Source organism: Anoplopoma fimbria, chromosome 10 (assembly GCF_027596085.1).
Source record: "Anoplopoma fimbria isolate UVic2021 breed Golden Eagle Sablefish chromosome 10, Afim_UVic_2022, whole genome shotgun sequence".
In the NCBI taxonomy this organism is placed as follows: Eukaryota; Metazoa; Chordata; class Actinopteri; order Perciformes; family Anoplopomatidae; genus Anoplopoma; species Anoplopoma fimbria.
The window spans coordinates 8,631,604-8,701,606 of record NC_072458.1 but is presented as its reverse complement, the minus strand read 5'-3'; the positions used below and the strand labels follow the sequence as shown (position 1 = coordinate 8,701,606).

General features: G+C 40.7%; 5 protein-coding genes across 10 annotated transcripts; 4 read left to right on the top strand and 1 right to left on the bottom strand.

Annotated features, from left to right (window-relative positions):
* Positions 1-22,430: 22,430 nt before the first annotated feature.
* On the top strand, positions 22,431-41,795 carry LOC129097114 (adhesion G protein-coupled receptor B1-like). The gene is made up of 31 exons (XM_054605848.1): positions 22,431-23,133; positions 24,031-24,180; positions 24,277-24,375; positions 24,483-24,647; positions 25,062-25,226; positions 26,214-26,378; positions 26,488-26,652; positions 26,754-26,855; positions 26,969-27,075; positions 27,216-27,410; positions 27,549-27,617; positions 28,762-28,870; positions 29,336-29,479; positions 29,571-29,640; positions 29,869-29,971; positions 30,388-30,431; positions 32,705-32,831; positions 36,088-36,191; positions 36,321-36,423; positions 36,569-36,719; positions 36,849-36,918; positions 37,033-37,099; positions 37,211-37,296; positions 37,495-37,666; positions 37,804-37,899; positions 38,017-38,056; positions 38,251-38,873; positions 38,995-39,030; positions 39,154-39,258; positions 39,487-39,537; positions 39,768-41,795. Exons 1-31 carry the CDS (start codon positions 22,431-22,433, stop codon positions 39,963-39,965), a joined length of 4,584 nt encoding a protein of 1,527 aa, XP_054461823.1. The 3' UTR covers positions 39,966-41,795.
* Positions 41,796-49,220: 7,425 nt separating this feature from the next.
* atp5if1a (ATP synthase inhibitory factor subunit 1a) lies at positions 49,221-51,376 on the top strand. Of its 2 annotated transcripts, none has more exons than XM_054606313.1 (3): positions 49,221-49,383; positions 50,330-50,442; positions 51,098-51,376. In XM_054606313.1, the coding sequence occupies exons 1-3, from the start codon at positions 49,312-49,314 to the stop codon at positions 51,237-51,239; spliced, it is 327 nt and encodes a 108-aa protein (XP_054462288.1). In that variant the 5' UTR covers positions 49,221-49,311; the 3' UTR covers positions 51,240-51,376. The 2 variants fall into 2 exon arrangements, with proteins under 2 accessions (XP_054462288.1, XP_054462289.1); XM_054606314.1 differs by having other exon boundaries at positions 49,294-49,383; positions 50,269-50,442.
* A 130-nt stretch (positions 51,377-51,506) lies between these two features.
* On the top strand, positions 51,507-59,853 carry LOC129097249 (heterogeneous nuclear ribonucleoprotein R). 3 transcript variants are annotated; one of them, XM_054606044.1, is made up of 15 exons: positions 51,507-52,015; positions 52,713-52,873; positions 52,961-53,079; positions 53,174-53,281; positions 53,397-53,510; positions 53,637-53,813; positions 54,032-54,167; positions 54,285-54,490; positions 54,941-55,090; positions 55,179-55,300; positions 55,391-55,929; positions 57,923-57,973; positions 58,953-59,014; positions 59,352-59,509; positions 59,716-59,853. In XM_054606044.1, the coding sequence occupies exons 2-12, from the start codon at positions 52,717-52,719 to the stop codon at positions 57,955-57,957; spliced, it is 1,863 nt and encodes a 620-aa protein (XP_054462019.1). In that variant the 5' UTR covers positions 51,507-52,015; positions 52,713-52,716; the 3' UTR covers positions 57,958-57,973; positions 58,953-59,014; positions 59,352-59,509; positions 59,716-59,853. The 3 variants fall into 3 exon arrangements, with proteins under 3 accessions (XP_054462019.1, XP_054462018.1, XP_054462017.1); XM_054606043.1 differs by having other exon boundaries at positions 57,923-57,983; XM_054606042.1 differs by lacking the exons at positions 57,923-57,973; positions 58,953-59,014; positions 59,352-59,509; positions 59,716-59,853 and having other exon boundaries at positions 51,719-52,015; positions 55,391-56,072.
* Positions 59,854-60,640: 787 nt separating this feature from the next.
* Positions 60,641-64,667, top strand: dnajc8 (DnaJ (Hsp40) homolog, subfamily C, member 8). Of its 2 annotated transcripts, none has more exons than XM_054606088.1 (9): positions 60,641-60,760; positions 61,352-61,453; positions 62,031-62,087; positions 62,222-62,288; positions 62,503-62,597; positions 62,720-62,791; positions 63,083-63,174; positions 63,690-63,765; positions 63,859-64,665. In XM_054606088.1, exons 1-9 carry the CDS (start codon positions 60,689-60,691, stop codon positions 63,979-63,981), a joined length of 756 nt encoding a protein of 251 aa, XP_054462063.1. In that variant the 5' UTR covers positions 60,641-60,688; the 3' UTR covers positions 63,982-64,665. The 2 variants fall into 2 exon arrangements, with proteins under 2 accessions (XP_054462063.1, XP_054462064.1); XM_054606089.1 differs by having other exon boundaries at positions 60,650-60,776; positions 63,859-64,667.
* Positions 64,668-64,831: 164 nt separating this feature from the next.
* Positions 64,832-65,938, bottom strand: si:ch211-81a5.8 (uncharacterized protein LOC560648 homolog). Of its 2 annotated transcripts, none has more exons than XM_054606678.1 (3): positions 65,603-65,938; positions 65,199-65,283; positions 64,832-65,106 (listed from the first exon to the last, which is right to left on the bottom strand). In XM_054606678.1, the coding sequence occupies exons 1-3, from the start codon at positions 65,824-65,826 to the stop codon at positions 64,996-64,998; spliced, it is 420 nt and encodes a 139-aa protein (XP_054462653.1). In that variant the 5' UTR covers positions 65,827-65,938; the 3' UTR covers positions 64,832-64,995. The 2 variants fall into 2 exon arrangements, with proteins under 2 accessions (XP_054462653.1, XP_054462654.1); XM_054606679.1 differs by having other exon boundaries at positions 64,832-65,103.
* Positions 65,939-70,003: the final 4,065 nt, after the last annotated feature.

Here is a 70,003-nt window from a genome sequence, read left to right as displayed (position 1 = left end):
GTTGTTTTTTCTTTTTCATCAGTCACTTGCAGAACAATTACATCTATTACAACAAATCAAAGTTAGATAGAAAACAGCACTCATTTTGTTTGCACATTACATAAATAAAAATAGGTTGAGAACAACTTCTGAAGGGTGCCTTGGACCACAAACATGTCTAAAAATACTCGGTCCCCGGCTGAGCTTTGAGTAATTTGCCCTTGACTCTCCAGGGAGCATAAGGCAGCGTCCACTGATTGGATACACTAGACCGATTGCGCCAAACAGAGACAAACAAAGGATTCTTTTTTTTTTTTTTTTTTTTTTTCTTGACGAGGGGTTGTGGGGGGAAAAATGTCCTGTGAGGAAATGTTGGTCTGGCCACATAACCCTTACATTTAAAATACTTTCAAGTTTACATAGATAAAGGAGTAGTTCAAGTAGTTGGATTTGATTTCCTTGACATTACAAGCAAACATACTCAAATCTAAATATTGTGACCAAGTAAATAAATTCATTGAAAATAACGGCTTCCCACTGTGCTCATCTTTGTAGTTGTATAAGCCTGTGCTTGTCGATCGATTTCTTTTTTTATATTTTTCTCAACAGCTCCTTTAACACAAAGGTTTTTTTGGCCTCTTTATCTTTCTTCAGACCAAGTTCATTTCTTAAAGGACACAGTATTTTTTATTTCTGTTCCTCATAAGCATGTTAAAGGACCTCCATCTATATAGCACATTTGATACACATAATAAATACATATACAGTAACCTTAGAGTGTCCTTGCACAGTTGCATTTAGTCTAGGAATACGGCTTGATACTCTAAACTGTTCAGAGCACAGTCTCTCCCTCTGAGAAACTGTCTGAATGATATTTAAGCAGTATATGGGTTTTATATTGACCCGCACTTAGCGATAAAAGAGACCAATCCTGTGGCCTTTTATGTTCGAGAGAATAAAAGTATTTTGTATAACCATGATGGTCAGGCTTTCATAATCTTTGAAGTGTGTGTGTGTGTGTGTATATATATATATATATATATATATATATATATATAAAGCAAAGCTGTTGCAATATTTAAGATGATTCTTTGTTATGAACATTTGTCAGGGTGCTTTTTACACCTCTAGTGCAGTTCTTTTGGTCAGGACAACAGGGGAAAAAATTATACATGGTTGCATTTTAATTCTGGTCTGGTTCCTGTTCACGTTGACTTTTTACAAACCGACCAAGAGGAGTAAACATGAAGTTATACAGACTGAAAGGTTAGTTTCGGCAACTGTAATCTTGCATTATCGGGCATGTGGGGAAATCAAGTTCTACTCAAATAAGTGTTGCAAAGTTCATGAAGAAATAGATGATTATAAGCATTAGAAGTGTATCAGACTATTAATTGGCTGCATGTTATGATCTATATTGACTTAAAGGTAGAGACAGGTCTGTATAAGCTCTTGAACATCAGACATGCGCATGAGGTCGCTGTCACAAACTTTTTAATGGACTGACAGTACATCATTCCACAGTCTAAAAGTCCCTTAATAACTGTCATTATTTCCTTCTATTAAAGGGTGCTTTAATAGAAGGCAATAATGACAGTTATTTAAGGGACTTTTAGACTTTTTGGGATAAACATTTATTCACTTTTTGCTGAGAGTTTTATGTCATGTAATGTTGGTATGTTGAATATGGAGCCACAGGACCAGAAGTCAATGAGCTTAGCTTAGCATAAAGACTAGTATAATTGGGAAACAGCCAGCCTGAAGTTTAAAGAAATGCCTACCAAAACCTCTGAAGCTCACTAATCATCAAATGATATCAATTGTTTATAATCTGTACACCTAAAGAAATGTGTGGTTTTACAGGAAGTCAAGAGCTGTACCTATTCCTTGATGACCAACAGCTGGGCGCAGTGATGGCCCAGCAGATGGCTTAACTGCTGTTGCTGTTAAAACACTATACAACGTACTCTAAAACCCACAAATTGTCAATTGCAAATTTCTCTTCGTATGTAGCCTGTTTTGAGGTGGTCTGGCATCACGTCACACAAGCTACTTCTGTTTCAGCCTAAGCCGAACCTTAACACGCAATGTGAGATTGATGTTTTGCCCTGACAGTCAAGACAGTCAATATGCATTCTTAACAAAATGTCAGACTGTTCTTTGAGATCATCTCTTAACTCTGTATTCCTCAGTAAGACATAATAAAATAAATGAAATTAAATTTGTGTAAAAAAAAAAGTGTATTTTAATGGCCCATACACTTCAGATTAACAATAAACCTTCCTCACATCAGTAAAGGGACAACAGGTGCTGCTCCCTCAAGGCCCTTTGGACTCTTATATATGCATCTTAATCTCTTTTACGTGACTTGACATGTGATTGCACTAAACACGACATCAGTTCCACAGAAAGCACTCTTTCCACGCTGTCAATTACAGGCAAAGAAATATGCCTTCGATGGAAAGTCATGACGCACATTTCCAAGACCCAACGGTACCTTTAAACAGTCATGGACAGTCATGGTGAGCTACATCTGGCTGCTGGCTCATTTAAAGATGCTGTCATATTACTTATTGCTTCTGCTTCAATCAGGGGGTTTAATGGTCGTAGCAACTACCATTATCTGCAAGAGTAGGTGCTCATAGGAGCAATTAGATGAATCAGTGAGGGAGTGAGAAAGCCTCTTAGTGAGGAAGTACCTTCACTGACATTAGAGTATATTAAAGGGATTTTTGAAAAAAAAATTCTTCTGCGTATGTAAGTGTGAGTGGACATATTGGAAGTGTGAGTGGACATTTTAGAAAAACATTTCAATTTAATGGCTTTCAGAACACCACCAACTACAGTGCAGCTATAACTAAATTAACTCCTTTGGGATCCTGTCGATTTACACTGTGCAGGAATCACCATTTTTACCACACAGTGATAAATCATATTTGCAATTTCATTAATACTTAAAAAGAGAGGCTTCGCTTCAACCGCTCTGGTTGCACTATAATCCCTTCCCTTATTAATAGTAATTATTACCAACAGTGCAAAGTTCTTCAAGCAAAAATATTATAGTAAACAAGAAACCCTATGCCTAGTTAATACTTCTGTGGAAAAGCTTGCCGGAACAGCAGAGATGGTTTGCGGTGCACGCAGAGAGCTGCAGGGACGTGCTGTGTAACTCCTGAAAAATGTGATTATGCGCCAGGTACTGCGGATGTCGCAGAATTTGATTGGACATCAGTCTGGAGCTGGGACAAGTTCATCACAGTCCTATTAATTCTAAGCACAGGATTTCACCCTCATCACCCAACTCTTCCATAGTTGGAAAAACGTAAATTTAACTATTGAATCACGCCTATAAAATTAATCAAGAGGCCGCGGTCCAAATCAGAAAGAAATTACAGGCTATGTTCAATCTGCCGCAGAACTATGTATACCTGGCGTTCGTGACAGTGGCCCGCATCAGCCCAGACAAAACGCATAGGATCACAGCTGTATAAATCGTGCGTTACTGAAATAAATGTAAATATAAGAAATCAAAGACAAAATCTGCCAGCCCTCTGAGGTGTGTCCGTTCGCCTTGACTTGTTGTCACTTTGATTTAATTGTGTTTTAATAATAATTTAAGTTTAATACAGGTGATTATGCCGGTTTGAAACAACATTATGTTGAAGAGAAAAATGGGCCTACCTTGTTTTTTATCCAATTTAACTTTCTTGTAGCAATGTTGCCTTGCACCCATATCTTAACTAACTGCTATATCTTGACTTTGGTGATTACAATGATAACCGGTATGAATGAAAAACTAATAAACCATGTAAATAAGACCGAATTTATCAGAAACCAGAATAAACCTTTTAATATTCTTAAGATGTTCTGCCAAGGCTTTTTGTCCTCGGCTCTCAGACCCCAAGAGGCCCAAAAGTTTGACTTTACGTCAACTGACTTTTGGTAATTCCGTTAACTGTACATTGGTTAGTAAATTAGCACCACTAACAATATCAATTAAGATGAGTCCTGCATTATAAGCTAATTGTGTGATCCTATTTTGTATTGTCAAGGGGGAAATTTAGTGTGCAGAACATTATTATTTTACTTTATAATGTGCTAATGTGAGGCATATTCCTAAAATATTTGCAAACAGGTTAAGTACTCCAGCACAGGAGCGTACTGGTGGTTGAATTGAACTAACTGGGAACATACATAAAAAGGGACATGGAGTACTGATTGATATGTAGCTTTTGAACATTTTAACACAAGCGTGTCTTCGTCAAAGTCATATCTTTGCTCCGGAGCCCCTTAACAGATTTATCTAACCATGGGTTTCAGTATTCAATTTGAGATCTGCGTCTGAAGACCTTAATCTATTAGATCACAATGCTTTATGTTGATGCTTGGGCTATAAACGGCAATTATGCATGTGTTTTGGCAACCCCGTCGTCTATTAAAAATGTCCTCTCCCACTCTGTCTCTCAATTTGTTCTCATGGCCTGAATGCAGGCTCTGATTGGATTGCATTCACAATGTGTCTTTATGCGTCTCAGCATGTTGAGTGATGAAAAGCTGTTTTGAAATAAGTGGAATAGTAATGACCTAATAAATGCAATTATACTAATTTCAAGTGAAATTTCGTGGCACGGAGGATTACAAAGGACTATGACGTGTTTAATTTCAGAAAAAGCATTAGTAGCAAAACGGTATCACATTAATTCTCACCATTTTCATTAGCTTCAACGTCCCAAAACACAGGGGAATCGTTCTCTGTTGTTTCACAGACAACATGCTGAGAAAGAGAACCAGACACAGACAGAAGATATTGGTTTAAATCAGATAAATCCACATTCTTAAAGAATTTTCACATCAGTTACCGGCTGATTTAAGAGACAGCCACCACAGCCTTGTTTTTCACCCAACGGCCCCCCCTTGGTGTTTGTTTTCTTGTATTCTTTACATCACAGATGCTGTGTTGATGTCCTGACGCCGATTTTGTTTTGTTGTTTTTTCCCATCTTTTCTGCAAACTAAACATGTTGTTTGAAGTACACTGTTTCAAGCAATATGTCTTGCTCTGAAATATAAGTATACAGAGTAATTGAATTGCCACCACTCTCTGCCATCAGTAATACTGTTTGTTTTCACTTCTGAAAATAGATGGCAGAACATTATGGAGAGTTGTTGGCTCCAGAGAACAAAGTTAAGTTCACTGTGACTAAACTGACCTTGGTTGAGCCATTCAGATGTAAACAAGTGAAATAAGTCCAACCTTACTTTTGCATCTTACTCAAACCACTCAAAGTAGTCTTCCTGCAGTTTATTTTCACATATAAATGATGTTTTTTTTATGTTGTAGTGTGCACCCTCCTGCCTGGTGTTTAATACCAAGTTTATATTTGTCTTTGCAAAAAAAGAAGACTTGCATAAACACTCAAGTTAAAAATGGCATCAGAGAACTCGGTTAAAAACATGTCATGTCAAATCTATCAAGTGAACAAAAAGAGAATGTCACAATAACAATAAACCCAGCTGAGCAGGAGAAGGAGGAGGGGATGACAAAGACAAAACAGTAACATGATTGGTAAATAATAGTTTAGCTTTTTCAGCAGTCTTTTCTCTGCCGCTCACTTCATACCAGTCTCTGTGAGTGGGTTTGGCAAGCGACCAAGCCAAACCAAAGATATTTTTACCACACGGACACAATATGATCAGATGACTAAATGTATTATTAAAATGAGTAAAACGATGGGTGAAAATCCACAATCAAGTCTTCAACTCTGTACATGTGTTTGTTCTATGCTTTTATACTGTGTAGTACAACAGGTTTGAGTAAACTACATGTTAAACAGCCTTCTACTAATAACTCCTAATGATCCAGGTATTTCCTTTAGAGGCTCAAGTGGACCAAAACAAGGCTAAAAAGAAAGTATATTTCCTGGATGGATCCTGGATTTTCTCGTATCGGACCAGCTCAGAATCCTGTATCGCCCTCCTGGATTTTAGTTGTATGTAAAACAGTGTATGTATCAGCCTCACTGAAATATGTATCATGCTGGGCCAAAAGCTTTGTATAGGGCCATTTTTGCTCTAGTTTGATGATAATATGTCCATATTGTGTTTCCTTGTTTTGCTAACCTGAAGTGGCTAAAAACCCATTAGTATGGCTTTAGATGAATAGTTTGACATTGATATAAAAAAACATAATTAGGGTTAAGATGTTGTTCTTTTTAAACCTTAACTTTTACACAAATGTATCCCTGGCATTATATACATTTAAAAAAGCTATTGTTGGTCAACATCAGTGAGGGTATGTGGCCAAATTGTTAACCTGATGCTCAACAACTTGCAAATATCTTGCAAACTAAAACTGAAACAATAAATTAAAGTTTAAGTTTATTTTATTACTACATGGCTAGGCCAGTGGAAGAAGTCTCAATAGAGACAGAATGACTGACAGTAAATCTCATACAACATCAGTTTCAACATAAAGGACATTAGTGCAATATGATAAAAATATGTAGCACACAACTCCACACATACAATAACAATTAGGCCAACTGTACTCATCAACTGCATGGCCTTGCTAGTTCTCCTCGGTCTTCAAGTGTCTCCATTGACAGACATCCTTAATCATCCTCAAATGTTAAACTTCTTATTGGTCGTTGAGACTGAAACTGTCATTTTTCTTCAGGAAATCAGTTCCAAATATGAGTCTGAATCTTGGATTCCTCCAAATCCTGGCTGAGAAAGCCTATTTGAGTTAATCTGGTTTAAAAGGCCTCTTTAATCTAGAGGCAGGCTTAATCTCTGTTTTGAACTGGCCCAAGAGTATTTGAGCAAAAGATGAATAAGGAGTATAAGAGGACTAACTCTCTCTCTCTCTCTCTCTCTCTCTCTCTCTCTCTCTCTCTCTCTCTCTCTCTCTCTCTCTCTCTCTCTCTATCTATCTCTCTCAAAAATTAATTAAAAAATGTCACCCCTGTTAATTCCTCTTCAGGATGAGAGGGAGGATGATGCATAATGCACTGACACACAACCAGCCGAATGCATTATGGGCAATTAAGAGGCCTCATTTCGCCTCCTGGCAAGTCTTTAGACTGTGTCAGGTAAGTAGAGCACCTGGTAAAAACCCAAGACGCTGCATTAAAATCATTTTGCATCTGGCTTTCAGGAGACAGTAGCTCCTTTCAGAATCAGAAAAATCGTACTTTCAGACAGAACAGCGGAATAACGCTGCAACAGTCCCGTCTTGAACAGACTGTGTGAAAAAGGCTAGTGTGACCACCATGCTGTTGGGTTAAATAAATCAAGATATAGACTTAAAACCAATGTTATTTAACTAATCCATTTATTCCAACAAAGATTTGATACCCATCAGTTTATCTGCCACAGTCAGACATTGCTGCTGTCTGCTCCGCTGAATGTTGTTTGTAACAGCAGCAGCTTGTCTCTGTGTTATGGATATCTGAAAGCGGCGGAAGTTGTTGACCTCTAGAAAGTAGGGCAAACCTGCATGGACATTGCAGATGGAAAGTATCCAATCAAAGTGTCATTCTGACACAATGCCCCCAATAGTGCACACAGGAAGGACACATTTACTACAGTATACAGCAGTAACCAAAAGGTGTGATGAATACTTGAAATGTTAGGAGGAAAGACTGCTGGAAGCAACCTTCTCTCCTGAAAATGACATTTACAAAAACAAAACTGAACCGTCAATTACGTTTTGAGGGTAATGTGGGGTTTTTTCACGGATTAAGGTTGCACTTTTTAACACGAGGATCATGGTTTGGGTTCAAATGTGTATGTTATGTAAGTAAGTTGAGTGGGCCTGCATTACATATGTGACAGTAAGTGGGTTCACAACACAAACTGCGGCCTAGAGGATAAAGCCCCCGTGGCAGCAAAGGAACATTAACAAAATGGACAACATGTTATTTTATATGCTAGATATATGTAGCGATTCAGATTTTTTTTTGTGTGTGTGTTTATGTTAGAGATTTAGAGATGGCCCATGTAATGCATTTATGTATGCATGTATTTATATATTTATATATTTTATATATATATATATATATATATATATATATATATATATTTGTGTGTGTGTGAGAGGAAGAACACCATAATGCATATATTCATGCCTCATCTATTGTGCGTAAAATCTGTAAATGTTCCCTAAATAAAGAAAACCTTCCATGTAAAAGTGGAACAGTGTTTGTCCTTGTGATGATGAAGACCTCGTTTCTCGGTTTAGGAGTCCTTGTTATAAAAAGTCGCATAGAAGAAAAGAGAAGGAAGAAAGGAGCTCCTCACATTGTTTCGGCACTGCCTGCTTCTCTCCACTACACAAGCGCAGAAAAATGGATTTCCGGGCAGCCCAAATATGGCCAGGCAACGATGAGGTGTGCAACAGATGAGTCATCCTTAAGACTCCCACACTCCCTGGCCTTGCATGTGTGCAAGGCAGAGAGGCAGAGAAAGCATAGTGGAACAGCAAGAGAATAAAGAAATAAAATCCCTGCAAAAACTGTGTAGGGCTAACCTGCAAACCAAGCAATGGTTTTCACATTATGACATCCGCACACTTTCACTGAGGAAATAACAAAATCAGAGTACAACAGCAAGAACTGTGAATAACATTAGTCTGTGCACTCATATCACGAGTGCAGAGAGCTCTGTCCTGTTCTACCCCAAAACATAAAACAGCTGCATGTTGGCCCTTTGCTTGGCTTAAATGTGTCATGCACTTATGCAGAATACAAAAATGAGAAGTCTTTGGTCAATTGTGCAATCAAGACTAAATTGAAAATCTCATAATCATTAAGAGTCAGATTTTTTCAGCTTTACCACCTTTCCCTGTACTATAGATTTTTAAAGTTTGATATACAAATGCAGTGATGATAAGAAATGTAACACTGGAAAACAAAATTGCTGGAAGGATGGAAAATTAAGATGTTACTTTTATTATATAGTTAGCCAACTACTCGATGGACAGAAACGTTCAATTTTGGCCTGAATGACGAGAGAAATAAGCTCAATTGTTCCTACTTAGGTAGGGGTTTGAGTCGCATGGCTAAAGCCAACATGCTAACAATTAGCATTTGAACGAGTTTACTTTCTATAAAAAAAGTACTTTTCTTCTTTAACTTTAAAATAAGAAACACAGTGTGAAAACATATTTTTACAGAGGGTTATGTGTTGGACTACTTCTTAGCTTGAAGCACTAACTTCCTGGGGTCTCGCTGGTTGCCTGGCAACCTCACAGTGATGGCAAGTAGTGATAAAGGGAGCTTAAGGTGATGGAAGACAGATTTTGTTAACTTTGGACCGAGCAAGGCTAGCAGTTTCTCCCTGTTTCCAGTCTTTATGTACCTCAGAGTGATATCAACCTTCTCATCTGACAAGAAAGTGAATCTGCATATGGCCCAAAATCACAAATTTGCCACAGAATGCTTTAAAATCTGTACACATATGACATCCTCTGTCCCAGGACCCTTGCATCAGTACATGAAATTATGTTATGAAATTCAGTGATACATTATTAAATCAAAAATTGCCACTAATCATTTTTTAAACTCTCATTTGATGAGTGTAATTCCTGTTGAACCACTAGTTCCTCTGCTGTTTGTGTGCGAGGAGACATGTTATACTGTTACCAAAATGTTACCAAACTGGGACATTTGGTCATTGCAGGTACATTGACAAGGTGTGGTATCACTCTTGCAGTCTGTCTTTGGGAATGAAAGCCAAGCAGCGTGTGACTGAGTTCCTATTCTAGTCTTTGATGTAGCCTACAGGTATACCCATAGAGAGGTGAAGCTGTCTCGCCAATGGAATTCATACCACACATTTACGTCTGAATATGTCCATGTGATATTTTTAGCTTGTCCTGCTGTTAGCAAAGCCAACCTTTATATATTGTTACTTTCCAAAATACTGGTAGCAATGGGGGCTGTTGGGGTCTCCTATTCATGTAACCTAACTCTGGAAATATTTTTTCCACTCTGAAAGTCTTATATCAATCATTAGACTAAGCGATCGATACCACTCTCTTATATTGTGTATATGTAGCTGTAGCCAGCAGCCAGTTAGTCTGGTTTAGAATAAAGACTGAATAAGGGGCGACGGCAAGCCAGGTTTTGTCAAAAGGTTAAAAAGAAAACAGAATCTTTAAAGCTCATTAATTTTTAAAGTAAAAAAAAACTAAATTTGAAAGTCAGAGCATATCTTTTGCTTCCACGTGGCTTTCAAGATGGCAGGGGCTGAAAAGGTGGCTCGCAGCTAACAGTGCTAACAGACAGCGCTAACAGTGCTAACAGCGCTAACAGTGCAAACAACGGCAACAGTGTTGACAGAGAATAGTTGTGGGTTGGCGCTAGGCTTCCGAGCCGACACCGTTGGTTGGGAGGGTGTTATCTATTGTGACCAGGCAAGTTAGTTGTTTCCCAGTAGTTCCAGGCTTCATGCTAAGCTAAGCTAACCACGTGCTCTCTATAGCCATATATTTAATGGACAGATATGTGAGTTATATCAATCCTCTCATCTAACTCTCCACCAGAAAGTTAATGGGCATATCTCCTAAAACATTAAAATATGAATTTAAATGTTGAGGAGTGTAATTTGCCAATACCCTGTTTACTTTGTGTCAGTTTCCCCCTGTTTTCTTGTCTGTTCATGAGATGTTTAAAGTAAAAGAAGAAACTGTGATCTAATAGAGTATAAGTGAAAATTAGGGTCTCTTTTGTTCCAAAGACTTGTCGACGTGTCCCTCTAAAAACTAGATTGGCAGCATGGAGGCCAGCCTGGCTCAGCTTTTCACTGCTTTCTCCAGTTTCCCGGGCTCTACTAAGCTAACTCATCCTCAGGTAACACCATGTATGTATTTCCTGCAGCCGTATCATTTTCTTTCCTGGGAACCTGTTGCGGAGAGGCCTTCCTCTGGCACTCACTGTATCGAAACTCCTGTGAGTCATTCTGCTACATGCCTACATCTCTCACACTCTCTTTCTCTGTATCTGTCTCGCTGTTGTTTATTAAATCCACACCTGCCCCATCAATTCCTAATGAATCTTGTCCTTTTCATAGACGTGATGGTGACTAAGAACCGTGCGGTGTGTGCTTTTAGCCTGCTGTTGTTGATGAAAGTGATGAACAGCAGGGAAGCCTCCACTGGATTAAAATGAGCTTTGTGTTCTTGGCAGAACCCTTGTCGTACCTGACATGAACCAACAAATGAAGCTGATTTGCCCTGTTGACAGGCCTGTCAGGCCAGGTAAACTCATTCCTGCTCTTAAAAAAAGTCTGGGGGTTCATGTGATCTCTGTTGGGTGTTACATTTGAAGAAATCAATTTTCTGCCTCAACTGAAATGGCAGCATTTCAGGGCTTTTTTTTCTTCCAATGTATCCATATTGATCGCCAAAAAAAATGTACTGCCACCCAGGATGTTCAGTAGAGGAAGCATTAAATGGGAATCGGCGACAATAGCAGAGCTTATTACAACATGATGAGCCCTGTGGGACATTGATTACAAGAGCGAGACCCATTCTCACTGTCTGTAGACCCATTCTCACTGGGTCTGAACTATACGAACAAGTCTGAATATATATGAATATTTTGACTAATATTTTTAAACTTGAATGCCAAAGATACTAGGCCTCTGCCTCCTAGAAATTATGTTTATATACTTCTAATAATTTGTGAGCCACCAAACTATACTATATATGACAATTGGAATCATACACTAAGGAAAAAGAACAACTCATTTCTTTCCGTTCTTCCGATACTGCTGATGCGGCTTGGATGCAGTGTATTGTTAGTTATGAGACAAATTTCATGAATGTCTCCAAATGTGACTTGCAAAAGCAAGCTAACATGTTCTGTTTGAAAAACAGAATAAAAAGAAGGAGCAAGTGGAGCACTGATTGATATGCACCTTAAAGCAAAGGGTGTCCAATATGTCGCATCCAATAAAATGTAGCAGCAAGTTGTCTGAAAAGGCTTTAGTCCGATTACAGGTTTGTTTAAAGGTATGATTGCTGGGACTGGCCTCACACATTAAATTACTTTTGAAACGGGTCCGCTCTGTGTCTGAGCCCCCCCTTGTTAATCAGTACATAAGGGATGAAGGACAGGGAAGAGCTCAGAGAAGAGCCAGAGCTAAAGAGGAAAACCCAGCAGTGACTGTGGCTTCACTTGGATAAGAGGTGGAAGGTGTCAAAATATAATTTGGAGAGACTTAAGAGGTCTCCTTTTGTCGCTGAAATTATGTTCCCATATATATAAATAATGTCTTGAGCTTGTATTTGTAAATACATAGTGCCTTCTATTCTATCTTCTACAGTTCCATTTTATTTGCACATGTAAGATAAGTTATAAAATCAGGTCACCTTTCCTCACGTTCTGCTCTTGCAGCAGAGCTCTTGGAGTAAAGTAACAGGGCATCCTGTATCCCTCATGATACTTGTGAACCTATTATGGTGACTCCTGCCTCATGGAGGGTGACTGTGGGTGAAGAGAGGAAGAAGGAGTCAGGAAGAAGGAGCAGGTCATTGTAAGTGAAATCAGGCAGTGGAGCATTTTCTGCCCATGTCTTGGGATGGAAAGATCCAGGTTTTTTTTTTTAATTGGCCTCCACCAGTGAAAGTAAACGAGATTGTACATTCAATTTCAAAAGTGAAGATCACATTAAAAAAAATATAAAAGATACTTTAGCAGCATTTTAAATGCATGCAAAGCAAAGCAGTTGGAGGACAATAGGATCTCTCACGCCAACACCCACCCAAGAGTTCTGTTTTTGTCTCTTGTTTCACACTCGGTCTTAAATCGTTGCTATGATATCTCGGCCAGCACCTAAAAACCCATATATACACAACAACACATGAAACACAGAATAGTTCTGCAAACCTTGTCAGTTCACAAACTAGAAGTCCTGGAGCTCAACCCGATCTCATGGAAAGGATTATAAATAGCAAGACAGTTTCAGACCTTCCTGCGTGTCATTAGTATGCATTTTAAGCTTTTTGCATGTCAAATAAGCCACGTGGTTAACGTTGTGAAACGGATGTTTGCGTGTCACCCAACGCCACATTGTAACCCAAATGGTCCCTGTTATGTTTAGGCAATTAAACAACATTAAAAGACGCAGTTAGGTTTAGGCAACATAACCACTTAACTGGGTTTAAGTAAAACATCATGGTTGGGCTTAAAAGTACTTCATGAACTAAGTAAAATGCGTATGTTATCAACTTAACATAAGTAATGAAAACACTAATTTAACTTAAAAAAGAACAAGACTTTGAGAAACTGGTCTCAAACACCAGTCTCCTGGTTGCAAGCTCCGTGTTTAATTGACACATCCAAGCTGCAAAATTCATGAGAGGGGTATTTACTGACGTATTTTATATCGTAGAACATTAACATCTCTTAAGATTGTTTTAACCACAGACCTTTATTCAGGCATCTAATCAAAATCCCATTCAAATACAGGACTAATCCCTGCCCAACTCAAAGGCACACAAAATGTTGTGTCATTCATACACCATTTGGTCAACACTTAATAACATGAGGTAGCTATTTGCCAGTTAGATGGGGTGATGTTGGATAAAGACCTTCACTTTAAGAGGTTTACAAATGATAAATGATAAATGTATTTAATATGTACAAAATGAGGCGGCTGTGGTTAATATGAAGTTATGTACCATATACAATATTAATGACGTTAATCAGAATTCATTTGTTAGATTTGTTTGTTAGTATACAGCGACTGGGAAATTACACCGGTTCATTATGATGTCTATCAGTTTTCTTTTAAGTGGGTTCATCATAATCTATATGTAGTTCCTTATTAGGAGGATTTTAGAAACCACTTGTTAGATATGCATTAATCACTGGTTTGATTTGTACCTTATTTTTTTTTTACAATAGCTTCTCAAACCTTTACCGTTCAATTTTAGAGTACTTTTTATCCCAGGTACGTTTCACCGGTGACTCAGATGCATAAGAGGAGGGGCGGGACTAGCTGCTGCAGTTCATCTTTATTGTACTGACACCTGGACTGAGACCCCATAACAGAGTGGAGCTCTGCCTTGTTTGTGAGTAGTGATTTGCAGGCACAGGTCATTGTAATTGTTTTTTTGGCAAGCACGCTCTGGTCTCCTTTTCCCCTCTACTATGTATGCTCTATTTCTGCTTTATACTGTTGAAAAAATTACAAAGAAGTGAAGCCACCAACATAAAAGATAAATAAATAATATAAATAAATAAAAAACTCCACATCAGTCTTCCTGTGACTCTCCCTCTTGCAGATAACCAGTCATTTTAAAGCTGCAGCGGTTGTGCAGTATGAAACAGATGGATTTTAAACAACCTGCTTCTTGTACAGTACATAACAGAGGTTCAACACAATTACACAGTTTACTTAGTTATACAAGCACCTGTAGAATACACACTTTGCCACACCATATGTTCTACCATGAAGTCGAAGCCAAATGGAAAAATGTGAGTGCAGAATATACCTGAACATCAGTTACATCACACCAGGCTTTAACATTTAGGCTAAAGCTTCTTCAAGCCTCTTTGTGTTCCCTTAACGTGAAGCAGAGACTGCCTCAAGTGCTCTTTTAACACGTGCAGCCATCAGACTGTGCAACACATTATATAAAAATCCCCCCAAAGATTTCCAGCGTTTACTTTCTCGCTATACTTACCATGCAAATGACATAGATTCCGCATGTAAAGGTGAATTAGAACATCTTAGTATTTCAATAATCTTCTCCATAGAGAGTTGGCTGTATGGGAACAGCCAACTGTGTGTTTTTACATGTTACTGTATCTGATTATATACAGTATACATATTTATTAATTGTTTACGAAGGTTTATTTCCATATTCTTCATATTTGTTTCTCTCTCTGATCAAGAACATCTCCTCTGTTCTCTGCTGGTTCAAACATGAGCAGAACACAGGCACAACCGGCTGCAGCCTCATCACTTCGGGAAGCATAAAGCCTAAAAACAGCACCATCTAGGGTCCAGATACCCTCATAGCTGCAAGGAACATAGTCAATTAAGGCAAAGCAAGAATGAGAAATGGTATCATTTATTTTGGTATAACTCAAGCACAACACGTTCCTGAAGGAGTCACAGTCTGTACAACATGGGCACATTGTCTACAAAAAAATAAGCTGAAATGACGGAGAAACAACTACTTTTCATAGTCACCGTTGAGATTGTATGAGCCTGTTGCAGTTTTTACTCCAATATCAAACAAACCCAGAAACACTCTCCCACCTCAGTAAGGAAACTACATCCTGTGATTCAGCAGTATGCGGGGATTTGCCTTTTTCTGGGTGCTTCATCCTGCCTCCAAAATACTCATGAAGTGAGAGGGCTGTCCTGGCTTCTGTGGAACAGAGTGTGGAGGCGAGCGGGTCAGTGGTGATTCCTCAAAACTTTTCTCACACTCACTTATATGGGCATTTGTTTATGTAACTGTGCCTGTAGCGGCCCACGCCTCCCTCTACAGTGAGCTCTAACAAACCAGAAGGCGTTCAATGTTCAAAAAAGCAGGTGCAACATCTTGGGTGTAGGTTTTATTGGAATTATAGTAATGTGTATTAGCATGTTGTGTGTATTTAGTAATGACATCCACATTATCTGCACGCATCACATGCTCACACTCATAGCAGTGGCTACTGAACAGCTCTGGTTCAGCAGTTGGAGGGTAAATGAACTGCAGTTCAGAAGTAGACGGTGAGCAAAGAGACTCTCTGTTTGTTGTCTCGTTTGCCCAGACTGTCTGGAGATTTTCCACCAGAGTGACTACCCTCTTTTGTCCAGTTTATCATAAAAAAAACATCCGTTTTACGTCAAAACTCATTTTTTCTTCTTGCCCCCTGTGTCCCCATTACAAACGCTGAAAGATGGAGGGTTATTGAACATTGAGGAAAACTAGTCCTCAGCTTCTCAAGTCCCAGGTGTCCTTTTATCTGATTACACAACTGGCAAACATTGTAAGTACATCCATTGAGAAGCTCTCTGCTCAAACAGCAGAAGAAATAAGGAGTAAGATGTGTGAGTTTAATCTACGATAATGAACATGCTACAGAGATAAGTGGCATGAACCAGTTTATGGGGGTAGTCTCTTACCGGATAACATATAGTTTTGTTCTCACATTAACCCGATTCTTAAGGTTGAGAATGAACTGAAAAGGATTGTAATATTGAATATCTTTCTGTGATTTGCATGTAGTCTACATCTCTACAAAATGAGTTAATGGAATTTAATGGATATGATCTACAATGTGGAGAGAGAGTAGGAATGCATAGGATCAAGTCATTATTTGTGACAAGCAGCTCTACGTTTGTGTGACATTTCTTATTGTGAAAGTTGTTTTATAGTGACACATTTAACTCTGAGGCTGTAAACACGTGTGAAGTATTACTAGTGTTGTTTTTCTCATGGTGCCAACGTCATAACCCTGCTTGTTGACTCCAATCAAAATGACAAATGCAATTTTGCTGCAGCTGTTCTTAGAACTCATAACCATGCAACTCACCGCGGGGATTTGGGGCTGGCTGTCTGCACGCTCAAATATCCCCGCTGTGAGGAAGGTAATAAGGTGACAAGACGGAGTAGTAACTCTACAAGACACATTTTACTGCACCAGTGTGTATACGTGTACAAGAGCTAACTTTCAAATTACTTTTCATTGCAAAAGGTGACGGTGACAGTTTTAATGAATAGAACATTTGCTTCTACTTAATGTTTCGAAAAATATAATTACAGTGATATTTTGTGTGCGATGTGATACTAAAAACTGGACAAAAGTTGTTTTCAAACCAATATAAATTAAAAGATAATACCATGAGGGTTTGATTAATTGTTAAGACTTTAATCACAATTTCCCAGGGCCTAAGTCTTAAAAAGCATACATTCTGGTTATGTCTGACCAACTGTCCATAACACAAGGATAATCAATAAATGATATAAAGCAGAGGAAATCAGAAATCTTATCGATTATCAAAATAGCTGATGACGAACTGTTTCAGCAGTCAAAGAAAGCACATTGTATCTACTTCTAAAGGTAATTCATAAAGTTTTTTTTAAAAAAGCTTAAGTTGACACAAACTTTGCTGAACTTCTGAAAAATAAAGCAAGTCTTAAGGGCACTCAATGCAACTGACCCCAAATGACTCCCCAAGAATAGATGTAAAGGCTTTTCATAGAATAAGAAATATTTATGTTGACCAAGTTCAATCAAGAAACAATTGTGTCTATATATGTACTGGCAACCTGACACTGTGTGGCGTGTCCAAATGTGGTACATGTGCTGAAAATAGAGCATAATTTCCAGTCCTGCAGGTCACAGTACCACCAAGCTATTAGGTGAAGAAAGCCCCTGCCCCGGGCGAATACATGCTCTGAATCTAAAAGTACATAGCTTTAAATGTACCAGGCAAACTAATTAATGGAGGAGGGAATTACTTTTTTTATGTTGCATATTGTAATAAAGTAGGATCTAAAAATCCCCATGCCACCATAGTACAACATGACTCCTTACTCCCACCAGGCTCAGTTTTCTTGAGGAGACTGTGGGACAATAATGAGGAGGAAGGACAATGACTGATCATCACTCGTAATCAGCTCCCCTGTTTTACTGACTCACGTTGCTAGGACTGTTATTTATTATTCTAGATCTCTCTCTCTCTTTCGCTCTCTCTCTCTCTCTCATAGCTTAGCTAGAAGAGGAAACGAACCAACATTACAGCAACAGGCAGACGCCCACATTAGGTTATCCCTTTCACACTTTGAGAACTACCCAGATCTGCCCACATCCCTGGAGGGAGAGACCGGGGTGAGAGAGAGGAGGGGAGGAGGAGGAACAGGGAGGGATGGAGGGGAGGGTGACGCCTTAATTCCTGTGTGCACTTGTTGTCTTGTGTATGTGAATGTGTGTTTTTTTTCTTTTTTCTTTGTGAAAGAGAGAGAGGGGTGGAGAGACAGACCGACGGAGGGAGTGTGTTTCCTCTCCTGCATTACTGAACCGTCTGCGCCTCGCCTCGACTTTTAATTGGACGAGGAGATACGGTCACTATGACAGCCGCCGGAACAGGCATGCTCTCTGCACAGCTGAGTTTAGAAAACACCCCAACATGACTCTTCAATAACTCTGATTGCCTTTTAATTGACCCCAAAGAGATAATCACTTTATTCCAACAATTAACTGGCTGAGTGAGCCTGAATCCAACATTGTCTTAAAATGTTTGTGTATTAAATGAAATGCATAGGGAAATAAAACTGTTGCTTGTTCATTAACAAATGATTTATAATATTCATATTTCATGATTAATATATCATCTGTGCATTGTTCGCAAAATGTAAATCTCACATGTCCATGAACAATGGGTTTTGCCTTGTTTCATCCCCTTTGCACTGACTGCACACCGATACCGCTCATCCTCTTTCCGGTACCTTTGGCTCTACGTTGATATCTGCGTAGTTTGCTCTTCATAATCGTTTGTCTCTGTCTCCAAGCACAGATCCCTCCCTTCTCTTCACATGCAAAGCCCCTCCCTCCCTCCCTCCTCCATGCGCCGACATAGTCACTCTCACACTTACACACGCGCTCGCTCGCTCGCGCGCACGCAAACACTTCTCCCCCGCACACTCCCCCCGTCTTGGTGCTGCCTCATTCACTTCAGTACGCCATCCACGCACTGACTCCGACTTGGAGCAGGGGGGGCGGGGTAGGATATAAACCTCGCAGAGGAGGCCACAAGCTACACTGAGACAGGACCCACTTGCAGTGCAAAGACCACAAGCAAGAAGACTCCGAAGCCGGGAGTAGAAGTACCAACATTTATCCTGGAGCCTAGAGAGAAAAGACAAGCGAAACCACAGCGTTTGGTTCCACGGACTGTCTGCTGGAGCTCCGATACATCCAATTTGTCACTCTGCTATACGCCAGTTTCTCTGGACATAGCAGCTAAACAAAGTTGGTAGTAAACTCTTTGGAGTTTGGTTAGAGTCACTATTTTTCTTCGCTTGTGAGAGTGGACTGCACTGAAACTTGGGATCGACCCGTTTTGGGTCAGGCTTGGACCTGCCGCATCCTTTCTGCGGCTTCGAACATTGCGAAAGTTTTTTTTTTGCCAGATCTGAAGACTCCGAGTCGAGTCAGACTTTTGAGAACACACTCAGCAGCTGCTACCCGAGCCCAGCAGCAACCAACCTGGGCGACCGGATAGAGAGCCACTGACAAGACGTCAAAGACACGTTTTCAAGGTAAGGAAAGACGACAAACAGTTTTTTGTATGTCTTTGCTTTTACCTGTAAATGTCTGTTTTTCTGTGAATACAGGTTTGTATGTGTAAGTCATGATGTACGGAACATCGAAAGTTACAAAGTGAGGATGAGGGATGTGTGTATGCATGTTGTCCTGCAGCCTCGGAGTTTGTTTCAGCAGATTTGTCTGTGTAAACTCGTCTGTCGCTGTCCGTGGTGCTGAAACTCTCTCCACCGGCTTAGAGCAGCTTGCATCTATTGCATTGTTTTTTGCACATGTCTGAGCTGTCTGATCACCATAACTTCAGTTTCCTATCAAAAAAAAACTTTCTTTCGATAGTTCTAGCACCATATCATACCATTAATGTAGTGCTAGATTACCTAGTGATGCCGATCTGTGACGATCTCATAGCTCAGCAGCAGAAAGTTAGAATGCAGCAACAGGTTGCTGTCTAGAACGTTCTGATTTTCCCGTATCACTTAGATTTCTTGACATATTAGGGTGTTGTTGTGAAAGATGCAACAACGTTATGACCTGCCTGATGTGAATCCATAAAGTTTCATGTCAGGCATCTGCTGTCAAATGAGGATGCTTTTGCAATAATGTCTTGAACAACCTCAACAATTTCTCCTTGTAAGTGTTGAAATGAAACACTGCTTTAATCAAGGTTTTGACAAACTTGCAGTGCAATCAGTTGGCAGACTGGATTTTGATTGCTCTGCTTGTTTCACTTTTCTTTAAGGAGGGAAATAAGCATGCATTGTAGAATACACAGCAGAGATACTCATGTTTCATTTAAATGCCTTCGTAATGAAATCTGAATCCGAACAAACACACACATTATTTAAACTTTGTCTCAAGATGCCTTCAGCAATATGCAGTGATTTGTTTAGTTTTGCTGCTTGTTGTTTTTGCTGTCACATGGATTTGCAACAAAGCTACTAAGGGGTCCGGTTCCTGCACACATGTGCAAGTATCTGCACCGGGCACAGCAGAAGAGAGAGCGTGAGCAATTTGTGGATGAAGGATGACTTGTAATGCCTGTAAACTTGGCTTTTTTTAAGTTTGCTTCAGTAAAAGAGAGCATTCTTGCAAAGAAAACCCAAGGTCAGGGAATTGTGGTCGCCTTTCTGTCTTTCTCAATCTATTGCACTCACACATACATACACACACAAGGAAAAATGCAGGCTATCATTCAATAGACAGGGAAAAAAAACTTCGACAGAAAGTCTTATTGTCATTATTTACCAGTCTGGCTGGAAAATCATACGACTCATACCAGTCTTCAAGATGTATGCATCAAACAAATAGTTATCAGTTTGTTTTAATCTACTTTAACTTAAGGTTGTCATATCTTTTTAAAGCTTTCTGGTTCAGTCATTCAAATGAATTAACCGTCTGCACACAGTTATCTGCAGCCAGTAAAAAATGTAAAATCTCATCAAATGCCTGCACATTTCTAATTTGCAACTTGTTTCTCTTTGTTATACACCTAATATGAATTGTGTATCTGTGCTGAGACAGGCTGCTACAAAACTGTGCACGACAGCTTAAATGGAGAGCATGCCGCTGATGGCAATTTTGCAGATCTTTACTGCTTTTCACACCGAATCTGCAAAAAATAAACCCTGTCTCCATACAACAAACGGCCACCTTTTGGGGCTGCCTGCTTTGCAGAATTGTTGTTGACGACAGCAAATGGATAAGCAAGAGAAAGGGACAGTAAGGTCGAGAGGGAGGGAGGGAGGGAAAAAGCGAGAGACTGTGAAAAAGAGCAACACAGAAACAGAGTTCTCCTACGACAGCTGGACCTCTTTCTTTTCACTGTGTGCCTCATCAGATGCCCATTCATGGAGCTTCCGGTTGTTGGGAGGCGGGAGAGAGACACCCACCTACACAAAGCAGAGGTCTTTGCTGTGTTGCTCACAGAGAAGGGGAGGAGAGATGTGAGGAGTGTTATTATGAGTTATGTGCTTGAAAAGTGCAGGTGCTGCTCACAGTGAATGTCATACAGAAAACAACGGCATTCGTTGCTAAGCATTAAATTACATAATCCTTCATATAGACATCACTGTCTGTTACAATGACAGCAATCAGTGACAAAGGAAAGATTAAAACAGAAAGAATTCTGAATGCCTTTGAAATATGTTGCTGAGCAACAGTGTGTCCTCCTCTCCTCTGTTCTCCAAGGAGCATCCAAAATCATTTTAGCCAGTCCAGTCAGGTACAAAGACCCTTGATTATGACTCTGCTCTCTCTTTCAATGCAGGGTTAGTCATTCAGAGTTTCTATGAGATTAAGTAAAGTCCACATAAAGCAAGTTTTGCAGGATTAATTTCATGCATAAAAGCATAATTTGAGTAGACTTTAGTGATGCATCTTCTTTAACCTGCATGCATGCATTTATATTAATATGCAAGAGTGACTATCATTTTGTCACTCTAGATGCATATTTCATTTAACTCTGCACTCTGGTATGTATTGCAGGAAATGTTTCCAAAGCAATTTGAGGTGCAACAGCAGTGTATGCCTTCACACCTCGCCATGGATACAGAGTACCCACTTCTCTTGTTTACTGCTCAATGGGAGTAGTGCATTGCACAAATAGTGGAACTAATAGGCGTCTGTGGTTGCCAGTGGCAATGGTTCTATGGACGTCAGACTGACGCACATGAATCGCAGTGCAGTTCGGTGTGTGGGAGGAAAGAGCAAGAGCTTGGAGATACCAGCCTGCTGTGAAGGACTGTAATTGCAGTGCTAGAGCAATTATGTCCCGAAGAACTGGGCATTTTAGATCACTGAATCTGCCCCGAAACGCTATGATACTGATCAGCGGCAAATCCCTGATGCATAAATATCAGTTCAACAATCAGTTCGTCCAATTAAAATGCATCTCATGAATATTGTGCTTTGCAGAAGGCTCTTATTCTGCATATTGATGTTTAAGTGTTTTGTTTGGATTATTGAGATGTTGGAGCACTATGACAGAATTTTTCTTCTTTTTCATTCCCCTTTTCTGTGCAGCTCCCCTCATTGATACAGCTGAAGTCTGATTCCCTAAATCCTACAAATCCAACAGTTCTTCAGAGGGGTTTCATAGATACATCAAAAGATCTGAAAAAAGTGCAGTAATTTGCATTAAAAAAGAACGACAGCGTCCTCCATCTAAGCCGACCCAATGACGTGGTCAGCTCTTACGGGCCCATGTGTGGCCCTCGTACTGCTCTTCTTCGGTTTGACCTCCTGCACCCCCTCCGGCCCGGCCTCTGCCACCTGCGCCACCCTGGAGCAGAGTCGCTTCTTTGGTATTTTCTCCTCGACGACCACCCTGCACTCAACGCCATGCTCCTGGACCCTGCAGAACCCTGATCCTCGCCGCTACACTGTCTACATGAAAATCACCAAGCCGACCGACTCCTGCGTGCCTCGCCAGATCAAGACCTTCCACTTCGACTCCTTTATCGAGACCTCCCGCACCTATCTGGGCATGGAGAGCTTCGACGAGGTTGTCAGGCTGTGCGACGCATCAACCACTGTCACCTACCTGGAGTCCAGCAAGCAGTTCCTGCAGATCCGCAAGGTGGGCGTGAGAAATGGCGTGGAGATGTTGGAGGGCCAAAATGATGTCAGTGAGTTCAAGGCTGAGTTTCTGGTTGTGGGGAAGAGGAACCCAAGCATGCCTGCCTGCCAGATGCTGTGCCAGTGGCTGGAGAAGTGCCTGTCCAGTAGCACCCATGATTATCCCTGTGGCATCATGAACACACCTTGCCAGTGCTGGGAAGCCCCAAAGAGGAAGCCAGGGAGCTGCTACAGAGGCGGTGTCTACGTTGAGAAATGCCTTGCTGTTCCCCGTGACGTCGTACGCGATGCTGAGATTATCAGTAAGTTTGCAACATGTTTGGTTATTTACCTCTAGAGTGAACTTAAGTAAAATGTGAAGGATAGTGAAAGAAAAACAGAATTCTCAAAGAATGTTCTGAAGAAACAAACAGAAAGTCTGTTCCCCTCCATTCGCTGTGTTGTTTTGTAATCACATCCATTAGGCTGGATAAGGGGGGGTCATGTTCTTTAGGATACCACAGCTCTGCGGGTGGTCTCCAGCCCTGATTTCTCTTAGTGTTGGAGAGTTAGGAGCTGCTGAGGATAATGATCCATGTCTGTAGTGCAAGGGCACAGGGAAAGGATGTGCACTCCGCCGCCACAAAGTAATGAGAGGCAAATCAAAGGTGTTAGAGTAATTGTGGGTATTCAGTTCTCATTGGCAAGACTGCCTGAATGGCACACATCGTCGCCTCTCCGTTTTGTCAAAGGCATGCACATTTCGTTTAACGCCTGGCAAGGAGTCTGGGCTGCGGGAAAGGGACAGAGGGCATGTTTGTGTGTTAGGTTGGAGGAGTTGAAAAGAGCACAAAGACCTCACAGTCAGCTGGCAGCAGAAATCTAAGTGCAGCACTTGTGGTCGTCATAGCAACGCACCTGTCAGCCTTGCACGCCACTCTGCATCGGTTCACACCAAGTGGTTAAAAGCAAATAATCATCTTTCTGTCTGAGAGCTCGGTTCTGCTCACAAAGAATCGTCCTTGCTCGTTCTCTGCACATAGACAAATTATACTCACTTCCTGTTTATATATATTTGAAGTTAATAGAGGGAGTTTTTGCTGAGTCACTCTTTGGTGCACATGAAACTATTTTACTTTTTAACTGAGTTACTGTAATGTCTTGCAACAGTATTTGTTTCCAACCTTGCTAAATATTTATCCTATTATCTCTTTCTGCAGAAGGCTGGGCTGGTTGGGGCCGCTGGTCAGTATGCAGCCAGGAATGCGGTGGTGGAGTTCAGGTGCGCAGCCGAGCCTGCCAGCCTGAGGATAGCGTGTGCGAGGGAACCGTTGAAGAGGGACGGGCCTGCAACCCTCAGCCCTGCATTGGTAAGCCCACCTGTCATTTAGTCGTTAGGTTGGGAGCACTTGGCTGCAGGTGGCTCCGATTCAATGCAATAATCATGCAATTTTCAATTCTCTCAGGCAAAGAGCGCAACAGGAGCCAGGGTCTGCGAGCCATCGTCGGTTTGAAGAGAGACAATGCTGATGATTCTAACCATGGAGTTGTTGCAACCCAAACAGGTGAGATGGAGGTCTTGTTACCGGATGTTTTACACAATATCTGCATTGCAAGTGTTGAGGGCCTGGTGTGCTAACCCTGTAATTCATGCTTTGTTTCTTTTCAACAGTAGATTCTAAGACAGATGAGTGGTCCCCCTGGAGCGCATGTTCAATCACCTGTGGAGAGGGCTGGCAGAGCCGCACCCGCGTCTGCGCCACTTCCTCTTTCACAACCCAGTGCACCGGACCCCTGCGTGAAAACCGGCCCTGCAACAACACAGCCGTCTGCCCGGGTGAGTGTCTGGTTCCTCCTCTCTAATTTGAGCATGACAGGGGGAGAAAGGGGGTAAAAGACAGGGTGATCTTGAAAATTTGGACACTCTTTGAAGTACATAATGGAGGCAAAAGCTATTATCCCTTAATGATTTCCCTCAGCACCAGTCAAAAAGGGGAAAGTAGATAAAGGGAAGCAGTTATAGAGGCATTTTTGTCCTTTCAATAACTGAGATTTGGATTGTGGAAAAGAGGCTTCAATTCAAAAGCAAGTAAATATAGTATAGTTTGTGCACTTAGTGCCATGACTTAGAGATTGTGTGAAGGACTGCTCCATCTAGTGGAGAGTTTAAAAAATGAAGATAATTCAAAATACCAGTTGCACTAACTTACCTTCCATTTTCATATTATCCCTCTGTGTTACCCATGTGCAGTGAATGGTGCTTGGGATGAGTGGACCCCCTGGAGCCTGTGTTCATCCACATGCGGCCGTGGATATCGTGACCGTACCCGTACATGCAAGCAGCCCCAGAACGGAGGAGAACCTTGCCGCGGCCCTACAAGACAAACCAAGTTCTGCAACATCGCTGTCTGCCCAGGTGAGTTATGGATTCTTCTTATGGCAGACTTGTGGTTTGATGATATACAGTATGATGCATTAAAAATAAAAGATAAATGTAAAAAACAGATCACATTAGTTAAAAAACAAACATAATCATTGTGCCAGTTTGTTCTTGTACTACCATGTTTTAAAATCCATGACAACTGACTCTGGCTACCACACTTGACACTTCAGCTAACTGATTCATTCAGGAGTGATAATTAAGCCACTCATTGGCATCCCCATCATCACAAACAGCAACTGCAGTAGCAGGTTGACATTCCATATGACGCATTGACAGAATAAAAGCCTCTTTGGGCATTAGTCAGAGGCTTTTATAATAACCGCAGGTGACTCATGCTATGCTCATGGTCACCGCATGTATCAGAAGTTTTCTTATTCTGCCACCTACCCATGTGCGGAAATGATTTGACTCATTTCGAAGTCAAAGCTGCAGTTTTTGCAGTTAGTTCCCACTTTTTCCGCAATAAGTTTGGTAGTATTATTACACATTTGCCTTCATCCAAAAAGTGATTTCTCGATCTATCCAACGGTATATTTCCTTGTTGCAATTGCATGTTACCATCAGCAGATGTCTCTATGCACTACAGCTGTATTACTGTTAGTGTCTGAAAGGCAGGATTGAGAAAGTCATTACTGAGGCTGATTAAACCTTTCATTTGAAATGAAAAAATTGAGTCATCCATAATTGGTCTTTTAGCATGATAGAATTTTTATAATTTTGACCAAATTCACTTTTTTTAGGACTATGCACTTTATTCCATCTAATTTACCATCTTACAAGGTAGCATTTACTCTCAATTTTGATATAAATTTGTTTAATCTTTTCAAGGCTTAAGTAGGTCATGTGAATTTTTAATAGCATTAGTGAGTTTGCCCTCATGCTTGTGGCCTGGAGGTCCATCTTGTCCTTGGCCTCGCTGTAACTCTCTTGTGTATTTGTGTATCCTCTGCCTCCCTCTAGTGGATGGATCCTGGAATGAGTGGTCTGGGTGGACCGCATGCACCTCTTCTTGCTCCAACGGCACCATGCAGAGAATAAGGGAGTGCAACGGGCCGTCCTATGGGGGCTCCGAGTGCCACGGCAGCTGGAAAGAGTCGACCACCTGCTTCCTGAAAGAATGCCCTGGTAAAAAAAGAAACAAAATTCACGTGTACAAGAGTCAATCTCCAAATAAAATATAAATTAATTGGACATATCACAATTCAGAGTTCATGTTTTGAAATGTTCTCTTTAGTTGATGGACGCTGGCATGCATGGACCTCTTGGGGCAGCTGTAGCAAGACTTGCGGTGGCGGAATTCAGCAGAGACAGAGAGTCTGTGAGGGGCCTTTCTTTGGTGGAGAGCCTTGCCCCGGTGAAAAGGGAGAGCAGAAGCGTTGCAATGAGAAGAGATGCCCTGGTAAGTGACTCCATTACAATGCATAAGGGTTGCCACACTACAATACTACTCAATAATGAAATAGAGTACTTATCCTTCTACTTATCCTTGTTACTTTGTAGAGCCCCATGAGATCTGCCCTGAGCAGAACACCGGAGATTTTGTTTGGAAGAAAACCCCCGCTGGAGACTTGGCTGCCGTTACCTGCCCTGCTGATGCTTCAGGTACAAAGACAGCGAGGATAGCGCTACGCTTTGTCTGCTTTCCTTGTACTTGTTAGACTGTTTATTATCCCCCATTATGCTAACTACAAGTTTGTACTTTCTCTCATTAATAGGTCTGATTTTGCGTCGGTGCACCCTGGACGCTGTAGGTCTTGCCTCCTGGGAAAGCCCAACCCACATCAAGTGTGTCTCCAAAAACTATGAAAACATTCAGATGCTGGTAAGCCCCGCATATGGACCCTAATTAAAATGCTAAATGCCTCATCTGTTCCTGTTCCTCATACGGCTAATTTCCCACTAGGGAAGTCAAACCAGCCAATGTCAAAGATTCAGATTAACCTCTCGACCTTTCTTCTGCAGTCGAGGGACTACAACTCCAAAGCGCAGATTGGGCAGAGCATAGACGGGGTTGCCGAGGTGATTTCCCGCCTGAGATTCTCTTCCGATGAGGGGGCCAAGTACAGCGGCGACCTCCTGGCTGTCATGGAGATCCTGAAGAACACCACTGAACTGTACAAGGGAACCAGACTGAGACTGAGTAACGCTGATGTCGAGGTAAGCTGAAACATGAACATATCAGTGAATAATATAATTCAGCAGTCTCTGACACATGCTTCTCTGACCAAAAATTGGTTCTAATTAAGCTGGATTTGGTACCTTCTTACACCTCTGTCTCCATTTAATGATCTGCAGAACTACGTCCAGACAATCAGCAACTTACTGAAGGAGGACCATCGTGACAAATGGGAAGAGGCACAGCTGGTACGTGATGAGAGAGTGTGTGTGAGTGATCCAGAGTGAATATGAGCAGGGGATAAAATAAGTCTGTTATGCTAACCTTCCTGTAATGGGATGAGTGTGTGTAGGACAAATTCAGGGAGAGAATTGTTGAAGTGTGCATGAGAAGTTTGTGTGAAAAATGTGAGAGTATCAATGGCTGGTACACTTGCAATGATTTACACTCCGCCGCAGCTAAAATGATCTCAGAATAGTACAACATTAAAAGCATTAACTTACATGTCTAGAGCGCAACTTATCATCTAGCTCTACCTCTTTATTTAGATTTGTTCATTAGTTATAGTTAAAACAGATTAAACATAACTTTGACTTGTTTGACCACCTGTTGAGCCACCCTTCAAATCAAATTAGTGTTCCTGCTCAAGTTCAGTGCTAACAGTTCCTACTAATGGAGTCCCCTGAGAAAGATAAGCAAGTGTAGAAAAGTAATACGAACTATAGACTCCCACAGCAGCGGGTAAACACATATTTGTGCACAAATTGAAAACCGGATTGCGAGTTTCGAAGGCCACTGCGACAAGAGAACACTTCAAGGTGAAAGGGGAGAGCAAGAGAGATAAAGAGTGAGATTGAATCAGGGAGAATCACTACACCCACTTTGCAATCTGTGACTCTCTATGCCATCCTACATAACGATGGCTGTTGTAAGGGAACACGGACAGCACATCGCATACAAGCACACACCATGCGCCCACATCGCTGCAGTTCTGCGTCAGAGACACGCACGTCAGGCAGCCCTCCCTTCCATCGAGCGAGAGGGAGAGGACAAAAAAGAAAAAACGGAGTATGAATCAACAGTCTGCCCATTTATGGACTTAAGGAAGTTCCGAGGTTGCATAGCAGCAAGCAGTGTGTTTTTATTTTTTCTTCTTTTTTGTTCACTCCACTGCTGAGTGCTCTGCAAGAAGAAGTACATGCTGGACCAACATAGGAATAGGAAATCTAGATATGGGCATGTAATCAATAAACAGTCACCTTGCCCAAGTGCTCAGTTATACTAATTATGTGAATTGCTTATCAACGATGAACCACTGCCCCTTTTTTACCCATTTTCCCTCTTACTGACTTTTCCTCCTTTCCCTTTCCTTTTTTTTTCTCTTCTATCCAGATGGGTGCCAACATTAAGGAGTTCCTCCGCCTTGTTGAAGACTTTGTGAACATGATCGGTACGCAAATGAGTGGCTTCCAGGACATTTACGAAGTCACCGAGAATTTAGGTGAGCCCTAATTTCGCCTGCCAGCTGCTCTCTGCTCCTGTCTAGTCAGGTTGATTTGTCCCCTCACCAGCCGGAGAGTGCATCAATCTTAATCTCGCCTGAGACTCTGAGTCCATATAAGCAGCAGCAGAATGCATCAGTTATCACTTTGACAGAGTGTCAAGACCATCAGCTATAGCATATTACTTGTGCCATCTCCAAGATGTTGTGCAAGTATTTTGCATTGCACACATAGGGCTATTACACAAATTTATAAATCTGTCAAATACTGTAAATAACTGTAAAGTTCACACTCTGAGTCACTCTCTGTGACTTCTGTGACAGTTCAGACACACATGACGCATCGAATCAAAATGTCCTTGGCATTAGTCGACTCTTCAGCCAACACAGTGTACAAAAAAGCTGTGACCTCTAAGTGCTGCTCACTAACAAAGCCCCCCGTCTCTTAATCTCTGTCCTTCTCAGTGCTGAGCATCCACAAGCGCCCGACAACCACAAACACCAACTTCACCTTCCCCGTTAAGGGCTGGAGGGGCATGCTGGACTGGGTCAGGACCTCTGAGGAGAAAATCTCAGTGTCCCGTGATGCTCTGTCCATTGAACAGACTGGTAAGATTAGACAGAAATAATTTCTGAGTCATCTAATGTGCATTCTTGTGAATTTGAGTCTAAGCTGTTTTGTTTTTTTTCTCCTTTCCAGATGGCAATGATGCTTTTGTGACCGGCATCGTCCTCTACAGAAACCTTGCCTCTATTCTGTCATTCCAAAGGTAATACAATTACTCTGCTCTTATGTGTATGCAACTGGCCCTCCATGAAATATATTTTATCGTCACCAGATGGCGCTTCACTCACTGCACATTTACTTCTGCTTCCACACTTACATTTTTTTATTGTAAGGCCTTGCAGATAGCTCACGTCAAACCATGACCATATTCATTCAACCATAATGACTCACATGGACGACACTGACTGTGTAATGTTCTCTTCCTCCACAGCAACACCACCCTCCTCAACTCCAAGGTGGTGACGGTGATCGTCAACCCCACCCCGGCTCTCCTGTCCACCCCCGTTGAGATCGAGTTCCCCCACCTCCACAATGTAAGTCCCTAATGGTTACCCAGTCTAATGGAGCCCTACGAAAAATATCAACCCCCCTCTGGGTGTTTGCTCGCCGCGGTACACGGAGCCTGACATTCTGTTGACATTTGCAGTGACACTGTGACTTTTACTTATACTTGTGTCGGTTGGAACCCGGCAAAGATCACAGATGAACCAAACAGCCAGTTGACGATGATGATAAATCATGCGCAGTAATTAGTCCCTGCAGCTGATTAGATGCTGTTTTTAGTTTTGTGCATGCATTACAGCAGAGGGTGGCGAGAAATGTGGGCAGGTGGCTGGCAGCAAGTTGTTGCATCTCACACGTTTATAGTATGCCACCCCAACCTACACATTTCCTTTTCTGCAGAGACTCCTCACACTGACTTCTCAATCTGCCTGTCTTTTTTTTCTAGGGCACCATGAATGAGACATGCCTCTCATGGGACGAAAGTGAAACGTAAGTGTTGACCACAATTGTTTTTTCTTCTTGAACGTGTGTCCAACCATCACTCACATCTATTTATCTGTCCCGGGTGGCCTTGTAAGCCACTCTGGGGCTTGTTGTTGTATGTCTCCTTCCTTGTAGCTGATGTCCTTTCAGTCATGCATCTCTCACTGCATAGGAACATGCAACCCCGCCCCGCCCCCCCAGACCTACACTCACCGGATAGAGAGCAATAATGTTTCATCCTTTTTTCATGTCAATCGTTGCCGACAAGGAGGACAAAGCAATGTCACAACATGTTGACCCATCTCTCCCAGCCAGAAGCACTAGGCCTCCGTCGGCTATCTGACATACTTACTGCATGACACACAGACGTAAATGGCGGCCTCAGTGATCCTCAGTGGTTTTAGTTGAGTGACAATTTACTTCAATCTAGCAAGTCGCCCGCATTGCTTTAAATGAACCACATCCTGAGGAGGGTAAAAAAAACTAAGGCATCACTTGGAACCTCATTACATACATCAGTGAGTACACTCATCGCAGCGTCCGTATAGGTCACACTGCAGAGTGTCAATCTAAAGACAATGGCAGCCCTCCCTCTTTCGACTCTAAGTCATGTTCATGTGTCACCGCCGGGGTTAATGGTTGTGGCGCGTGGGAGTTTTTAAAGATTCTTAGATGCATTTGAACACCTTATGACAGTAGCTCCTGTTGGCCTGGATCAATCAGCCCCTGGCCCACTCTGCCCTCCTGAAGAATACACAGGCGGACCATTAGCATTTAGATAGATTTGTACACTTGTGGAGGACAGATAAGAAATGAAAATACAACTGAATACCCCCCGCACCTTTTAACATAACCAGAGTCCAAGCATAAGCAAAAGATAAAAATGAATCAAAGGAGAATATATATTATACTTCTGGATGGAGGGCAACGTGCCTCTAGTCAAATTAGATTCATTTTTGACAGCGGATGTGGTTAATGGGAGGATAGAGACAGTGGAGAGGAGGAAGCTCTGGCTGATGGCAGTTTGGGGTCATTGTTTCTTTGCAGAGCCACATATGTCTGATCACAGGAAGTGCTCCATTAGCTCCTCCACCAATGAACTTTAACCAGATGGATACAGATATAATGCTCTGCAGCTTTTTGTGACAAAAGATAGGGAGCAAATTAGAGGGCCACACTTGCTTTTTTTGGCATACTTTGCATCACACAACATTTAACCCATCTGCATGATACGACAGCTCAGATATCACACACATTAAACTGTGCAGCCAAGCCTGTTTAGATGCTATTCCAGTTAACCGCCATGATGAGTTTGCCCCGCGGCTGAGGGCCCATGACACTCTGCACCAGGCTGGAACCTACTGGCTATTCTGCCCCTCTGTATTCACCAGTCACTCAGAGCCTGAGGGTGCCGCTCATGGCCTCAACCTCCTCTGTGCTCACTGGCATCTGCTGCTAACGCTGTTTAAACACAAAGGCAGATCAAAATGTTGTAGATTCAGTGATTGTAGAAGCTGATTTGTCATCAGACTATAAGTGCATCTCATTTAAAAGATGGCCTCAATGAAGCACTTACTTTTTGCTTGTAAGGGAATAATTTTGTCTGATCAGGCTTGGCACAGTATTATTGATGATGATCATGGAAGAAATTTTAGATATAATATGTGGAAATTCACTTCTATTTTGTTTAAACTGCGTAATTACAAAAATGTATCAGTTGGAGTGTAGATTTCCATACGGCAGAAGACATGTGGAAATTAGATTCTCTTCACATTCCCCTCCTTCTTTTTCAAAAGAGGGAACATGTTGTCCTTTGTCCCCCCTGTGCACTGGCCAAGTGTTGCCAATCATCTCATGTCTGCTGAGGAAAGCTTTCCCACAACAAGAAATAATCCAGATTATGCTAATAATGAGATTTATGAAGGCCTATCATCATTAATCATGGTGCAGGTGGCTATTAATCACATAAATGTGAAAAGCCATCATAAAAGCTTACCTGCATGAGATGTTACTGAGCACCTCAGGTCATTGGAAATAATATTTATTTTTCTCATACTGGATCCCAAATATTTAAGTGTTAAAATGTTATATAACAATGTGCATTTGTCTGCAGTGGGCTAATTAACATGCAACTCTGATTGGCCATTATCTAAATATATGTGTGTCCCCATAAGTGCATAAGCCTATGTAAGAAAAATGTCATGAAGTGACATTCACATGAGAGATTTGTCAGATCTCTCCTCTCCTAACCCGTCCTTTCCCTCTCCTTCTCTGTGCAGTTCCTCTCTGCTCGGGTCTTGGTCTGCTCGGAGCTGCAGAGCGGTGCCCGTTCATTCATTCAGAACCAAATGCGTGTGTGACAGCCTCTCCACCTTCGCCATTTTAGCGCACGTCAACTTCGACTCGGTAAGCCTTTTGTCTTTTTTAACAATGTGATCTTGTTTTTTCTTTGTCTTAAATGTTTCGTGCAGTGTGAGTGTGAATGCGGTGCAGTGTGAACGTGCAGGACTTGTTGTTTTTCGAGCGGGTTGCTGTAGCGCTGCCCGCCAGCACCTCTTTGTCTCTGTGCAGGTGCAGCCGATCGGAGAATTACAGCCTGGCTGTTTAAATTCAGGGGAAACAACCGAGCAACATGTTGATATGAAAGAATTTCATTACATTTTTTTTAAAACAAAGACGTGATGAATTGCATATTGGCGTGTCGATTGTGCACGAGCGCGTTAATTGATGCTTATTTGCTTGCAATCAGCTGCATAATCGACTAAATAAATATTAGCGCACCTATGGGAAATAGCTTATGCAGTTGCTTGCGTGAAACATTGAACCCCAATTTCTTAGTCAATCAATCAAAATGACTTTTAGATTTTTATGTAATCTGGCATTGTATTTATTTGATCGATTATGCATGCTTTTTGAAAGATGCATGTAGTTTAGTCAATAGTGTTAGTGCAGGGGAACTTGTTTGCTCCGGATGCTTTGATTACCAACATTTGTCATTACGCATCGATGTATTTCATGCGCAAAGACAACGTGTAATTTTCCTCCGTAGACTGTGTTGCCTCTAGAGCTGCTCGTTCTCCAGTTGCCGTGGCAACGGCTTCTGCAGCGCAGACTTGGCCTGTGTGAATCTTGATAACTAAGATTGTGAGGAAAAACACACAGACATCTCTGAACAGCCCCCCAGGACAGAGGAAATGGTCTGTCCATCTCTGCTGTGCATCTGCCTGCTGCTGCGCACACACAAAAACAATCAACAGATGTCTATTAGTTTGAGGAAATGTACATTTTAAATGTGCATTTTGTTAATTTTCTCCTTTTATTTAGTGTGCTGTAAGTGGCAAAACAGCTCATGATTTTGGACTGCAGTGTATTTCTGCTGCTAAGTCCATTCTCCTGCTCTTTCTTTCTCCCCAACCTGTTGTTTACATGTAAGATTTGATTTGGCTTGCTGTTGCCAGTCTGAGCAGCGCCTCCCATATTTGTTTTAGGCTGCACAGACCCCCTCCTTTCAACCTCCCGCAACAGTAAAAAAGGCAGCTGCGCCAATCATTCCAGCCTGCCAGTATCTCTGAATTCACGATTACATCCACTCCCTCCCCCTGCTTCCTCTTCGGCCACAGCAGAGGGGCTGAAAATGCCAGAGAGACCGACCAATGAGAGACAGACGTCTGGTAATGCATAGATGGTTCCTTCCACCTCGCCAGCCATCCTTTGATGTGTGCCGTGGACATTTTCAATAACGTCTTTCTACGAGCCTTATAAAAGAACACCAACGAGAGGCAGGCAGAGAGAGAGAGAGAGAAAGGAGGTGTGAAAAACAGTCAGATACTGCAGTGTGTTAGCACTCATTCGATATGGGCTGATTTCAGGAGTCCTGTAGCCTCATGTGTGTTGGAAGCATGATTGTCCAGTGGGAGCAGCCCACACAGTTACAGCAGATGCCCTTGACCACTGGGTTAATCAATTTTTAAAAAACAGCAGAAAATCTGTGTTGGTTAAGGGTCTCTCTGCAAATTTGTTTAAAATAAGAACATGTGATTCGGTCAAGGACAGGCAGAAGACATGCTTCATATTTAGGTCAAACTTGCTGTCTGGATTTCACTCAGAGGCCCATGGTGCAAGCATCAACCCAGATATAGAGATTGGGAAGAGGGGGAACAGAACAAACTGTATCGCCCTTGTTATTTTTTTCTCTCCCCAGACTCAGTAAAGGCTGAAGCAAAAAGACAGCTCACCACGCTGCAATCTGCCATCTGTTTTGGGGCGCTTCTGATGTAGTTGGATAGATTTTGAAACAAATTTGCCACACTAAATTAGTCTTTGGACTTCACCAGCTGTGCATGGGTATCATAAAAACCTATGTGGAGCACATATTGAGGTGGAGAGAAACGATCATTTGAGGCTCAGTATTGCGCCATTTTAATTCTCTATCAACAATGGCAAACGTAGTTGAAGCCATGCTTTGAACCCGCTTGCAATATGAGGATATATGGCCATCATAAATCAAATGAAGGCCAAAGCAGTGTCTGTTCCTTCCCCCTCTATCTGTGCTCATTTGATACCTGCAGATTTATTAGATCTGAGGACATTTTCTCACTCACCTTTTCCACCCTCAGCGATTTACATAAAATATAATCACACTTTTGTCAATTATCAGAAGCCTGAACGATTTTCATCCAGCTCGCACATTTTGCGGTGATGACAACTTGATCAGAGGTGTTAGATTAACTCCAAACCGTATAAAAGCCAATATAGTAGGTGTGAGACGGATAAGGATTATGGAGGCAGTGAAACCACACAATTAGCTGCTGGGGGTTTGTAGGTGTGATAGCCAGGCGGCGAGGGCTTTGTGAAGTCTCAAGGAGCTGAGATTTGTGTGTGCAGCAGTGACCCGTCGGCCCCTCCAGGTGATCGAGCAGCAGGGAAGACAGGCAAAAGACAATCCCTCCTCGGTTTGCCTCCACCAGAGGTTCGGTGCCACGGGCTGTTTGAAACATGTGGCGGTCACCGCCGCTGGCAGTGGCAGGCGCTAAGCTGCTGTCAGAGATCAGAAGGGCAGGTGGTGGCAGATTAATGCTCAGGTGATAATGGTCCACCTGTCCACTCCTGCAGAGATGGGCAAAGGAGCTGCTGGTCGGCACAGAAACACCAGCCTGGCGAGAAAATGCTAAAACACAGCTAAAGGCGAGAGAAAAAGATGAGCTCAGGATGTCTGTCAATGATAAGAAAGCTGCTGTAGCAGCTCATGCTAATGACTGACCACAGAAACCCCCCTGAACGGCACCCTGGGACTTGAACAGCCCCCCTCTTTGCTTAGTGGAGAGAGATATATGTGCAGTATCCTCCTCGCCTCATTTGCTGACTCAAAAGCGCACTGGAGATAGATACGCAGTGACCCTGACCATTTGTTTGGTTTGCCGCTCCATCTTTTTGACATGTTCACCTTGAGGTCACCTTGCCTCAGCCGTGGCCTGATTGTGCCATTCAACCGTTTGCCACAGGGAGCTGTCTGCTCTTCCAGATAGCGCACACCCAGAGGCTTCGCTAGTGCATGCGTGTGTGTGTGTGTATCTCAGTCTCTGCTGGTTTACTCTCTGAATGAATGCGTGTGTGATTGTAATTAGCTCTAAAAGGCATATTTGGTCTTGTCTCTTCTCTGTAGATCATGGACAAGGCACTGCTCCCGTCCGTGACTCTCATCGTTGGCTGTGGGGTCTCCTCTCTCACCCTGCTGCTCCTCATCATCATCTACGTCTCTGTGTGGAAGTAAGTAGCCCTACCAGCAAAGTCTGGCATGCTGGCCTCTAACATTATATGCTGCGCACTCTGGTTTCTCTCTCCTCTACCCACTCACCCCTAAACTCATTGTTTTCCTCTCCCTTTTCCTAACTCCAGGTACATCCGCTCCGAGCGCTCCGTTATCCTCATCAACTTCTGCCTCTCCATTATATGCTCCAATGCCCTCATTCTCATTGGACAAACTCAGGCTCGTAACAAGGTAAGGCACTCTTCCAGCCAATCCTAACCTCTCTTTTAAACCTCTCTGAAGCTCACTGCTTTGGGGAATTTTGGAAGCTGCAGCGCCACTGACACAGATTTCTCATCTATCCTCTCTATCTCTGGTCCCCTCTGGGCTCCCACAGGTGGTGTGCACTCTCGTTGCTGCTCTCCTGCACTTCTTTTTCCTCTCCTCTTTCTGCTGGGTGCTGACAGAAGCTTGGCAGTCCTACATGGCTGTCACTGGTCGTCTGCGCAACCGCATTATCCGCAAGCGTTTCTTGTGCTTAGGCTGGGGTAAGAGAACCTGTCTTTCTGTTCATCTCTCTTTTTCTTCCACCTCTATTACATCATTTTTCTTGCAAGCTTTTTATCTTTTCAGGCTCTAACTTTCCCCTTCCCCTTTGGATATTTTCTATCTTGCAGGCCTTCCTGCACTGGTGGTGGCTGTGTCAGTGGGTTTCACCAAAGCAAAGGGATACGGCACTGTCAACTAGTAAGTCTAGTCTCAACCTTTCCCTTTTTGGGGCTTTCTCTTTTCTCTGCATTTATTCTGAAAAGCTCTTCCCTTAGCTCAAGCATTAATATTCCTCCTCCTTCTCTTTTGTAGCTGCTGGCTGTCTCTTGAGGGCGGTCTCCTCTACTCCTTTGTTGGCCCTGCAGCAGCTGTTGTCTTGGTAAGTTTTCTGACTTTGGCGTCCCAATCCATCATAATACGTAGTCTGTTTGTATAAATGCATTACCTATTATTACATTGTCTCATCCATTTTTTTCCCTTGCAATTACAGGTGAATATGGTCATTGGTATTCTGGTCTTCAACAAGCTGGTATCCAAGGACGGCATCACCGATGTGAAGCTGAAGGAGAGAGCAGGGTAGGTCTTATTGATCTTCTCTGTACACCAGAGTATTGCGCTTATCGCCCTCATCAGTGCCATTACAGGTATATTGATGATGGGCTTTGATATCAAGCCTCACAATCAAACAACAGGAGGGAATAGAGCTCTGCCAGGAGAGAAACAGAAGTCCATTGCAGCATGTCTGATTCTAATCTGTTGTTTTTCTTCCTTCAGAGCATCACTGTGGAGCTCCTGCGTGGTTCTGCCCCTCTTGGCCCTCACCTGGATGTCTGCCGTCCTGGCCATCACCGACCGCCGCTCCGCCCTCTTCCAGATCCTCTTTGCCGTCTTCGACTCTCTGGAGGGTTTCATCATTGTCATGGTTCATTGCATCCTGCGTAGAGAGGTAAGGAAAAACATTTAGACGAGATACAGTAACAGAAATAAAAAGGAAAATTGATTCTAGTTAGTTGTTTTTCTTGATGATGTTAAATGAGCTGTGATTTGAATGCAGTTACCTGAAGTTTTCCTTCCATCCATTAGGTACAAGAAGCTGTAAAGTGCAGAGTAGTCGACCGCAAGGACGACGGCAACGGAGACTCTGGCAGTTCCCATCACAATGGCCACAACCAGCATATGGTAAATTTCTTGGCTTATTGCCTTTTTAATGTCTTGAGTGCCTCTTGCATTTTATCCCTAAATGAATATGTGCATACTTTTCATGCACTAATAGAATTTTTTTTATTCTTTTATCAGCAGTCTGATAACGAAAAGGATGGAGATTCAAGCAGACAAGGTGAGGACCCTTTTAGATCAGCGTTTTCCTCATGCTCTTAACCATTTTTCCATTTGCATTTAAATTCCTGTGAGCCTTGCACTTAAAACATCTGATCATGCATAAAAACAGAACATATTTATTTAACCGATTTTTCACACATGACATGGTTCTTTATTGTTTTTTTAACTCTCTCTTACCGTTTCTCCAAAAAGGAATGAAGAGCTCCACTGAAGAGAAAATGCCTCCTCCTCAGCACCCTCTTCCCATGAGCTCCAACTTCCACACCCTGCCATCCAACCCGAGTAAGAGCCACATGCAGGCCGTTCCCGAATATTCCAGCCACACCCTCACCCTGAAGAGAGAGAAGAGCCGACTGGCGGGAGGAATCGACCCATCCTGCGGGAAACCAGTGTACGTATGCGAGGGGGAGCTTTTCAAGCAGCTGGACGCTGATCTCGCTCGGGCTCAGGCCGAGGGAAGCATCTCTGATGGCAGCAGTTACGTCCTCATGCCCAACACCACCTCCACCCTGAGGTCTAAGCCCAAGGATGACCCCACAAAATACAACATCAGCGTGGAGCAGATGCCCCAGGCCAGACTGATGCACCTGGGCGGGCCCTTTGCCGAGCCCCAGGCTGCCTTCGGGATCAAGTCCATCCCCATGGACCAGGTCAGCGTGTCGTACTCAGAGAGAGACTCGCCCATCCAGAACATCCACAACATGTCCAGTGAGTCTCACATCACCCACAGCAGCCTGGAGAACACCTTTGAGTCCATGAACTCCATGATGTCCAAGAGTGAGACCATCTCCACACTGTCCATGAGCTCCTTGGAGGTATGAGGAGATGGAATAGTGTGACCTCTTGCAGAATACTTGTTGTATGCATTCTTTTGCAATGATTCTTACATGTATCTGAAACTAAACCAACTTTCTTGGTTGTTTGTTGTCTTTGCAGAGACAGAAATCGCGTTATGCTGAGTTGGACTTTGAGGTAAATATTGTTTGGAATCTGGCTTTTAAAAACATTATAAATGGAATGTGATGTATATTAAATGTATTATAGCAAGCATTTATATTTTGAGAGTAAAACGTTTTTTTCCATTGTCTTCCCCAGAAAATAATGCACACAAAGAAACGCCACCAGAACATGTTCCAGGACCTAAACAGGAAGCTACATCATGCAGAGAAAGACAGGGAGTCACCTGCTTCTGACAGCAAGGTAACATATCATTATATGACGCTAATCATCCATTTGCATAGGCATTCATTTTCAGGAAATGCAGAACAAAACACGGGAAACATTACAGAGGCAATTCTAATGATAAACAAGATTTTTTGATGTGATATTGACCTTATAAAACAACCAGTGATTTGTGTATTGAATTATGGTTGTCATTACTTTGAGGTCATTTGATTAAGGATGTATTCTCTTCCTTCCTTCTTACAGTCTGTGAGGTGGAGTGTTTCTTCAGGAGGAAGTGACAAAACGAACCACAGTGTGAGTGTTTATATACAAACTCACAATCTCAAATTTTACTGCCAGACACACAGTCAGTTATTACACTTGCCTCAAGGAGGAATAATTTCCCCAAATGACAACATGACTTTCATTATTAGAAAATCACCTCTGATGTAATGAAGCCCATTTCATTTTGATTAAATCAGGAATTTGCTATGGGCTGATGGCTGACACCAGTGTTAATGTGCCTCCTCTTTGTGCCTCAACAGGACAAACAACAGGGTACTCTGGAGAGGCCGTGGGAGGGAGTCCGGGGAATACAGCAGTCGCCCCCTGCATGGGTGCGTAAAGACCTGGAGCCCCTTGCTGCCTCACCTCTGGAGCTGCACTCTGTGGAGTGGGAGAAGGCCGGCACCACCATCCCTCTGGTGGGGCAGGACATCATCGACCTGCAGACGGAGGTCTGAGGGGGAGGAAGGGGGCTAGAGAAGCCACCTGATTTCACCTTGTTCACCTTTTTGGTTTAGGAATGGGATCCTGTATGGATAGAGTAGAGGATGGGAGAAAGTAGGTCCCAGAATCAATGTCTTCAAACCCTCAACCAGAGCAGGAAGGAAGGGAGAAAAGGAGTGATGGAGGAGTGGTTGTGATGGTCGGATGTTTAATGTAGCTTCTCTGTGTGGACTTACAGCATCTTTGTCAGAGTGCTCTGAATGTCAGAGGGTTAGCAGAGCGATCAGTGGTTTCCATTGACCAGGACTGGCTTTGGTTCCATTAACGCTTCACTGGGAGTTTCCTGAACTCTTCAGCCTTGGATCAGAAGATGCGGTCGCTTCTTTTTTCCTTAAACTCAACTTTGAAGAAAAAATAGTTGATCTAATGCGGCGCGTCCTCCCCGTTTCTCGGGAGGAACAACCGTAAACTCTGGACTGCTCCTCTTCCAGCCAAGTTACCTTCCATAATAGGACAAGGCCAGAGAGCATAAGGGACCAGTTTCATGCTTGGAGTCCAACACACTGCACTTTGGTTCAAGGGCACACATATTTAGTTTTTTGTGGATTCCTTTATTTCTTCTATGTGTTTTTGTTTCTACTGCTTCACACCTGGAACTGCTTCAAACAGCCTAAAATGAGCCTCTTCCATGAGACTCTCTGTACTGAGTAAATAACTCTTCTGCTGGAGAGCAGGCTTAACCATAATGGTTGAGCTTCTCACTGCTGTTTTCAACATGGTTATGATTATTCCAATAATTATTTTCAGTGTTATGATTAGCTTTGTTATTATTGAGTTTATACCCTATATTTTGATTTTTCGTCCCCCTCATGACTGTCAGGCACAATTTATATTATTTTTGTGCTGTGACCTACAGCATAAGGCTCCAAAAAAAAGGATTCAATGCATCTTTAATGTGTTGCGCGCCCACGTGGACTGCATCGGGACAAACATACTGAGTGGTGATGGAGGTGGTTAGTTACGTCCTGGTATCTTCAGCATTCTGCTTCAATACCAAAACACCAGCACCATAATGAACACAGACTCTCACACAGGAAGAGCAGTGCATTCTGGGGGAAAAAGCTGGGTCGAAATGTGAGGATGTGTGGGGCGGTGGGAAACTGCCCCTCTCAGCTGGCACAAGATGCAGGCTCTTCCATGTCATACATGTGGATTCAAGGGGGTCAGCGAGACCTTTCATCATTGCCCTTTCGTTTCTCAGCCTTGCAGGACTCCTGGACCGAGCAGAGGCTCCTGGCGCTGACATGACTTCCAGTGCAGCGCCAGGTCCTCGAGACTTCAACACATTTGTGTTTTCAGCCATCAGTATGAAATAGTGCAATATGATGGGCGCTTGATGCTCAAGCAAGACTGACATGATTTAGGCAGAATCTTTTCTTACCAATGTTTCAACACTTTTATACCATCTTCCTCATATTTACAGAGCATATATATGCGCACTGAGAATATTATATAACAAATCTGTATTAGTAATTCAAGGAATTTATTCACTAGAGATTTGTTAGCACAAGACTCCATATTTGGAGCTCTCTGTGACAGGTAGATAATTGTACTTCTATATAGAATGAATGATAGCCTATGAATATAAACTGTGCTTCAGGATATTTGTTATTACTCTCCGCCTTGTAGCGTTGGGTAATTGAACCTCATGTTCCTGTAACAGTGTGTTTTTGATAACCTTGTCAGTGACTCTATAGTATGTACTACCAGCCAAATTCCCTGTCCGATCAAAGTCCTATGTCTTACCCTCAACCCCAATCATACCTAGAGTTACTTGTACTGAATACCCATTTGTATTTCCTTGTCACAACTTTGTTTATTGTGTTCTGTCTTTCCTCCTGTAAATGTACAGTTTTCACAGCACAAAATGAATGTGACTTATTTCTAATAAAAACAAATCTATATTACATGAAGAATCTGATCCTTGATTATTGGCAGTCAGACACATTATAATGGTGAAATACAAGTAGAAATCACAACTTTTCTGAAGTCCAACTGAACAAACAACTTCTCCTGCAGATATCTAAAGCAAACTTAAAATTACTAGTAATGCGTTTTTTTTTTTACTTTCTTTCCGGTCCATCTTGCAAATAAACACATAATAATGGTGAAATACAACTTTAAATGTCATATGGCATTATCCAGAGAGTGAGACATTACATGAAGAAATGGATTTTGAACCCATGCCTTTTTAAAGCCTCTGGCAAACACTTTGCTATCTAAATATAGTCGTGATTTGCAGGTACAAAAACAGCAATCTCTTAAGATGATAAAAGTGCCATTTTCCTCTGTTCTATTTTCATGCTTTGCAGGGAGACAAATCATTACAGAGGGAAAAAAACCTGTGAAGTTGAGTAATGAGAAAACAAACAAATTTGACAGGGGCCAGAATATGATTCTGACCTCTTTAAAAATAGGACATGTTCTCAACTGTTTAAATTTAGTCTTGCTGGATTTGTCTGCAGTATTGCCACTCTGCTTTCTCTCTCCTCCATATTATCAGCTCTTGTTCTTCATTTTAATTGAACCAGTTTGCTGTAATTCTGCTGCAAGGCATACACAAAAGGAGATTTACATCCTCCATTTGTTAAGCAATGCTCATTTTGTGAGGTCAGCTGGAGAGCAGACTGGCTTGAGTGAAAATAGTGCTTTACTATAATTGCCATATTTCACTGCATTTCCCGGCGTATATATATAAAGCTTTGTGGAACATTTTGTGCTAGTTTATTTTCACACTCAAAGTGTGAAATCTGCGCCACTTGCTCATGGCAAATCAGAGCACCATACCATATATATACCATTGAAGACACTCTGGCCCTTCATTATTTGTATTTATTTCATGTCGTGACCTGCAGAAAGTTGCTATCGTTGAACAAGAAGACAGACTGACTGAAAGATTTACAAACTGGTCCCGAGACAGACAGAACGGATAACATGCAGGAAAAGGGAAAAAGTGCACATAAGACATTACAGTATTTAAATGTTGAAATGCATTTACAAGTATAATTTTTATTTACCTATGTTTTTAAGCATGAATCTGCCTTGCTTCATCATGACACAACTTCCCTTTAACATACAATTGGTTGCAAATGCCAATTATACCGTACTGTGTGTGTGTGTGTGTGTGTGTGTGTGTGTGTGTGTGTGTGTGTGTGTGTGTGTGTGTGTGTGTGTGTGTGTGTGTGTGTGTGTGTGTGCGTGTGTGTGTGTGAGGGTGTGCGTGAAAAACAGAGTCCCAATGCTAATAACATCCTAAAGCTGTCGTTGACTTACCTCCCCCATCATCCAACAGACACACACACAAATACACACACACCCACACACACACACACACACACACACACACACACACACACACACACACACACACACACACACACACACACACACTTATACATACACATAACTCTTACTTCTCATCTCAACCCCCTACCCCTCGCGACGTGAAATCCAGTATCAATTAGCACCTTGCTGGCAGTTACAGCGAGGTCCTGGCTGTCTCCTAATTGAAGGCTGTTGCTATAGAAACAGCAGATGCTAATCCTAAAGACAGGCGAAGAAGAGAAGGTCTTTAAACCCCCAAAGAGAAGTGAAAAAACTAAATGAGAAAGCGCCATTTCTTTCCTCTAGCAGTAATGTCCTGTTAATGGTTGTCAGCAGAACATGAAATTATTATAATCATCAAGTATAAAGCAGCAGCAAGGTTGAATTCTGAATTGTTTTCATCTCCTGTAGTTAGTGTAATTATTAAACTTGAGGAAATGAAAAGCAATGAAAAGGAGAAGGCTTGATTAACTTTATTATCATTTCAGTTAACCGTAGATAACAATTTGGATTTTTATAGGTGGTATTTGAATGTATTTTAATTTCCAAAGAGCTGTTAAAATACAGCACAAGGACAACAAGAAAAGGCTGAGGGGAAGAGTGAAAGTAAATATAGCTTAGGCTCTCTATGCATGAACTCATTAATGCTACTATCTGCATGTCGCCTAAAAAATTGTATGTCATTGTGAGGTGACATTTTATCTGAGACGCTGGACAGAAGCCGTTATTAGAGAGACAGTTAAGGATTAGTTTATGGATAAATCTCTGGAACCAGTCATGTCTTTTAGCTAGTATCAATGCAATCTATCGACAAGCAAGTCACTGAAGTACCACCTGCACAGTCAACATCAGCTTTATGCCTATATATATAATGTAAAATTACTATTATTTACATGGAGGTGTGAACAAAATAAAAGCATCACAAACCACAATTCCAGCAATGACATTTGTAAACAGTTACTGGTTCTCATCCCAAGGTCCATTTAGTAGCTGTTTTTGAGCTCTCAATCACATCACACAGTCTTCATCAGCAAATCGAGTTTGGCAGCATTGTCATGGAATTGTATGTTCAGACATCATCAAATCTGCTCCCTTATCAAAAAATATATATTTTAACATTCATATAGAAAGAAATAGGTCGTTCAAATTCACAATGACTTGGAAAACCCATAAATCTGCTAATGAAGATCATGTGATAGGAATCGTTACTAAATATAATAGTGAAATTGTTTTTTTAATTCTTAACTCTTTTGTGGTGTATTGACCTCTCCTATATTATAAGAACTATTTTATAATCCAATAAGGTTTTTTATTCATATTATTAAAAGCAAAAGTTTAAAATGTATAATATTAATAATTACACCCCAAAAAAGGACTCAGCGATGTCCTAATAACAAAAAGTGATGCATTGTGTTCGGTTGAAGGTACTGTGTCGTGCTGTGTTTGTTACAAAACTGTGGGTTTCATATCCTTGCTGGAGAACAAATCTTGAGCTCTGAAGATTAGCGACATCCATTGTTTTCAGCTGTGGCGCAGCATGTCCTCCAGCTCAAATGAAACTCTCGTTTCCCAGAGCGTAACAGATTTCAAAGCAAGGCTTGTCTGTTTCTCTTGACTGTCAATACATATTTAAACTCAGGAGATGGAGCACAGGGAGCAGGAATAAGGTGGACTGCTGGGTTAATATTACATGTCACTAACTAACCTGATATAAGCACTTACACATATCTTACACTAATGGTGTGTGTGAGTCTCTCTCTCTTTTTCTCTCTCTCTCTTTCACACTCACATTCTCTTTGTCTCGCACTTTCCCTCCTGATGTGGCTCCTTTACCTCTGAATGACAAGAAATCAAATATGGTGGATTACAGCTGTGTCTGTGCGTCATAGCTAAATGCCAGCAGTCTCTTGAGAGTGGTTTTTTTCTGGAGAATATTACCATTAGTCTTACCTTTAGCTAAAATGTGAACCCCAGGGATTGACTGGACTGGGGGGACGCTTATGACCAGCTTTGGTACTGGGTGAATGCGGACGGCTTATAGGGCATTTTGTACAATAAAATCAGTTCGAACTAATAGACTACTGTGGTCACAAGTGAGTGAGTCAATAGTGAGTCTGCAATAGCAGTTTGCAGTTTATTTTTTCAGAATGTTTGTATCACTTTTATAATTCCTTGACTTTTTCATCAAGCGCAAATTAAGACGGTGGTGATGGTATACATTAAACCTGCTATAAATGTAAGCATAGTGACATTAGCATTCAGCGCCAAATTATAGCCTAACAGAGCAGCTTCATATACATGTGTGTCTCACTATTACAGACAATTCTGTGATTGTATAAAGTGGCCAATTATCAATGTTATGGGAGTCAAAGCTAAATCTATTAGTAAATGCTACAACAGCACTTTGAGAGAGCAGTCTGAGTCTGTGCTGCCAAGTTGGAGAAAAAGTGATATAGGCCACCTTAACTCTTTTGAAATAACTTTTTGTCTTTTGGTGGACGCATGCACATTAAACACGTTGTAATCACTTTGCTAAATGAGTCAGTCTCCGTAAATTATTGCAAGGCTGCCTGTGAATCCGGTAAAAGTTCTAACGTCCGCCAATGTTCCTTGGTCAAAAGACCCTGAATGTACACACCACAAATAATCTGGACCCCTTTATCCTGATAGTCACCATGGCAACAGTGGCAACATCCAGGCTGCTCATGAGGGCTATTAGGACCAAGGAGTTTCAGCACCAGCAGGTTTTGAGAATTAGATGAGCTCAATGCACACAGAGGAAACCAAGAAGTCTGAACACTTTAAAATACCAATCAGGCTTTATGCTTACAAAATATATTAGTGTACAGTTGCCTGCATTGCAATTCATATTTTTTTAATGTGCTCCACAGGCTTTTAGGAAATTAATGTATTTGTCTTTCCAGTACCTTTCTAAACTGACTCAATGCTAATACAGGGCTATTAACTGAGCAATATGTGTTGAAATCCTGAACAAAAGGTTCAGTTACATCCCCAGGGGTATCAACATGCTTTTTCCCAGAGGTATGAATGGATTTCAGATGAGAGCACTATGCATTAAAATTATTGATAGTGCACTGGAAGAAGGGTCCACATTAAAATGATTATGCACGACATCCAAACATGTGGATAAAAAAATAAAGACCGCACCAAAAAGTCTCTTAAATGGAGCCATGCAAGAATAATGTGTGTTCACACTAAATGTCATGTGGAATAATAATGCAAAATTGCTGAAAGGAAAGTATGACACAATTATAGTGAATTTCTCGCGAGCAGTGGTTATAAAATCAGTTGTTCATACAGGAACATTGTACCACATCTTGTTGTCTGCATGACCTTACTTTGTCTTTGCTCAGGTTAGTGCTGTTGCCAGGATACTATTTGCTATGGCAACACTTGAGCCGGCGAGGTGAGCAGCTCTGAAAGGATCCAGATAACTGGCTGTTCTGTATCCAGTGGACCGGAAGTCCATACAGCCCATACATGACCATAGCAAAACATGCACAAACGTGCACGGACACACACAAAAACGTCCCTCAAAGTTCAGTCGTCCTCAGTGCGTTAGCTGATATTTTCTCCCAGACCAAAAAAATTGACTTCCAGTTCTATTCAACAAGGATTATTTGTATACTCAGAGGTAATTTTACATTAAAATGTATTATGTGTCAATCAGTTAAGGATCAATGATGCTGCTTTCATTAGTCTTATTATCCTTTTTGAAAGATGTATCTGTTATTGTTCCAAGTTATCAGTTATTTTGTTTTCGTATGCTGTTATGCAGCACAATCAGCAACCTCTGCAAATATTGGATACACATATATGTTCAATGATCCATGTGAAACTCAATTTCGACCCGAATTTGAAGCAAAATACAATTACAATTACAATAATACAGTCATTTAGCAGACGCTTTTATCCAAAGCGACTTACAATCAGTAGTATATATTACATATCATTCACCCATTCACACACTGATGACAGGCTACCATGCAAGGTGCCACCATTAGACTCTAACTAACATTCATGCAACATCCAGTCCACACCGATAGCAAGCCTTCGGGAGCAACTTGGGGTTAAGTGTCTTGCCCAAGGACACATCGACTGCCGAAGCCGGGTATCAAACCACAGATCCTCTGAATGGAGAACTACCTTGCTACCTTGCTCTCCACTACGCCACAGCTGCCCACAATGAGTGCAGTACATCCGTTACAAGAGAAGAGGGAATTGTTATACATGAATGCTATAGGAACTTATCACATATCCACTGCAACAGCGGATGGTCTCCATCTGTACGAGGGTATACTGCCACCATTTGTTTCAAGGGTGTTACTACCTCTGTTGGGCAGTTTTCTCTTACCAATGTGCAAAAGGTAAGATATTGTCCAAAATGTATCTGTAAGTGTTGAAATCTAACCTGGATAAGAAGGTTACCTCCTTTAGTTCAAAGAAAACCTTTGCAAGTGTTCTCTCATTGACCCTGTTCTTACTCTGTTGCACAATCTCCAAGTTGTGTACAAGCTTGTAATCATCCCTTGTCGTTGACGTTTCTTACCTATAAATTATAAACCAAGGATGTTGCATGGCAGAACACAGTGGCTCAACAAGTATGCTTCTCCTTTCACGGGAGCTTCCGGATCATCGTGGTCATTGCTGAACTTAAACAGCTTGACAGGATGCAACACGTCATCACAACAGCACCCCCTCATACATTTGCTCATTGACCATCAACTCTGCAGGATTTGATGAAAGGGGAGTGTCAGGCACCAAAGGTGAATTCATACGACACTGTGCTGGGCTGTGTATTGTCTGGCAGGAAGGACTCTTTATCAGTGGGACTCCATTATGACTCATCTGTACTAAACACCCAGCACCTCCCTTTACTGTGCAAAGCTTCCCTTTGTGCTGCTGAGTGTGTCTCATCTACCACTTCACAGATGAACACTGGGTCTCATCCTTTCGAGTAAAAAGCCCACAACACAACGATGTAAGAGGTCTGCAGACAGTGATTACAAAATATGAGCATGAAATTAATTAGATAGGTCTGTGCAGCTTTTCAGGAGTCATCAATAGTTAAAAGTGACTGAACACAAAGGAAGGGGAAATCTGTGTATTTTGTATTGTGGAAAATCTTAGGTAATCTTCTGTATAAGACAGGCTTACAAATCAGTGAAAGATTATGGCTGTGTGCTTATTTTCCTACTGATTGCATGGTGCCCCATTTATCTGTCTTGGACTTGAGACCTGGTTTGAGGATCTGTGTATGCTGCTGAGTTTTTAAACAGAAATCATTGGTTGAGAGGGTGGGTGGAGGAACAATTTTCTAGCTTTACATTGTGCTTCTTTAGTTCCATACAAGCGCTGTGGAAGACACTTGGAATATAGAGCTAAAATAATCATAAATCATACTATGGAATATATGAAACATTCATACCATTTGGTTACATAGCAAAACCAAATTTTTAAAAAAAAATTGCTGAAAAAAACCTATTTAATTTATTGATAATCACAGGGGAAATGGCAATGCTGAATTAACATATTTCAAATTAATGAATTATAATTAATGTCTTGTGATAGCCAGAAGGCATTTCAGTCAGTGCAGAGCAGGTCAGTTGAACACTTTTCAGGCAAGCCACAAATCTGTGTGAGCGTGAGGTTTAATACAATACGGTTTGACTAGTTGGCAGTTTATTCCGTGTTGACAAGCACTACTGCATGAGCACAGCCGCAAATTTCAAGTGTAGCCTATATATCTTTGTACAGAGCCCGCTGAACATAACTCCTGCAGTTCCTACCCCTCGCCGCCTGGGAGCAGCAACAAGCGTTCAGAGGGGCTTGTCTCCACCTCCATGGTTTCCACGCCCACATGAGACCTAAAAAATTCCGCATCTCGAGCTAGAACAGAAAAAACACCAGAGTGGTCTCTGCCCTGCTGCAGCTGCACCTAATAGGATCAGTATCATGTCAAGGTTTCTACTTAGAGCAGACATAAGGAGATGCGTCGCCTCTCAGATTAGAATGGCCTCTGATCAGGTAACGCAACGTCAAAATGTGGTCGACTGGTGACAGATGACTCCTTGAATGTTAGCATTAGCTTGTTATATAAGTAAAGTTGTTGACAAAGTTAGCCCGGCTAGCAATTTGTTAACTTGTACAGTCGGGATCACCTTATTGTGCGGGATCATTGATGACCTTGCTGCGCGTGCACGTCAAAACCGAAGCATGTTGCTTATGGCCACAATGTACCTTTAGAAATGTTGATAATCATCCATTCTGAACTAAAGAGCTTCAGTGTTACTGGTTACTTTGTGGTTGAATGTAACGTTAAGTTAAGTTGCTAATGTTTCATTTAAAGTTACTCAAGTAGTTTACAGGGAAATCTGCGATTCTAATTCCAAATAATACAGACAAACAAAGTGTCTCGGACAGTCAGCAGAGGCAGCCAAAAAAATGCAATTAATAAATAAGACACATCAAATGTGCTTGGCCATGTCATGCGAATATATGAAGATATTGTTTAAGGATTGCATAATAAAGAGTCTAAGTATAGGAAAACTTTTTTTTGTAGATGTATTTATAGATGTATTTCCCTAACAGATAAAGAAGTTCATAGAGTTCTATTGTTAGTATGAGCAGATAGACACAATACCATGTATCCAGATCAATTAATTAGTTTACTGCAGCAACTAACAAAGAGAAGTCTGTACAACATGCTTTGAGTACCAACAATAAATGAGTAGCACCAATAAATGCATTGACTGTATTTTAGGTTTACTCAATGAGTAAGTAGGAGAAATACCTTTTTATATGTGCTCATTTGTTAAATAGGTGTGGTACATGGACTGCATTTTCATGACTTTGATCTTTCCACCTTATTCTGCCACTCCCATTCACCTATTCAAACACACATTCATAAAGCCTGATGGTGGCGGGCGGTGACTGGTATGTGAATTGTGTGGATTCCCTCTGCATATTCCAGCTTGGCGAATTGGGCAAGGGCGCAGGCAAAGGTGGAGGCGGAGGAGGCTCTGTGAGGTCGGCAGGGGGTGCATTTGGAAAGAGAGAAGTGGCAGAAGAGGAGCGTTACTTCAGGTGAGAAACAGGGGCGCACCGTCAGGAGAGGCACACCAGGTAAAGGTTTGGGGCCCCTCAAAAAATGGGGAAAGGGTTCCCGGGCTGGCCACTCACTGGCATGTGTAATGACAACTATAAGCCCACCTTAAACCTCCCATAAAGGGACAATAAATGGCACCAGTGCTCCCCCCAAAAACTACACTACTGTATGACAGCTTGATGCCTTTAGCACAGTTAGGTAGCAACTTGTAACTACAACATTCTCATACACGTATACGTTCACAATTGTGGCTCAGCAGGTAATTAACTAATCTGCAGATTGACAGTTCATTCCCTGGCTCCTCCAGTCCCCATGTTGAAGTGTCCTTGGGCAAGACACGTAACCCCAAATTACTCCTAGCATGGTTCTGGGCTTTTGGTGTGTGAATGATAAGATTAGAATCGGATGGGAGGGAGCTTCATGTAGGGCAGCCTCGGCTGTGGGAATGAAGTGGTCAGAAGACTAGAAAGATGCTCTATAAATGCAAGTTGTTTACCTTTCAATAAACAACTGGCCTTGATGGAGCCCCCCAGAGTCTAAAATTGCCACCGGTGAAAAGCATGCCATTATATTAGTAGTAACCTGGTATTCAACTGTTAACCCAGTTTTTCATCACTGTGTTTCCTCCTGCAGGCAGAAAGAGAAGGAGCAGATGGAGGCGCTGAGAAAGCATCATGTGGAGGAGATTGAGCACCACAAAAAGGAGATTGAGCGCCTACAAAAGGAGATTGACCGTCACAAGGGCAAAATCAGAAAGCTGAATCATGATGACTAAACTGGGAAGCCTGTTGTATTTTCTCCTTTCAACATCTGGTTGCCACGTCAATCGTTATCCAATACTGATTTATTGACTGCTGGTCAAGGCAGGTCCAACATAAATACCAATAAACCAATAAAGCCCTTAATTTTAAACATCTCATGAAAGCTTTTGAACATGTCTGTGCATCTTTTTATACATCTTGAATATTTTCAAATGTCAGTTGAGTGACTAGTTCTTAAAATAATTAGGCTGGCCCTCTACATTCACTGTATGTATATGTAGGCTGTAGTTGAATCGTTGATGAAGCGCTCGATTTGATTCCCCGGACTTCCCGCTCAGCTTGAATGTAGCAGTCATTTAGCTGGGTTGTGTCCCTCTCCTTTAGCGTTGTTCGTATGAAATCAAAGCTACTCTCCTACCTTGTGTAAAGCACGTGTATATCTCGTAAGCGTATATACGTGTTTGGGTAGCCGTCAAGATTGTATTTGTATCAGCTACGTGCCCGACATGGAGGCACACAATGTCAGACTCGAGCGCTGCACGGTGGGTGTGTGACAAGAAGTCAAAACGAGCACACCCGCCCCTCTGCGCGTTATTGTTCACATCTCGCGATGATTGCTGAGCGGTTGCGTTGTTCGGGCGAGCCGACGACGAGACCACAGCTGTCTGGACATTTGTCTCGTGGTTTAGACTAAAACGTATTATTCATACAGGACATTTTTTTGTACGCGCGACAAGATAATTGCACCAAAATATAACACACACCACTGTTAGTGTCCCGAATTAGACTGGTAAGTTCTGCTAACTATCTGTTTGCACCTTGTACGGAGCATGTGTTTGTGTATGAAAGCTGTCTTTCTGCACGGCGAGGCCTAAGTATAAGCTCGTTAGCCAGCCTGCTAACCCATATTATGGTAGCTCAAGATAAAAATGCTTGAGGTCGATTTTGCTCTGAGATATGTAAATATGCATCAGACTGTTGCACATTGCACCCGCCAAGTTGGACTGTTTGCATGAAAACGTGGAAATAAACTGTCCACCGCGCTAGCTAGCTGCATGTGAAGGGGGCGGGACGGTAGCGATAGCTGTCGGTGGTTTCTTTAAGTGACCGTGTTATGTTACCGTGCAATAGCTGCAGTTTTTTCACATTCATGTATCACATTTCCTACTAGACTGGTGTCACGTTTTTTTTTAGAAATGCCTTTTATTATTATTATTATTATTATTATTATTATTATTATTATTATTTTTAAGTAGGAATGCTTTTATAGTTAAATGGGCCATCAACTAAAAGTCAGATCACATCCATGCTTTTGAATTAATTTGCATTATATAACAGTTGTATAAAGATTCATTTAAACACACATTCATTTTAGGATAATGACAATAAAAATCCAAGTATTTGTGGATCCATCCTTATCAAGAAGAACACATTCTTATCTTTAACTTTTACTGATTATTTAATATTTCCTCTTTGCTATATTACAGGACCATGGCTGCTGCTGAGGTGAACGGTAGCTCTGCTCCTGTTAAGGAAGAAGAAGAGCCAATGGATGTTACTACAACACACACAGAGAACTACCAAACGCTCATTGATGCTGGGCTGCCCCAGAAAGTAGCTGAAAGTCTAGATAACATCTTCCAGACAGGTGGGTGATAGTTGTTCTGACTCAAAGAGCTATGAGATGTCATGACTGTAGCTGAGCTGAGGTAGTGAACATGCTTTGTTATTGTAGGCTTGGTGGAGTATGTTGATCTAGACGAAAGGGCCATTGATGCACTGCGTGAATTCAATGAGGAGGGAGCGCTTACAGTGCTGCAACAATTCAAAGAAAGTGACCTGTCCCACGTACAGGTAACCACATGGTTCAATAACATCCCTTTTTGTCTTTTATTGGATTTTTATGTCAGTGCACACTATAAGTAACCTCTTTTTTTTTTTAATGTAGAATAAAAGCGCTTTCCTTTGTGGAGTGATGAAGACTTACAGACAGAGAGAAAAACAAGGGAGTAAAGTACAAGAGTCCACCAAGGGCCCAGATGAAGCAAAAATAAAGGTAAACAAAGTCATGTGACTGAGCTTTGTTGTGCAGAAGGTCAGAATGAATGTCATATAAATATGCCTCTGCAGCCGTGCCATCCAGTTAATGTTTTTTTATTTGTGTTTTTAAGGCCCTGTTAGAGCGGACCGGCTATACCCTGGATGTCACCACAGGGCAGAGAAAATATGGAGGTCCCCCGCCTGATGATGTGTTCAAAGGAACACAACCAGGGATTGGAACTGAGGTAGATAAATTATATATGTGCATATAGGTCTGTGCTGCAGTATCATTCAGAATCCTGCAGACCATGATATATATCGGACTTTACAAAGCCTTACACTTTTCCTCCTGTTTCTCTCTTTTTCGTCAGGTGTTTGTCGGAAAAATCCCAAGGGATTTGTATGAAGATGAGCTGGTGCCGCTCTTTGAGTCTGCTGGTCCCATCTGGGACCTCAGGCTAATGATGGACCCTCTGTCTGGTCAGAATAGAGGCTATGCATTCATTACCTACTGCAATAAGGATGATGCACAGAAGGCTGTAAAGCTTGTAAGTAGAATAGCATGACTTTGGAAGAAGCATCTCAAATCATATTACAACAAAGTTAGTTTCAGAGGAATACTTTAGGCTTTTTAAGTCTGTCTTGAACTCTGAAGTGTAACTTTAAAAACAAGAAAAGTAATTCAGGCTTCGAAGTGCTTTGTGCTTACTTTACGGTTTATGTACAGTGAATTTCACAGTTTGTGGCCTCCCCATTTTAATTTCAGTGTGATAACCATGAAATCCGCCCTGGCAAGTACTTGGGAGTGTGTATATCTGTTGCAAACAATCGCCTGTTTGTTGGATCAATTCCAAAGAACAAGACAAGGGAAAGTATATTGGAAGACTTTGGCAAAGTCACAGGTCAGTTTCAAAAGAGACAAATTTGTCTCAGAAACTCATTAAAAATGAATCATGTAATTAAGGACAATAGAAATGACAACTGTTTTGGAAGTAAGAGTTTATATTGTTTTATTGCAGAGGGTCTCCAAGAGGTGATATTGTACCACCAGCCAGATGACAAGAAGAAAAACCGTGGCTTCTGTTTCCTGGAGTACGAGGATCACAAGTCCGCGGCACAGGCTCGCCGCCGCCTAATGAGTGGCAAGGTCAAAGTGTGGGGAAACCCCGTCACTGTAGAGTGGGCAGACCCTGTTGCTGAGCCAGACCCCGAGGTCATGGCCAAGGTTGGTCTCATGTCTTTCTCTTTGAAGGAGTTGATTGAACATTCTGAACATTAATATAGCAGAAATCAACTATTTTCTGTAAGATATAGTGGAGCGATGTCTAGCTGAACAGAGGATGAAGTTCTCCCTCTGTGTGAGTTTTCCTTTAACTGTTAGTGACTGTTAGTGCATGTGAGCGTTCCCCATTGGCTAGCTCATGTCCGCCGCTCTGCACTGTCCTCATACGGTGTTTACAGCTGACAACTTTGACCCCACTGAATGTGTTGTTGCAGAAGCGTAGCACCCACCCTCCGGTCCCCCCTCTGCCAAACATAATTAGCTCTGTCAGCACTTACACCGTTGACATGTTGAGAGCCGTTGAGAGGCAATCAGAATGCTCCCAACACTTTAAAGTACAAACATGAACTGTTCTACAGGGTAACAAGCCTCCTGCTTTTTTGTCTTTTATAGGTAAAGGTGCTCTTTGTAAGGAAACTGGCCACAGCAGTGACTGAAGAGCTTCTTGAAAAAACCTTCTCTCAGTTTGGAAAGCTGGAGCGAGTGAAGAAATTGAAAGACTACGCTTTTGTCCATTTTGAAGAAAGGGATGCTGCTGTAAAGGTTGGTTTTTCATTCTTTGGATAAGAGATTTTGCATGTCTGTTGATTCTTTGTATGTTACAGTAATGGGTTGGTTTTTTTTTGGTTAGGCAATGGATGAGATGAATGGGAAGGAGCTAGGAGGAGAGGAAATTGAGATAGTCTTGGCAAAGCCCCCAGACAAGAAGAGGAAAGAGCGCCAAGCAGCTCGGCAGACCACCAGGAATTCAGGGTGAAGGACAGAGACATGTGACTCGTCAACTGCCCGACTTCTTCTCTTATAAGGAATGCATTAAATGTAACTCTATCCTCCCCTCTGCAGGTATGATGACTACTACTACTACCCCCCTCCACGCATGCCGCCACCAGGCCGAGGCAGGGGTCGTGGTGGCCGAGGGGGCTATGCCTATCCACCAGATTACTATGGATATGATGACTACTATGATGACTACTATGGCTATGACTATCATGACTACCGTGGTGGCTATGAAGACCCTTACTACGGCTACGAAGATGTGTACAGCATGAGGGGCCGTGGTACTCGTCCCAGCAGGGGCGGACCTCCTCCACCTAGAGCTCGTGGAGCACCCCCGGCACGAGGTCGGGGGGGCTACGCCCAAAGGGGCCCCCCCATTGGTGGACCAAGGGGTGGCCGAGGAGGGCGTGGAGCCCCGTTCCAGCCACAGAGGGGTCGTGGCCCTCGCGGGGCCAGGGGCAACCGTGGTGGTAACGTGGGCGGAAAGAGGAAGGCAGACGTGTTTAACCAGCCTGACTCCAAGCGCCGCCAGACCAACAACCAACAGAACTGGGGGTCCCAGCCCATCGCCCAGCAGCCCCTGCAGCAAGGGGCCGACTATTCCGGTAACTATGGTTACAGTAATGACACCATGGAGTTTTCACAGGATTCTTATGGGCAGCAGTGGAAGTAGATGCACCCAAAGGTATTTGGCAAAGTGACAACAAAAAAAGAGAAAAACAACAGTAAAAAAACAAACAAAAAAAAACAGGAGATTGGCCACAATTTTTTGATTGACTTTTTATTCTTCACCCCTCATGAAAAAAAAATCTGTATATATCTCAGAATAAACGGACAGACCCCAGAATTGGCTCGAGATGATTGGCTGGAAAGCCTTTTGGCTGAAGAAGGGAACGTAACCGTTGTTGTGAATCATTTCTTACTCCTACGGTTACATTGGGACATGTGTCTTTAAAAAAAACACTCAAAACAGTTTTATTGTTACGTTTTGTTCCTGATTCTTTTAAAGCCAACAATGAACATTTACAAAAAAAGTGGACATTCATTCTCTAAAGTCTGAGAGGACATTAAATAATGATATTGCCTTGCAGGAAGTTTTTGCCCTTGCCCCTTTCCTCTTTCCCCTTCTTGTACTCCCTTTATTTGTGGTTTCTCATAGTTGCTTAGGGACTTGCTTGTAAATAAATGCATATGGTTAGAGCTTCATACTTCATTTTTTGCAATGGTGGAGAAAAGAATCCACAGGAAGGAAGAAATCAAAGTTTTGTAATGTTCAAAGTGTATGCCTAGCATTTGTAGAGATAGACAAATTGTGTTTTTTTTTAACTGATACCATAACTTCCTATGTTTTCTTTGAACTTGCCCAATAGAATTTGGTTTGGCTTACCTTAAGAGCCATAGCAGTTTGTTCTGATGTTATTTGTATTTATAACTTTTACGTTTGTTCCGTTTCAATAAAACTAAGCTGAGCATCAGTCAATTGTCAGATACTCAAATTCAGTGTTGTCATTCGGTTTCGATTAACAATTCTCGTATCTGGATGAAGATCTTCTTTTCCAAGTCAAATTTTTTGTCTCAAAGGTTAATTGCAAAAGACTGAAATTGCACAAGAGAATTTAAAAGGTGTTTGGATGACAACAGGATTTTAACCCTTTAATTTTCAGTGCATGTTACATCAGACTACAGTCATTTCCTGCACTCGGAATTTAAATTGTGAATATTAAAGCAATACAAATGACTATTAAAGGACCGAACTTTTGGCAATTTTGACTTTCAATAACTCAAGATTGTTCCTGTCTTTCAAAATTTGTGTGCACAGGTAAACAGTGTATGCTTTTGTAAATTTTAGGTTGCCCTCACTAAATGCTGTTCATGAAGAAAAGGACTGAGTGCTCCCTATAATTGATTTATTTTTGTTGAATTTGAGAATGTTTAAATAGCTGTTGATAAACTATTCTTAAATCAGCCAGCCAGAGAAACATTATTGGGCCAGATTTCTTGTGCAGAAGCATAGAAGTGTGATTAAATTATTTTGCGCAAATGATTATGAAATGTACTATGTGCACTAGAAGTAATTTAGTGGGAGAAACCATTAATTATTTTTACAGGTGTAAATTTCCTGTGCCTCGCAACTCAAAAGTTAGTTGTTTTACACCTTTTTTTAACATGAATAAGGCAGGTTGGCATTTACTGAAGCATATACTATGTTTAGCTGTTAACACAAACTTTGAAGACATGGACAGTCCTGTATGATGGAGAAATGTCACTTGCACTGGTATGGTCCTGATATTGACACCCTTACAACAGTTAGAACAACACATTTGACTTTGAATGGATTTGTACTTTTGTGCTGAGTTGTCTTCAATTCATTTTTTTTAATTTCAAAAAATCTGCACATCCCCTCAACCATCTGCGCTCCTTTTCGAAGACACCAAGGATCTGACCATCCAAAGGGTTAAAATTCTAATCTGTACCTTCTGCCATAGCAAGCGACCACCTGTCAGAACTTGTTGACTGTGAAAGTGTTTTTGTCTTTTGGTACCATGGTATCATTGTATTTTGTTTCATGTGTCTGTCCTCTTATTCCAACCTGCCTAGGTGGAGAAGCATTGAGAGCGGCACCACTAGAATGAGGAACTCACCTGAACGGTACTTGAGGGTGAGCTAGCCTTGCACAGAGTACTGTCTCCTCTCCTGTAGCTATTTGTAATCACTGGAGAACCACCAGCCATATATATACTTTCTTCTTTTTATTGTTTCCTGACTAATTTGCTGCACTACGAATCAAGCTTTCTTTATTTAGTAGGAGTGGGATTTTTTTCCCCCAGGCTCTGAAGAACAGAAGTCACTGAAGTTGATTAAGGAATCATTGGAAATGCTAAAATGTATTATGTTCTCAGTATGTTTCTGGAGTTTAGCGAACAAAGGAGCTGTGCAAATGTCCTTCACAGCAGTGCATATTTTTCCCTGTAAGCCAATTGAAAAGTCATTCACAATTTTAGAGCCAAATTGCTGTTTTTTTTTTTGACTGGATTAAACGGCCAGAAGTCATACAGTCAAGGATTTGGTAAGCACTATAAACCCTGCATAAACACCTGTTGCCTGCCTTTGCTCACTGCACCAAAACCACACCTCAGCTGTCTGCACACATTCTGTGAATGGAGGGTGATGGTGGGCATTTTCTCTCCTATGCCGCTAGAGGTAGCAATTCCACACCAGCACGACTAGAGAGCCATTGTTCCTTTATCCGACGCTGCTTTTATTGGCCATTTTCTGTGCTGGAACGGTGTTAATCAATACACACATATTAAGTATAGGAGCTGTTTTTCAAATTTATTCAAATAGTAGTAAGAATACTAAATGAAAAACTGGTGAAATTGGCTGATATTAGAACAATGGCTGTGCCTCAAAACAGATGTATGTACACTTGAACGCCACAAGATGGCAGTATTAGATCCACAGTGTTCATATTGCACAGGTAAGATTGAAATAGGGAACACAGTATTGCATCAGAAAGCTTATTGTTTCACACTTATTGGTTTGTATTGAAGTGCCATCAAATGCTGGTGTTTCCTTCACATATTCTCATATCAGAACTGTTTCTTTATATGTTGCCTCTTGTCACCAGGCAGTAAAGGAGCTGCCCCCAATCCATGTGAATGAGTTCACACAAATGGAAGGGACTGATTGGTAAGATTGTTCATTATCTGTCCTAATATTTTGAAAGTCTCAACATTTTTTTTCGTTTTCGTTTTGATATCATCTAGAACATAATATTCAATGTTATGACCCCTTTACTTCCCAGATCCAATTCGTTCTGTTTGGGTTAGGGTTAGTATTCAGAATATAAACGCTGCATCAAGTCTGGCATTTTCTCTTTTTTTCAGTTAGAGATACATTGCATCATAATAAAGAAAATACAGTCTGTCTCTCTGATCATGTTGTTGGTGTCAATGGTCATGTTGATGCTTAGAAGCTGATTGAACAAGATTTGTCAACATGCCTCGTCTGTGTGGCCCTTTTCTAGCTCAGAGTCAGGAGACCGTCCTCAACACGCTGTGAGCCCGCCTCGTCACAGGGTTTCTCATCCCTCAGAATGAACTAACTGCAGGACTGTACATTTGAGGTCCAGTCCTCATGGGACACAAGCTGGCTACCCTGTTCGCAGCTCAACAGATTGCACAGGTGAGGAATCATTTTGGATTAGTGCAGCTACTCCTGTATTAGAGAAAGTTTGGCCTTGTATTTTTATTGCTTGTACAAACTTAAACTGATTATTTAACAAAAGTTGTACCAACGGAATCCCAGTATTCATAAGAGTTGTGACGAGTAGTCCTTTTGCTTTAGAAATGCTTTTTTCCTAATGGTTAATGTCTTTCCACTTACTGCAGAAGCGTAGGAGGATACAGTTGATGGACATGTGATTATCAAGAGCTCCATCCAGCAGAATGCTCCTTCCTTATCAAGTTTAAATATTATTAATGTAAAGGGAAATTATCTGTTGATCTTGATTGTTCAATACATGTTATTAACCCAGTAAATGTGTATGTTTATTTTATTTTTATGTAGTCACATGGACCAAGTGATATTTAATATAAAAACTACAACATGTGGACAACTTTTACTTAGGACTTCAAAATGGAAGCCATTTTCAATTTTGTGCAAAGTCATGGAGTTCATTATGAAGTTCAGTAGTGGTTTCTATAGTAAATGATGAGAATGTTTCCTATTGGAAACCCCAGTCAAACAGATGGAAATAGAGGGTGGGCATATAAACCTAATAGGTGGACTACTGTAACTGTCAGTGGTCTACCTGTACCCGTTATGTTAGCTGTGCGTGTCCACTCCTGCATAATCGCAGTTTATTGAAAGGTGTAAACAGGTCGTTTGGGCTGTCTCCAATTTAGGGATTTGTCAGGGATTGCAACCTTTTTATTTTTTTTAAATGCATTATTAAATTCATGCCAGAGAAAACACAATGCAAACCTCGGTTGTTCTTTTGCGTGGTCTTTAAATGAAATATGTGGATCCAAACAACGGTGACTTTAACTTGAAGGGAGAAATCGCAAATTGATGTGAAGTTTGGGTTGATTACAAATTAAGCTTATTTGTGCATGATAACACACTTATTATCCTGCATTTTCTCCATTTAACACCACGAAACTTAAATAACGAACCATTCTAACGTAACCTTGAGTTTTTAAGAAATCCAGTTTATATCTCGATAATTCAATATTGTTGACGCAACGTTGACTATTCATAGCGTCGTCCTGCTATAAAGAGCGTTCGCTGCTAAACGGTCCGCGTTCAGTGGGCTGCATGGTCACGTGATGCCACTACGTCACATGTAAATCAGGGGGGAAGATGGCGGCCGCCGGAGGAGAACCTTCTACCGAAATCGTGTCGGATGAATTATTTCAAAACTTTTATACGGAGGTACGATACGTCTTACGTGAGTTTATGTTTTTTTAAAGTGTCGGTCGCTCTCCGTGCATCCACAGAAGTAACTGGACAGGTCTCTTGGGCTTCACCTGTAGGCCTCGCAGACATTGCCGTCAGCTAACGTTAAGAAGCTAACGTTTACTGCCATGTTTTGTGAGCAGACGCGTCTTTTTGGGGTTATAAGGACACCGCCAAAGACCATATATGTCTTGAATGTGCTTTTTCTCAACTACCACCAGTCACTCCATTCTGAATACTTCTCAAGACAAAACATTTAGCCCTCTATCTTAACGTTAGCAGCTTTGCCAGTCGCAGTGCACTGTGTCCGACGTTACGCTTTGGCCAGTCACATCATATCGTAGTTATCAAATGAATGAGGTCTGACTCCCTGAGAAGAAGCAGAGCAACCTCCTGTTTGATCACATTTCACTCCTGAATTCTGGCTAAACTACTTCATCATTAGAAGAAAGTACGATTTAAAACATCACCAGAAAGTGCAGCTTCAGGTGAACTTTGCATTTTGACTTGGGTTTTATTTTGAAAGTTGTCATTTTTCCTTTTTCTTTCTTTTTTTGTTTTTTACAGGTGAAGCAGATTGAGAAGAGAGACTCGGTGTTAACCTCCAAGCAGCAGATTGACAGACTGCTCAGGCCTGGCGCATCCTACTTCAATCTCAATCCTTTTGAGGTAAGTGTGCCACAAATTAAGTAATTTTATTGATTTTTACTTTATTTGTTTGTCAGTTTAAAAATGTCATTAATCCTGTTAGATGACAATCATTTACTAGACCCAAAGGTAAGTTTGATCAATAGGCGAATAACCTACTGATTTATAATGACAAATGTGAGGAAAACAAGCATGATATCTCGAAAGGAAAAGAAAAAAATAATCTTTACTTGATAAATGACTAGCATGATTGGTCAATGAAGTAAAATTGTATTAATTTAAATTAAATTCTTGACTTAATAGGGCAGAAATTTTGATTTGTGTTGTCCCTTAAATAGTGTTGCAACCATTTATATTTCTTAAACAGTATCGGAGAAAAAGGGAAGAACTTCACTCATCAAAAACAACAAAGCAAATACCTCATGTGTTGATCTTTGGGAATAATTTGATTTACAAAAGGCTGACAAATATGCTGTTCTATAGCCCTTGTAAAAGTATGAGCCAACATTGCTCTCCAGCATAATAATTATCTTAGATTCTCTATTTGGATAGGGTACCTTTTGTTGAATAAACATACCAATGTTCATATAATTTGCAGGTGCTGCAAATTGATGCTGAGGCAACAGATGATGAATTGAAGAAAAGATTTCGAGCGGTGAGCGATACAAAAATAAATAATTTTATCGTTCTCCTCTGAAGACGTGACTTGCCTGTGCATTTGGTGATGGTGCCATAATGCTGCCTTCATTTGTTTTGTAATTCCTAATATTTTGTCTCTTAACTGTGCAGTTGTCCATTCTGGTCCATCCAGACAAAAATCAGGATGATCCAATCAGATCACAGAAAGCCTTTGAAGGTACGTTCCTTACATCCCTAATTACATTTGTGTTTTTAATATGCATAGGCTGTCATTAAACTGATTAACTTGTTTCATGTTGCCCAATTTGTGTTTTGGATGATGTTAATAGACACCGTAAAATAGGACATCCAGCTTCTTCCTTTGCGCAAGCTGTCAGTAGATGGAAAAAATCAAGTACGAATAATTTCACCTGAATGTCTCACTGCTCTAGCTGTGGACAAGGCATACAAAAACCTACTGGAACCAGATCAGAGGAAGAGAGCCTTAGATGTGGTCCATGCGGGACAGGAATATGTGGAGCATAACGTGAGTGTTAAACACATTTCCTTACCGTTCAAACATCCAAAGCATTCTGCCTTCATGTTACTCAGCTCTCCTGAGCTCTATTTGTCTAACATTTATAATCTGCCAATATGTACTCCCAACAGGTAAAGGAGAAAAAGAAACAGTTGAAGAAGGATGGGAAGCCATTGGATGTGGAGGAGGACGACCCTGAAATGGTAAGTCAATGTTATAGAAAAACTTGGGCACTAGTGTAGAAAATAAAGATAGAAAGTTCAGGAAAATATACATTTTTTTTTTTTTTTAAAGAGATCTATTGGTCATAATTTCAATGAAGATAGTAATTTGTGTTAATGGACTTGCAATTGGTTATAGCTGTCAAATATTAAAGCATTGTCTTTATATCAATTGATTATTTTAAACAAATAGTATTTTCAAAATGGAGATATAGCAAATATTTGTAATGCTACCAAATAAGGCTTATACAAGACTTTATTGCCCTTTTGCAGTTCAGGCAAGCCGTGTACAAACAGACCATGAAGCTGTTCGCAGAGCTCGAAATCAAGAGGAAGGAAAGGGAAGCAAAGGACATGCATGAAAGGTAAATGACACACACAGAATGTTCACAACCTGTTTTTGAGTCACCTCTTTATTTAAATGTCTTAATCATGTAAATAGTGACTCTAATATCTGATAGAAATGTTATCACAGATTTCGCTATTGAAACCGAAAAGCAATTCATTCAGAATATGATGAATGTTTATGCCTTACAGCTGTGGTTGAAGAATTATGTTTTAAGTTCGTCAGTCTGTACGTACGTTCAATTCTTGCAAACATACCTCTGGAATGCCTGGTGGGAATTTCTTCAAATTTGGTACAAACATCCACTTTGACCCTTGACTCCAAGGTCAAGGTCACTGTGAAGTCATGAAATATGTTTTGGGCCATAATTTAACAATTCCTGTGTTAAATATGACATGTTTAGTTAATAGGTAAATGAGGAAGTAATGACATTTTGGACTGACTTGGATGTAAACTGCAACTTGCCTGGTTGGTCGAGGCATACAACTGCGAGGCGGTAAGTCTAGGTTAAACTTTTTTCTCTTCATTTACCAGGAAAAGGGCAAGAGAGGAAGAAATTGAGGCAGCAGAGAAAGTAAAGCGGGAGAGAGAGTGGCAGAAAAACTTTGAGGTGCGTTCCTCCACGACTGGTTACTCGTAAATTGAAACATGATTACATTTGTCATTTCTTAAATGACCATTTTTTGGTAACACATTTTGTCAGGAAACAAGAGATGGGCGTGTGGACAGTTGGAGGACCTTCCAGGCCAAAGGCAAAAAGAGCAAGGAAAAAAAGAACAGGTCCTTCCTCAAGCCCCCAAAAGTCAAGATGGAACAGAGAGAATGATGCCGTGAAATGGGACTTTTAGATTAAACCCACTGTTATAAAAAACCCACTTCTGTGTGTTCTCACCTCATCGTCTGCAGTCAACTGTGAAGTCGTCATCACAGTCATCGGGATACTTGTCGTACGAAAACTCCTTATCCTGACAAACGTAGTTTTGTACTTGGTTTTCTAATGTACATATTTGTGATCTGGACCCAGAGATCATACCTGCCTCATGTAAGAAAGAAAATGATGGATCTTCCTCTTCCGTAACTAATGAGAAAAATGTGGTTTGTCATTGTTTTTGTTCTTTATTTTTTTTAACTAAATAAAGCTTGGTCTTAACAAGCCCGGTGTTAAAAAAAGCCTACCTTGCAGTGGTCTTTAAAGCTGAGTCTTTTACAGAAGTTGGTTTGGAAGGTAAGACCAAATTTGGGTAATGATATCTAAAAGGTATATGGCATTCACTTTATGAATCTGGTTGTAAATATGGAATCTACCAAGCAGATACAATGCTGTCTGGATTTACACACACACAACCTTGAAATATGCTGTCGGATTAGAACAGAACAATAAAATATTTCTGGACCGACCAGTAGTTCAAAGAAATAAAATTCCACAGTACAAATGCAGGTTTTGCATTTTGTGTCTTAGTTCTGCATGTCTTGAATGTATTCATTTAAAAACTGTCAATGAAACATCTGATGTGTTTATTGCACATAATCTCTTATATATGTTGAATAAAATCCAATTACCTGTTTAGCTTCTGCTTTGGATTTCAAAATATAACAATGAAAACAGCTCAGGGAGTGAGAGCACTGGGTCCAAACATTTTTGTTTTAATTTTTTCACAAAAACAAGGAGACAGACATTTTACACAGACTAATACAAAGTGCAATGCCAAGCAACCATCAAGGAAGCAAGAACAAAAAGCAATATAGACTTTTCTAAAAAAAGAAATGAAGACGGGTAGCCAAATAAGTATTCCTTTCCCTATTTTTGGGGTTACAGTTGGGTGCCTCTGTCATTTTTAATTCAAAACATCTTCCCTCCATAAGCCCTTAGTCCATCCAGGCTGAGGCCTTGGAAGGCTCCAAAGAAGGACTCATCCTTCACTGGGGCTGGTTTTCTGGCAGTGGTGTTCTGCTACATGTGGAAAAGAAGGCGACGATTATACGATTTTGTACACAGACAACCAAATTCATTAGTCGTCACTTTTTATTGCATTGTTCCCTTACCCTTGGGAGACAGTGGTGGCTCCTGAAGTGAGTTCTTACCGTCCTCTCTGCGTTCTTCTTGGCCAGTACGGCCTGCTGACGTTTCCTTTGGCAAACAGCACAGAGCAACATTAAGGACAGCACATGGGCAAGCAGCTTATTCATGTGAGGAACAGCCTTATCCTCATTAATCCAAATATGTCCTTGCCAAGAGTCTCAGCTGGATAACAAGACGGTAACTGAATTTCTTAATTGGTTGTCACACCGTTAGAAAAGTATTAACACAGTTATTTAACATTTATTACCACAAGAAAGGATAAATCACTGGATGACAAAATATCTGCATAAGAGACTAGAATGCCTGTTTCAGAGCTGATGACTGTTAAAAACATCTCTTTTTTCCATGAATAAATGTTCTACCCTACCTTTCTCTCTTCAGGTCATCCTGGTACAGTCTGAGCCAGGAGTCGGGGACTTTCTGGGTGCTGCAGGGGAGGCTTCTCCTCCTACTGACGCTCTTCCTGCGGGTGAAGCTGCTTCTGCGGACAGACTGGCTGCCCTTGGCTCCTCTCTTGGTGGGGGTGTGTTTCCATGACACACAGCTGGTGAACTGCTTCAGAGGGGCACCCAGCGACATCAGGGAATCCATGTCAGGCGTTATCTCGGCCGATGTTGTTTGTGTGGAGAAGTAGATGGGGGTTTCCCAGGCTCAGTGACAGCTAACAGGATTATACACTGATGTCTTGATTCTTTCAAAGTCCAGGACCAAAAGTCTGCGTAGTTGCTCTTCTTGAATTTTAAACCAGGAATTAAGTTTTTAATCTGGAACAAAGAATAACAATTATGGCCACTTACAACAATATTTTCTCATGTTGACTTCATTTCTTTTTTTAAATGTCAATGAAGTAAAAGCACCAGAACTTCAACTATCTAAATTTACAGTAAGCGTCTTAAATCAACTTATAGTCTTCTACAAATCACAATATACTGTACATGCCTACAAGAAACAATGGGACTTACCTGCGAGTGGAATCTCCTGTAGACACAATCAGCTGATAGTATCCCTTCGTTGCACTGCTTCAAGTAATTCAGTAGATGTAGGCTATCCACCGATGTCCCCGTCTGGTTTTATGGGGATTTGACTGATGACCTCACTGGTCTTTAAACAAGATTAGCTGAAGACGTAAGAGTTTATCTCATTAACAACAGGCCAGGAAAACAGCCAGTTTGTTTAAACCTGACAATTGAAATAGCTCGTATAAACTTACAGTTGTAGGTTTGCTTTCAAATAGGCTGTCTGGTCACATTTTCAATTTCAGGAAAGAACACCTTTATAGTTTGTGTTTAAGTAACAGTGGATTAAATCGTTTGTTGATACAGTTTGTCAGAGAGAAAGAGAGACAGATGGAGTGTGGACAGACTGAAAAGATGGAAGATGATGCTTCTGTGACGCAGAGAGGATTTCTTCCTTGTCCCCAAAGATATTAATGGAAACATTTAGCATCTGAGTCACAAAGTTTGATGACTCATTTCATTTATTGATCCATGTAATCAGTGTTCTCAAAACTGATTTCAGGTCAAGAGTGACAAAACTCCCAATACATTAACACCTCCACAAATAAGTTTTTTTTTCTTTTATTTTTCAGAATGCTAACTTACAACTGAAATCAATAAGTGAATTCTGAATATATTGAAAAATCACCAACTTCACAGGTTCAAGATCCGAGATTTGGAGCATTTCAATTGCCTCTCAACGGCTCTCAACATGTCGATGGCGACCCGGTGGCTCATAGATAATGTGCTAACAGCGCTTACTATTGTGCAAACTATGGCAAAAGAGTCAACAGTGTTTATTTGAAAGGACACCTGATGCAGGGTGCAACACTTCGGAACGACGCTGGCGGTCGGGCCGGTTATAACTTTACATAGCAAATGTTTTGCGGCTCTACCGTTCCGAATGTGAAAAACAGCACCTTCCTTTTTTTTTTTTAACAAAGATACAGAGAAAACAAATTTCTAATGAGTCAAACAGTCAAAATGAATAGTATAGTATTCAGTATAGTTTGCCCCAAAAAATTATTGTACAGTATGTCATCAAAAGATATAAAGAGTCATAGTACAGTAAAATAAGTAATTAAGACCTCAGAGTATAGTATATCAAATATGTCATACTATATTATATTAAAAAAGTAATCAAATTATTCCATATATATCTTATCATAGTAATGTCATTCATATAAATAATGATAGTAATTTTCAATAAGATGGTCATGGAATAGTATGTTATAAAATAGTATTTGTGTATTATGCCATAAAGATTCTTAAGAAAGTCTTAAAGTCTTAAAAAAGTCAGTCAAAGTGTAGTATGTTATACAAAGGTCATGGTATGGCATGTCATAAAAGTGTAAAAAATCATAGTAAAGTATATCAGAAAATTATTGTATTGCATGCAATGAGAAGTCATAAAAAAGTCATACCATAGTGTGTCAAAAAGTCATAATGTATTATGTCATAAAAGGATAAAGTATAGTATGTCATAAAAAGTCATAAAATTAGTATGTCATAAAAAGTCATGGTATAGTACGTCGAAAAGAGGCAAATTTAAGTATGTAGAAAAACTAATTTTATAATATGTCAGATTAAGTCATTAAAACAATCATAGTGCAGTAGGTTGAAAAAAAGACATACAAAATAATATTATATTACGTTGACTTAAGTCCTAAAAATGACATAGTATAGTAAGTTGAAAAAAAAGCATAATATATAGTTTGTCGAGAAAAAGTCACAAATGTCATAGTATAGTGTGTTAAAAAGAGTAAAAACAAAAGTCATAGAATAATATGTCATAAAAAGTCAGTGTAATATGTCAACAATAGTTATAAAAAAGTCTTAGAAGAGTATATGTCGAAAAAAGTCCCAAAAATATCATAGTATACTGTGTCCTAAAAAAAGTTATAGTATAGTATCTCAAATTTCTTTTTTTGTTTTTAAGTCTAAGTATTGTGTTTGAAAAAAGTAATTGTATAGTATGCCAAAAAAGTTAGCTTTATTATGCTGTACAAAGACAGATTTATAGCATAGTAAGTAAAAAAAAAAAGCCATAAAAAGTAGGAATATATTACTTTGCAAAAAGTCATAAAAAGTTGTGTAAGTATTTGGCAAAAACTAACAAGTGCGCTATGTCAATTTTTTTTTTTTTTTTTGGAATTTTTCCGAAAAAAGTAATTAAAAAGACATAGTATATTATGTCGAGAAAAGTCATAGTATAGTATGTAAAAAAAGAATCATGTTATAGTACGTTAGAAAAGACTTATAATGAAGTCTTTCGGAAAAGTGTGTCATAAAACATCAAAAACAGTCAAAGTACATTATGTAGAATTTTATTTTAATATGTTTTTATTAAGTATTTGGATTTTTTTTCCATGTCAAATAAAGTTATTGTACAGCATGTCGAAAAAAAGTTTTAAAAGAGACATAAAAAAGTTTTAGTATAGCAGGTCCTAAAAAGTCATTATATAGTATGTCAAAAAAGTGTTTTAAAAAAAATCATAGTAAAATATGTTGAGGAAGTAAAAAATAAATCTGAGTATAGTATGTTAAAAAAGTAATAATTGAGTTTATTGGAAAAAGGCATAGTATAATACACAATACTATGTGTACTATACTATGCCTTTGTATGTATGTCAATAAATTTAATAGTATAAAATATGAAAAAAGTTTTTAAAAAGTCATAGTATAGTATGTAAAAAATAGTTAAGAAAAAGTTGTATTAGTTATACTATGTCGAAAAACATTAAAAAAGTCATAGTATAGTATGTCGGAAAAAAACTCAGTGTAGTTTGTCTAAATAAGTAGGAAAAATGTCGAAAAAAAGTTAGAAAAAGTCATGGTTTTCTAATCATAGGAAATGATTGTCTTAGTATAATATGCCCAAAAAATTCATAAAAGTATATGAAAAATGCTAGAAAGAGACAAAGTGTAGTCTGTGGTATAAAAAAAGTCATAATATAGCATGTCAAATAAAATAGATTAATACTATGTCGAAAAAGGTCATTATAAAGGAGTCAAAAATACTTATTGTATACTACGTCAAAAACATTTTAAAATAATATCATAGGATTTGTTAGTATGTCAAAAAAGTTCAGAAAAAAAATCAGAAAATTGTCATAGTATAATATGTAGCAATATGTTAGAAAGTCATAGAATAGGAGGTCTAAAAAAAATTCTTAAATCATACTATACTGTGTCAAAAAAATCATAAAATATGTCATAGTAAAGTATGTTGGAAAAAGTTAGAAAAAGTCACAGTATATTATGTTGAAAAACATCATAGTATACTTTATAAAAAAGTTAAAAAGTCATAGTAAGGTATTTAGAAAAAGGTCAAAAAAGTGATATTGTAGTATCTCAAAAAAAGTCAGCATATGTCTAAAAAAATCGTATACATAATGTCTGAAAAAGTCAGTGTAGTATGCTAAAAAATGTTTTTAAAATGCATAGTATAGTATGTCAAAAAAAGTCATATATGTCAAAAAAAAGTTTAGACAATGTCATAGTATATTTTTTCAAAGTCATAGTAAAGAAAACATAGTATTGAATGTTGAAAAAAGTCATAGTAATGTATGTAAAAAAATATAGTATAGTATGTTGTATATCATAATCATATGAGTCAAAATTATATAAAAAAATTGTCAAAAGTAATAGTGTAGTTTGTCAAAAAGCAAAATTAAAAAAGCATAGTATAGTACGTTGAAAATACCAAAACATTGTATAATTAGTAAAAAAAAATGTGAAAAAAGTCATAGTATTATAGTATGTCAAAAAAA

Coding starts and splice junctions, on each gene's coding strand:
- atp5if1a (XM_054606313.1), top strand. CDS start 49,312: ATGTCAAGGTTTCTACTTAGAGCAGACATAAGGAGATGCGTCGCCTCT. Junction 49,384..50,329: donor TTAGAATGGCCTCTGATCAG/GTAACGCAACGT, acceptor TGCATATTCCAG/CTTGGCGAATTGGGCAAGGG. Junction 50,443..51,097: donor GAAGAGGAGCGTTACTTCAG/GTGAGAAACAGG, acceptor TTCCTCCTGCAG/GCAGAAAGAGAAGGAGCAGA.
- LOC129097249 (XM_054606042.1), top strand. CDS start 52,717: ATGGCTGCTGCTGAGGTGAACGGTAGCTCTGCTCCTGTTAAGGAAGAA. Junction 52,874..52,960: donor AGATAACATCTTCCAGACAG/GTGGGTGATAGT, acceptor TTGTTATTGTAG/GCTTGGTGGAGTATGTTGAT. Junction 54,168..54,284: donor AGACTTTGGCAAAGTCACAG/GTCAGTTTCAAA, acceptor GTTTTATTGCAG/AGGGTCTCCAAGAGGTGATA.
- LOC129097114 (XM_054605848.1), top strand. CDS start 22,431: ATGACGTGGTCAGCTCTTACGGGCCCATGTGTGGCCCTCGTACTGCTC. Junction 26,653..26,753: donor CAATGAGAAGAGATGCCCTG/GTAAGTGACTCC, acceptor GTTACTTTGTAG/AGCCCCATGAGATCTGCCCT. Junction 36,424..36,568: donor AAACTCAGGCTCGTAACAAG/GTAAGGCACTCT, acceptor GGGCTCCCACAG/GTGGTGTGCACTCTCGTTGC.
- dnajc8 (XM_054606088.1), top strand. CDS start 60,689: ATGGCGGCCGCCGGAGGAGAACCTTCTACCGAAATCGTGTCGGATGAA. Junction 62,088..62,221: donor TGAAGAAAAGATTTCGAGCG/GTGAGCGATACA, acceptor TTAACTGTGCAG/TTGTCCATTCTGGTCCATCC. Junction 62,598..62,719: donor AGGAATATGTGGAGCATAAC/GTGAGTGTTAAA, acceptor TACTCCCAACAG/GTAAAGGAGAAAAAGAAACA.
- si:ch211-81a5.8 (XM_054606678.1), bottom strand. CDS start 65,826: ATGGATTCCCTGATGTCGCTGGGTGCCCCTCTGAAGCAGTTCACCAGC. Junction 65,284..65,602: donor GATGACCTGAAGAGAGAAAG/GTAGGGTAGAAC, acceptor TGTTTGCCAAAG/GAAACGTCAGCAGGCCGTAC. Junction 65,107..65,198: donor GCCACCACTGTCTCCCAAGG/GTAAGGGAACAA, acceptor TTCCACATGTAG/CAGAACACCACTGCCAGAAA.